The following is a 72,089-nucleotide window of genomic DNA, read 5'->3' as shown; positions in this document are numbered from 1 at the left end:
GAAAGGGGGTCTCTGCAGCGGCAGCAGCTAGCGGATCCAGCATCTGATAGCACCGTCCCGTCCATGCCGAGAACCAGCGTGGGTTCCGCCCGGGGCGATGAGGTACTGCAGGATAGGTACCCTGTGGATGACATCATGGATAACACTAATTGTGAGCTACACTTCAAACTGAAGAACATATCCATGAAGGTGGTAGACACCGTTGCTCATACAAATCCCCCTGAAGCAACCTTCCATTGCAACCCAACCAGCTGGCTATGCTCGTGTCGTGGTTGATGAAGTGGTGGCACAATATTAGGGGCTAGAGCTTGACATTCCTGGAGGTGATGACGAGCACACATTGGGAGAGGCCATACATCGTATCATTCTATGGAGAAAGGCTTGCATCATCTTTCCAAGGCCACTGACACCGCGTCAGCCGACTCCTCCTCGAAGTCCGCCATCGCGTCAGCAGACTCCTGCTCCTGCAAGTCATCAGCCACCGCCTCAGCAGAGTCCTGCTCCTTCAAGTCCGCCAACGCGTTAGGCCACTCCTCCTCCTCCTCCAAGTCCGGCACCGCGTCAGCTCACTCCTCCTCCTCCAAGTCCGGCAACGCGTCAGCCCACACTCCTCCTCCAAGTCAGGCACCGCATCAGCCATCTCCGCTACCTCAGCGGGCTCCGCCGCCTAAGCAACAACGGAAGAGAGCCGCCGCAGCTATGGCGGCTAGCGGTACAAGTACAGGAGGCAAGAGATACCAATTTGGTCCAAGCCTCGCGCCTCTTCCGAAGAGGCCTTACGACATGACCGACAAGGAAAACGAAGCCGAATGCAGGGCCCAATTGGACGCCCATTTTGGACCAAAACCGCCACCGCTGCCAAAGGAGAAAGTGCGAGCATGTCATTGACCACTTTATTCGTATGGCTCAACCACCAGCTCGCAAGCCTGTTGACTCAGACTATGAGCGCCAAATTAGGAAGGCATATCAAGCACAAAAAAAAGAAGGAGTCGAGCTCGAGCTCCAGCAAAGCAGCTGCCAAAAAAGCGGGAAAGCTGTTCCCCAGTTGGGAGAACAGGCGGTGCAATCGACCCCCCCCCCCGCTCATTGTACCAACACATGTGAGTACCGGCGACGATCAGTTGGTAATAACCGACGCTCATAGAAGGATGGCTGAAGAGGCCGGTGTAACTATTTATCAACTCCTAGAGATCGAGCCCATGGATATGCTTAATGAGGAGGACATAAAGCGGAAATATGCCCACGGCCAGCCTCTGGTGAAGCCTGAGGAGGTTAAGCTTCTATCAACGAGAATGTATCAATTGCATGAATGGTACATGAAAGAAGCCAAGACTACCGATCGAGAGTCCCTCATGATGAAAGTCGCTGAAGAGTATTACTACCATGGAAAATATCTTTGGGTTGAGTTTCAAGAAATGTTTCAGTTATTCAATCAAGACGCACTCGACAAATCTATCATCAGTTGCTATTGTTTGTAAGTGGTTTATTTTTGTAATTAATTTAATTCTCTAGCTAGTTGTAGTGCTCGTTCTATTCATTACCTGTAATTATCCTCACTATATTCTCTTCTGTGGTATTATGCAGAATGAAGATGTTTGAAATGAAAAAAGTTGGACGCTATGGCATTGGGTTCATTGACCCAAATATCATTAATGAAAAGACATGGTCACAAGAATATGATCGACCATACACAGGAAAAGCTTGCTAGAGTTCTTGAAGCGCCTAAATGCTTGTCCAGATATTCTACTTCCTTACAACTTCGGGTGAGTCACACTGTCTTGTACTACAAATTCTGTTTTTGCTTACTAGATTGATGTTAATAAGTGTATAGGGTTTAGGGTAGTTGATGAGTTATGCACATGCCCGCTTAATTATACATGCAAATGTGTGCGCATGCAATTTCCACTGGATCTTGTTAATCATTGAAGTTGATGAGGGAAAAGTTCAAGTACTGGACTCACTATTTAAAAAAGCTAGTGACTACGAAATCGTGAAGGGGATGGTCAACAGGTAATTTCAATCATTATCAAACTATATGTCGGCCTCTTTAGTTCGTCATTTCCTGATATCAACTAATTAATAACTCCTTTATTCATTTTCTTTGCCGGCGGGCAGGGCTTGGGAAAAGTTCATCAAACAGGTTGATGGCTCATGGAAAAAAGAGATGAAATGGATCCGACCCAACGTAATTAATTAAGTAGCTAGTACCAGCTAGCTACCATCTCTTTAATTCTAGTTTCAATACCATTAATTATCATGCTTGACTAATTATTATTTGATTGAATTCTATTCTCGTAAAGGTCCTGAAGCAGGCGCCGGGGACTGATTTATGTGCATTCTACATTTGCGAGAACATTCGCATGATGACTACCGAAAGGACCAGAACTGATAGAGACCAATGGGTACGTTTGCCAGAACACTATTCACAATTTTTTACATCATTATCTAATATACACACAACTAATAATACATGTATATTTTGATTTCTTCTTTAAAGATGAAGGAGATGCGGGATCGGCTCCTACTGGAGGCTCGCGTACGAGCACTTCAACAGGAAATAGCGGGATTTTTGTTCGACCAGGTCATAGATCCCAAAGGAGAATTCCATTACCCGATACCAGAGTAATGCCTCCATGTAATGATCTACAAATTGTAGGAGAAATTGTATATACCAAATTGTATATATACATGTTTATGTGTGAATGGTGGTGCCAGACATTCGATGATATATATATATATGATCGGTTCTACAAGAAATTCTATTTATATATATGCATAACGTGTACAATATGTAGTATCGTAAAATACCAGCAAATGAAAAAATGGAAAACACAAAATTAAAGGAAAAATAAATCATAAAATCAAAACACCTAAACCTTTTAGTCCCGGTTGGTGTTACCAACCGGGACTAAAGGTCTCCCAGCCCCCGGCGTTGGCTCATGCCACGTGGTGGCCCTTTAGTGGCGGTTCGTGTTGAACCGGGACTAAAGGGGGGGGGGACATTTAGTCACCACCCTTTAGTGCCGGTTCCAGAACCGGCACTAAAGGGCCTCATGAACCGGTACTATATCCCTTTTTTGCACTAGTGTTGGTTTGTAGTTCAATTAACGCTTTTAGCAAGATCTTCTCTGCATCCTTGGCGTTCCATTTTACCGTAGCTTCATGAATAGTATTTGGGTTAATGAACCCAATGTCCCAGATTTGTCCTCTTTCGCATTCGAGGATCTTCTTTCTGCGCATTATATACAGTGAGGATAATTATACATGCAATGAACGAGCGGAGCTAGATACTTAATTACAGAAATGATACTTACAAATAAAAGCAACTGACAACAAATTTGTCGATGGCATCTTGATTGTATAACTGAAATAATTCTTCAAATTGAACGTAAATCTCCTCGTCTCCGTTGAAGTAATGCTCTTCTTTAACCCCTGCAATGATATAGTCGGTGCTACTTCTTGAGCTTGCGTTGATTTTTCCCTTGAAGAGGAAAGGGTGATGCAGCAAAGTAGAGATAAGTATTTCCCTTAGTTACGAACCAAGGTATCAATCCAGTAGGAGGCAAAAGCAAGTCTCCAATCTATGCACCTGTACAAACTAACAAACACTTGCACTCAATGCGAAAAAGGGGTTGTCAATCCCTTCACGGTCTCGAACAAGAGTGAGATCTAATAGAGATAGGTATAAAGCATAAATAAAAGAGCAAACTAAAGTAAATCCAAATAAATTGCAGCAAGGTATTTTTGGGTTTTTTGGTTGATAGATCTGAAAATATATGATGGAAAATAGACCTGGGGGCCATAGGTTTCAATAGAGGCTTCACTCGTGAAGATAGCATACGGTGGGTGAACAAATTACTGTTGAGCAATTGATAGAAAAGCTCAAAGATATGACGATATCTAAGGCAATGATCACGAATATAGGCATCACGTCTGTGACAAGTAGACCGACTCCTGCCTGCATCTACTACTATTGCTCCACACATCGACCGCTATCCAGCATGCATCTAGAGTATTAAGTTCATAAGAACGGAGTAATGCCTTAAGCAAGATGACATGATGTAGAGGGATAAACTCAAGCGATATGATGAAAACCCCATCTTTTTATCATCGATGGAATAGTACAATACGTGCCTCGCTACCCCTACTATGCCACTAGGTGAGGACACAGCAAGATTAAACCCAAAACTAAGCACCTCTCCCATTACAAGAAAAAACCAATCTAGTTGACCAAACCAAATTGATAGTTCAAAGAGAAATACAAAGATATCTTAATCATGCATAAAAGAGTTCAGAAAGACTCAAATAATATTCATAGATAATCTGATCATAAATCCACAATTCATGGGATCTCATAAATACACCGCCAAAAAGTATTACATCGAATAGATCTCCAAGAACATCGAGGAGAACATTGTATTGAAGATCAAAGAGAGAGAAGAAGACATCTAGCTACTAGCTATGGACCCGTAGGTCTGTGGTATACTACTCAAGCTTCATCGGAAGGGCAACAAGGTTGATGTAGATGCCCTCTGTGATCGAACCTCCCTCCGGTAGATCATCGGAAAAGAACCCATGATGGGATCTCACGGGAACAGAGGCTTGCTGCGGTGGAAAAGTATTTTGGTGGATGCTTCTGGTGGTTTGGGAATATTTGGGAATTTATAGAGGCGGAGTTAGGGTTAGAGGACCCCCGAGGGACCCACAAGCCCTCAGGGCGCCCCTAGGGCGTGCCTAGTAGGCTTTTGGTCGCCTCGCGAACCTTCTGGCCCCCTCTCCAAGTCCTACGAGTGTCTTCTGGTCCAAGAAAAACCATCTCGAAAGTTTTATTCCATTTGGACTCCGTTTGATATTCCTTTTCTGTAAAACTCAAAAACAAGGGGAAAACAAAAACTATCACTTGTCTCTAGGTTAATAGGTTAGTCTCAAAAATAATATAAAATAACATATGAATGCATATAAAACATCCAAAACAGATAATATAATAGCAGGGAACAATAAAAAATTATAGATACGTTGGAGACGTTTCAAGCATCCCCAAGCTTAATTCCTGCTCTTCCTCGAGTAGGTAAATGATAGAAACAGAATTTTTGATGTGGAATGCTACCTAACATATTCATCAATGTACTCTTCTTTATTGTGTCATGGATATTCAAATCCATAAGATTCAAAACAAAAGTTTAATATTTACATAAAAAATAATACTTCAAGCATACTAATAAAGCAATCATGTCTTCTCAAAATAACATGGCCAAAGAAAGTTATCCCTACAAAATTATATAGTCTGGCTATGCTCCATCTTCATCACATAAAGTATTTCATCATGCACAACCCCGATGACAATCCAATCAATTGTTTCATACTTTTGGTGTTCTCAAACTTTTTCAACTTTCACGCAATACATGAGCGTGAGCCATGGATATAGCACTATAGGTGGAATAGAATATGATGGTTGTGGACAAGACAAAAAAAGGAGAAAGTCTCACATCAACTAGGCAAATTAATGGGCTATGGAGATGCCCATCAATTGATATCGATGCGAGTGAGTAGGGATTGCCATGCAATGGATGCACTAGAGCTATAAGTGTATGAAAGCTCAATAAGAAACTAAGTGCTCACGAAGACCTAGGGCAATTTGTGGAAGTCCATCATTGGCATATACAAGCCAAGTTCTAGAATGAAAAATTCCCACTAGTATATGAAAGTGACAAAATAGGAGACTCTCTATCATGAAGATCATGGTGCTACTTTGAAGCACAAGTGTGGAAAAGGATAGTAACATTGTCCCTTCTCTCTTTTCTCTCATTTTTTCTTTTTCTCTTTTTTTGTTTGGGCTTCTTTGGCCTCTTTTATTTTTTATAAAGTCCGAAGACTCATCCCAACTTGTGAGGGAATTTTCCATCATCCTTTCCACACATGAGACAATGCTCTAATAATTTTGATCATCACACTTTTATTTACTTACAACTCAAAAATTACAACTCAATACTTAGAACAAGATATGACTCTATATGAATGCCTCCGACGGTGTACCGGAATGTGTTATGATCAAGAGTGTCATGTATAATAAATATGAATGGTGGCCTTGCCACAAATACTATGCCAACTACATGATCATGCAAAGCAATATGACAATGATGGTGCGTGTCATAGTAAAATGGAACGGTGGAAGTTGCATGGCAATATATCTTGGAATGGCTATGGAAATGCCATAATAGGTAGGTATGGTGGCTGTTTTGAGGAAAGGTATATGGTGGGTTTAATGCACCGGGGAAAGTTGCGCGGTACTAGAGAGGCTAGCAATGGTGGAAGGGTGAGAGTGCGTATAATCCATGGACTCAACATTAGTCATAAAGAACTCACATACTTATTGCAAAAATTTATTAGCTATCAAAACAAAGTACTGCACTCATGCTCCTAGGGGGATAGATTGGTAGGAAAATACCATCGTTCGTCCCCGACCACCACTCATAAGGAAGACAATCAAAAAAACAAATCATGCTCCGACTTCATCACATAACGGTTCATCATACGTGCATGCTACGGGAATCACAAAATTTAACACAAGTATTTCAACCAATCCACAATTACTCACTAGCATGACTCCAATATCACCATCTTTATATCTCAAAACAAATGCAAGGAATCAAACTTCTCATCTATTCAATGCTCTTTACATGAAAGGTTTTATTATATCCCTCTTGGATGCCCATCATATTAGGACTAAATTCATAGCCTAAGCAAATTACTATGCTGTTTAAGACTCTCAACATAATATAAGTGAAGCATGAGAGTTCAACAATTTCTATAAAATAAAGCCACCGCCGTGCTCTAAAAAGACATAAGTGAAGTACTAGAGCAAACCGCCTAGCTCAAAAGATATAAGTGAAGCACATAGGGTATTCTAACAAATTCACGATGAATGTGTGTCCCTATCAAAAGGTGTGTACAGCAAGGATGATTGTGGAAAACTAAAAAGCAAAGACTCATATCATACAAGACGCTCCAAGCAAAACACATATGATGTGGTGAATAAAAATATAGCCTCAAGTAAATTTACCGATGGATTGAAGACAAACGAGGGGATGCCATCCGGGGCATCCCCAAGCTTAGATGCTTGGTTGTCCTTGAATATTATCTTAGGGTGCCATGTGCATCCCCAATCTTAGGCTCTTGCCACTCCTTATTCCGTTGTCCATCAAATCTTTACCCAGAACTTGAAAACTTCACAACACAAAACTCAACAGAAAACTCATAAGATCCGTTAGTATAATAAAATAAATCACCACTTTAGGTACTGTTGTGAACTCATTCTTAATTTATATTGGTGTTATATCTAATGTATTCCAACTTCTCCATGGTTCATACCCCCCGATACTACCCATAGATTCATCAAAATAAGCAAACAACACATAGAAAACAGAATTTGTCAAAAACAGAACAGTCTGTAGTAATCTGGAAATTTCGTATACTTCTGTTACTCCAAAAATTCTTAAAAATTAGGAAAACCTGGGAAATTTGTATATAGATATTTTGCAAAGAATTCATATCAAAATAACGTTTCTGTGATTTTTTAAAATTCTGGCAATGAGCGCATAAGTTTCTGTTTTTCAGCAAGATCAAATCAATTATCACCGTAGACCATCCCAAAGGTCTTACTTGGCTCAAACACTAACTAAAACACCAAAACACAATTACTACATGGGTAATAATGTGTATTTTCATAAAAACATAAAATAAATATATTGGGTTATCTCCCAACAAGCGCTTTTCTTTAAAGCCTCTTAGCTAGGCGTTGATAATTCTAATGATGCTCACATGAAAGATAGCACTTGAAACACGAAGAGAACATCATGTAGCATGTGAAAAACAAGTTTAAGTCTAACATACTTCCTATACATAGGCATTTTATAAGCAAACAAATTATCAAGACAAGCAAAAACTAGCATATGCAAGGAAGAAGAAGGAAACAATAGCAATCTCAACATAACGAGAGGTAATTTAGTGACATGAAAATTTCGACAACCATATTTTCCTCTCTCATAATAATTACATGTTGGATCATAATCAAATTCAACAATATAGCTATCACATAAAAATTTGTCTACATGATCGACATGCATGCAAAGTTGACACTCTTCCAAAATAGTGGGATTATCATCGAATAAAGTCATGACCTCTCCAAGCCCACTTTTATCAAAAATTTCATAAGATTGATCATTCTCCAAAGTAGTGGGATCATTATTACCTAGATTTGGCACTCTTCCAAACCCACTTTCAATATTATTGCAAACATATTTGTCATGAGGCTTAAATAAATTTTCAAGATCATAAGAAGAATCACCCCAATCATGATCATTACAATAAGTAGCGGGCCTAGAAAAATTAGCATCCCCTAGATTAGGGTTTTGCTTACTATTAACACAATTTACATTAATAGAATTTATAATAACATCATTGCAATCATGCTTTTCATTCAAGGAGCTATCGTGAATCACTTTATAAATTTCTTCTTTTAACACTTCGTCACAATTTTCAGATTCACGAATCTCAAGCAAAATTTCATAAAGATAATCTAGTGCACTCAACTCACTAGAAATTGGTTCATAATAATTGGATCTTTTAAAAATATTAGCAAGTGGATGAGGATCCATAAGATTTTTGTTTCTCATTTTCAATAAACACACAATTATGCCAGCGAACGAGCAAACAAACCAAGTAAGACATAAAGGCAAACGGAAAGATGGCAAATAAAACGGCAAATATTTTTGTGTTTTTATGAAAATGTTTTAGAAGTGGGGGAGAGGAAAATGAGAGGCAAATGAAAAATAATGTAAGTGCAAGAGATGAGAGTTTATGATGGGTACTTTGTAGGCTTGATGTAGAACCTCCCCGGCAACGGCGCCAGAAATACTTCCTGCTACTTCTTGAGCTTGCGGTTATTTTTCCCTTGAAGAAGAAAGGGTGATGCAGCAAAGTAGAGATAAGTATTTCCCTCAGTTAAGAACCAAGGTATCAATCCAGTAGGAGACACAAGCAAGTCTCCAATCTATTCACCTGCACAAACTAATATACACTTGCACTCAACGCGAAAAAGGGGTTGTCAATCCCTTCATGGTCTCGAACAAGAGTGAGATCTAATAGAGATAGGTATAAAAGATAAATAAAAGATCAAACTAAAGTAAATCTAAATAAATTGCAGCAAGGTATTTTTGGGTTTTTTAGTTTATAGATCTGAAAATATATGATGGAAAATAGACCCGGGGGCCATAGGTTTCACTAGAGCCTTCTATCTTAAAGACAGCATAGGGTGGGTGAACAAATTATTGTTGAACAATTGATAGAAAAGCGCAAAGTTATGGCGATATCTAAGGCAATGTTCATGAATATAGGCATCACGTCCGTGACAAGTAGACCGACTCCTGCCTGCATCTACTACTATTACTCCACACATCGACCACTATCCAACATGCATCTAGAGTATTAATTTCATAAGAACGGAGTAACGCCTTAAGCAAGATGACATGATGTAGAGGGATAAACTCAAGCAATATGATGAAAACCCCATCTTTTTATCCTCGATGGCAACAACACAATACGTGCCTCGCTACCCTACTATGTCACTGGGTGAGGACACTGCAAGATTGAACCCAAAACTAAGCACCTCTCTCGTTGCAAGAAACACCAATATAGTTGGCCAAACCAAATTGATAGTTCAAACAGAAATACAAAGATATCTTAATCATGCATAAAAGATTTCAAAGAAGACTCAAATAATATTCATAGATAATCTGATCGTAAATCCACACTTCATCAGATCTCAACAAACACACGGCAAAAAAGCATTACATTGAATAGATCTCCAAGAACATCGAGGAGAACACTGTATTGAAGATCAAAGAGAGAGAAGAAGCCATCTAGCTACTAGCTCTGGACCCGTAGATCTGTGGTAAACTACTGACGCTTCATCGGAAGGGCAGCAAGGTTGATGTAGATGCCCTCCGTGATCAAACCCCCCTCTGGCTGATCACCGGAAAAGGCCCCAAGATGGGATCTCACGGGAACAGAGGCTTACGGCGATGAAAAAGTATTTTGGTGGACGCTTCTGGTGGTTTGGGAATATTTGGGAATTTATAGAGGCGGAGTTAGGATTAGAGGACCTCCGGGGGACCCAAAAGCCCTCAGGGCGCGCCCCCCCTAGGGCGCGCCTAGCGGGCTAGTGGTCGCCTCGCGAACCTTCTGGCCCCCTCTCCAAGTCCTACGGGTGTCTTCTGGTCCAAGTAAAATCACCACGAAAGTTTTATTGTTTGGACTCCGTTTGATATTCCTTTTCTGTAAAACTCAAAAACAAGAAAAAAACATAAACTGACACTGGGCTCTAGGTTAATAGGTTAGTCCCAAAAATAATATAAAATAGCATATAAATGCATATAAAACATCCAAAAATAATAATATAATAGCATGGAACAATCAAAAATTATAGATATGTTGGAGAAGTATCAGTCGGCCCCTTGCTTTGGGGCTTCCAAGTACTAGTCATGTAATCTTCGCATCATCGCTGGTAGAACGGGAGCTCCTCAGGTCTGTCGAGAGGCTTCCCATGCTAGCATGAATAATAAACATTTATCATGATATAAGGAAATATAAATAACAACTTTATTATTGCCTCTAGGACATATTTCCTTCACTCTGATCTATGTACCTGCATCGTCAGTTGATGAATTCAATGGTAATATGCAACATAATGTACTTGAGAAACACAAAGAGGCGTAATTAGCAAAATACAAGCAACCTATAGTAAACATAAATAACGAAGTTCCTCATACCCAAACTAATTAACTAGAGCGATCTACGCTAGTTCAGGAGGATGGTTTAATTATATCACAGAGTTTCGCCGTGCATAAATTCAAAGTTTTGTCATAGAAAGACAGTAGTGACACAGTGTCATCATCAATCATTCCTCCATGTCGGCGAACCAATCTTCATAGTCAGGGAGGAAGCACCCGAGCTTCGTGAAAGGCTTCAGGTCCAGACGCTGAGCGACTAGCAGTGCTCGGACATCGTCCCGCGTCATTGGCCCATGGTAGAACATCCATGTTTGTTCGAGGACCTCCGTCATGATCACTTGGGCAAGTTCACACTGTACGTGATAAAACTCATACCGGATTCGATGATCCGATGTCGTTCCTATTCTTATGGACCAGTTGACAATCTCGGCATCGCTGGAAGTAGCTAACATGCGAAGGCGTTGAGTATCCCTTCTGTACTCGATCAGGTGATGCATGAGGTAGAATCCATCAGCCTTATTATTGTTCTGTTGCTGGATGCAGCAGAAGTCGGTCTTATGGCCGAAACCAATTCTTCCTGTACTTTTTCACCTTGATATATCCACCAGACAGGCTGAAGGTTAACAGGGCACTATCGAGAACACTCTTTATGTGTGTGTAATCCTTTTTCTTGATGTTCTTCGATGTGTCCAAGTACAGAGCATGGGAGTATTGTGGGTACAGACAGATGAGGATGTCCCCCCCCCCCCCCTCCCCCGGCTGTGCAAAATAAGTACACCTCAAATTAGCCTTTCTGCTTGCAAAGGAATGATTAAAACTTACGAAAGGATATCCGCGGATGACTTGCGTGGGATGATATGGCAGGAGAATCGTTCCTTGTCCTTATTAGCGATCATGAACTCGCCGATTTACTTGCTCGCATAGTCATGGTGCTCTTTGCAGACTGCCAAGAAGCTCTCGTGCAAATAGTACGGGTCCGCGACGCAGATATAGTGTATGTTCTCGCGCCTGATGATGTAGTTGAGATACAGCGCATACATGCGGATGAACTGAAAATCCAGCTTGGTCATGTGGAACATGTCGTAGATGTAGTCAAATCACAGGATGAACTTATCCGCGGGCCACCTCTCGACGTACAACTTCCGGCCCGGCACCTGAGCCGCGCAAAGCCCCAACATTCCCAAGTGGAGGAGCTCTGGTCCAGGGTGGAGTTTGTGGCGTTGCAGGGGAGATGGGACCCCATATAGGCGGGGCGGGGAGGTACTCGTGGCAACACGTGTCCAAAGACTTGTGTGGATGAGGTCGATGCAGCGGGATGGGCAACATGAAGGAGACGACATTGCACTAAAGTTGAAGAGAAATATGGATATAGAAGGGGGATAGAGGATGGAACAATATGATTATATGATTATGGTATTGATATGTGGGGCAAACAAAATATCTTTTACTTTTATGACCTAGCTGCCATCAACCTTGACTAGTTAGCCTAGATGCTACATCATGCAGAACCACCATCCAATCGTCCTATGCGGCTAATTGAACGTTGCCCTAACCATATTTGGAGTTGGGGTTGTAAATTAAACTAGAAGTTGATAAGGTTGAAATATGTATTTCTCTCTTAGTCGACCATGTCCAACAAAGTTCAATTACGCCTTTCGGATACCCCATTAGTTTGAGGCGTTCCGGGATGTGTAAGTTGTGGAACAATTCCACAACTCTTTGCATGATTGATAACTCATGAGCTAAATATTGACTCCACGATCAGAAGAAACTTATTTTTTGAAGGATGAAGGAGGATCATTGCGTTCTTTATTTTTGTATTACATCCACCATATGTGGCTACACGCACGGTGTTTTGGTGAAACCGCTCCCACAAGTCAAGTGACGGCGTGTGGATCCCCATATAGGAAAAAGCATAAAAAAAGAAACTCAATCGGCAGGAGGGCATTCCAAACCATGGTGTCCCATACATCAAATTGTGATTGCATGGTCACAAGCATGGTCGCGACGGGGGTCACTCAATCTCAGCTGAGAGCACCCCACGCAGCCCAGCCGAGAGGACAAGCCAGCGGTTGCCGGAATGAATGAAAAACAAAATTTAACATCAGAAACAACATGTGTGCATAGATATACACTGCAGCAGCAATTTTAGAAACATCTAATTATAGCGAAGCTGGACCTATATAAGCATATATATAACTCATGTCTGACCATCACATGCATAGAGAGAAGGTCGAATACTACAGCAAAGATAACCACAATCCACCCAGTCTAATTATATAGCCAGCAAAGCATTACCCGAATGAGTACATACTAGTAGAGTCAATCTGGATAATAATTAACACTACATCAGCTACTAGATTCGCAAATACGGCACTAGTCCATCAATCGTCACAGCAGAATTAATGCATACTCCACGCTCTCATCAGTACGTGGTGAGCTGATCCACGAACATGATCAGAAGAAATAGGCTACGTACTTGATGCCCCACCCATCACCTCCCAGGAGGGCCCGGAAGCTGAGGAGGTCGGCCACCACGAAGAAGCAGAAGCCCGCGGTGAAGTAGATCCTGCCGAAGATGTATCCTGGGTCGGCGGCGAGGAAGACCCACACGGTGCTGGCGAACAAGCAATGGAAGAGGATGGTGACCGCCAGCGCGAGGTAGGCGAGGGTCCGGCGGGCCCGGCGACGCTGGCATGGGAGCAGCAGCGCCAGCGCCGCCGCGGCCGCCTGGGATGGGGCGCAGCACAGCATCCCGACGCAGAGGGCGATTAGCCTGGCGGCCTCCGCGTCCGTCAGCTCGATGCACGGCAGAATGAAGGAGGACTGCAGAGGAACACCATACCAGCTTGGCGCATGATGGATCGGTCGCGATGTGAAACATCCGAAGGGTAGTACACGGGTAGGTAGTTACCTGGCTGCACGACACATGGATGTACTCGGCTATGTAGCCGCTTGCTACGCCGCAGAGCGTGGCGAAGGCGTTGAGGAGCGCCCATCCGCAGACCAGTGGGACGTCATCCCGGATCTTCTTTTTGGCCTCGCTCAGACTCAGAGGCAGCAGATGAGGCGTCTTGCCGTCCATGGAGATCCAAGCTAGGTGGGAGTAGGAGGAGATCACGAGATCAGCAACAACTTATGGTTAGGTTCCTCTTCTCTAATTTCATGTCCCCATTCAACATGAAAGAAGAAGAGGAAGAAGAAAAGAACATTAACAAGACGGCCGGAGATGGAGGGGACTCACCGCCGTCACTCGCTGGTCAGATGCACGGGAGGGAGGTTCTTCCTAGCTTGCTAGCTTGCTGTGCTTCCTTCTGAAGGGGCTCGAGCTACAACTACAGAGTGCTACGACGACGCTAGCTAGAGGTGGAGGGGGGAGTTTAAGTGGCCGAGGGCACCGCAGCAGCGACGTGGGGCCGCCCCAAAACCAACTACGTGTCGAGCAGCCGCAGCATGAGCTGCGCGCGCGCGCGCGCACACACACTGACACACACACACACAGAGGGAGGAGTGCCAGAGGTTCATCTCATGGCAATGGCAGTAAAAAAAGGAACCTACCGCGAAGTTGCGTCCTCGAAGCACCCATACCCTCTTTGGCAATGAGGTGTGGCACACTCAGTTTCTTTGCAGGTTGACAAAAACGTGAAAACTTAGCACGCGCACATGCATACGGATACGGCGCAGTGAAAACCTAGCTAGCCTTTTTTTGGAAAGGGGGACTCCCGGTTTTATAGTCACATTTATAGATAAATAAAGAGGTTTAACAAGGTCTTATAGTCTGAAAACAAAATAACGGCAAGCTCACAAAGAGCCACAACGCGGAAGACAAAAGACCCAAAACCACAACCGGCTGGCATAACAAAGATAGGTAAACTAATCGCCTATCATATTACATGACCGTCATCCAAGCCGGTTGAAGATATCCCGTGCTACCATCTCCCACCGGACAGATCCAGTAACCAAACGCTCCCTGGCCTCCGTTTGAGTGAGTAATGACCACATACGGATCAGCGCAGTAGCTCGGAATAAAACCTGCAAAAAATGAATAGTTGTTGTTCTGTTAAAAGCCAAATCATTTCTGCAGTTCCAAATTGCCCATAACAAAGCACATACTCCTACGCGAATGTGTCTAGCTGTTTCGGACTCTATCCCAACAAGCCATGTTTCAAATAACGTACTGACCGAATTCGGAGGAGTAATGTTAAAGGCAATTTGCACCGTGTGCCACAAAACTCTCGCCAACGGGCAATCAAAGAAGAGGTGCTTGATAGTTTCGTCCCGATCACAAAAACTACACCTAGTAGATCTTGTCCAGTTACGCTTAACCAAATTATCCTTTGTTAAAATGACTTGTTTATGTACATGCCACATAAACACTTTAATTTTCAAAGGAACTTTGACTTTCCAAACATCTTTGGAACTAGGAATAGCACTAGAGTTAATGACATCGATATACATCGACTTAACTGTGAACTCTCCAGACCTAGTAAGCATCCAACACAACTGATCGGGCTGATGAGCTAGCTGAACCTCCATCAGTCTACTCACCAAATGAAGCCATGCTTCCCACCGGTCACCAACAAGCACCCTCCTAAACTGAATATTAAGGGGAATGGACTGCATAATCGTTGCAACAAGAGCATCACGTCATTGAACAATACGGTACAGGGACGGATACTGAAGCGCCAACGGCGTTTCACCAAGCCAAGTATCCTCCCAGAAGCGAGTGGTACTGCCATTACCGACAATAAACTTTGTTCTATTAAAGAAGGCAGCTTTGACTCTCATAAGCCCCTTCCAAAACGGCGAGTCAGTCGGTCTCACTGTCGCCTCGGACAAAGTCTTGGACTGCAGATACTTACTACGGAGAATCTGTGCCCACGTTGCTTCAGTCTCAACTGATAACTTATACATCCACTTACTGAGAAGACATCTGTTCTTGACTTCAAGATTGTCAATACCAAGGCCCCCCTGATCCTTTGGTCGACAGATGATATCCCATTTGGCGAGTCGGTATTTTCTCTTTAGTTCATCACTCTGCCAGAAGAATCGGGATCGATAGAAGTCCAGCCTTTTCATAACCCCAACTGGGACTTCGAAGAAAGATAAGAGAAACATAGACATACTCGTGAGCACCGAATTAATAAGAATTAATCGGCCTCCATATGACATGAGTTTGCCCTTCCAGCAACTCAGTTTCTTCTCAAACCGATCCTCGATGCACTTCCATTCTCTGTTTGTCAGCTTACGATGGTGAATGGGTATACCTAAGTACGTGAAAGGTAATGCCCCCAATTCGCATCCAAACAATTGCCTATAAGCCTCTTGTTCCTCATTGGCTCTACCAAAACAGAACAACTCGCTTTTATGAAAGTTAATCTTCCATCCAGTCAATTGTTCAAATAAGCATAACACCAGCTTCTTATTTCTCGCTTTTGCCAGGTCGTGCTCCATAAAGATGATTGTATCATCAGCGTACTGCAGGATGGACACACCACCATCAACTAGATGAGGCACCAAGCCACCCACCTGACCGGCCTCCTTTGCCCTACCTATCAGAATTGCCAACACGTCAACCACAATGTTGAACAGAATAGGAGACATTGGATCACCTTGTCACAGGCCCTTGTGTGTCTGGAAATAATGACCTATGTCGTCATTCACTTTAATTCCAACACTCCCATTTTGCGTGAAAGATTCTACCTGGCATCGCCAAGCTTCATCAAAACCCTTCATGCGTAAGGCCTGTTGAAGGAAAGGCCATTTGACTTTATCGTACGCTTTCTCGAAATCCACCTTGAAAACAACTCCATCTAGTTTTTTCGTGTGAATCGCATGGAGCGTTTCATGAAGGACCACAACCCCTTCGAGGATGTTCCTGTCCGGCATGAAAGCAGTTTGAGTAGGCTGCACCACAGCATGTGCAATCTGTGTGATCCTATTAGTCCCGACCTTGGTAAAATTTTTGAAACTAACATTAAGAAGACACATGGGCCTGAATTGCTCGATTCTCACAGCCTCTGTTTTCTTAGGAAGCAAGGTTATCATTCCAAAATTCAGTTGAAAAAGTTGAAGCTGTCCAGAGAATAAATCATGGAACAACGGCAACAGATCCCCTTTAATAATATGCCAGCACTTCTTATAAAACTCAGTCGGGAATCCATCCGAGACGGGAGCCTTATTATTTTTCATCTGCGATATGGCCTCAAACACCTCCTTCTCAGTAAAAGGAGCAGCTAAAATATCATTCTCAACAGTAGTAAGTTGAGGAACATCCTCAATCCTAGACTCATCCAGAGACATACAGTTATCCTCTGGAGGCCCAAACAACTGCTTGTAATACTCAGTAATGTATAATTTTAGTTTCTCCTGACCAAGAATCGTTCCTTCATCTTGTTCAAGCTGAAAGACCCTCTTCTTCCTGTGTTTGCCATTGGCGATCATGTGGAAGAATTGAGTGTTCGCGTCCCCCTGGACTACTCTTCGGACCTTGGCCCGCAATGCCCACTTTAATTCTTCTTCACGAAGAAGCTCTTTCAGCCTCATCTCCGCGTCAAGCTTGGCATGAAGCTCCGAGGCTGGCAGAACCGTGGTTTCTGCTTTTGCATCTAGGGACTGAATAAGGGTAAGGAGTCGTTCCTTTTCGACCTTATAAATCCCGCTAAGATGCTTAGCCCACCCACGTAGGAAACTTCTCAAGTGCCTAATCTTATTCTGCCAATGCTCAAGCGCAGTCCTACCTCCTGCATCCTTAGCCCACTCTCTAGCTACGAGATCAAAGAAGCCTTCTCTTTCAAACCAAGCAAGCTCGAACGAAAATGAATTTTTGTTTCCCAAGTGGGTGGCCTCACCAGAGTCAAGAAATAAAGGCGTGTGGTCAGAAATACCACCAGAAAGTGCCTGAACTATTACAAAGGGAAATTTCTGTTCCCATTCGACACTAGCCAGTACTCGATCCAACCTTTCAAATGTCGGATTTGGCATCGCGTTAGCCCTGGTGAAATTTCTCCCCGAAAACTCTATCTCTCTCAGATCCAAGCTTTCAATGATAGTATTAAACATGAACGACCATCTGCCGGCAAAGTTATCATTGTTCTTCTCATCACGCCTTCTAATGATGTTAAAATCACCCCCCGCCAGGATTGGAAGCTGCTCAGAACCGCAAATCCTAACTAGATCAGCCAAGAAATCAGGTTTAAGTTCGGGCTGTGCGGCACCATATACCGCCACCAGAGCCCAATTAAACCCATCAGCCTTCGACCGCACCCTAAACTTAACAGCAAAATCTCCCATGACCACACTTCGGCCTTCGAGTGAATCACATCTAACTCCGAGTAAGATCCCACCCGATCTTCCTCGCGGTGGCAGACAATGCCAGTCAAAATCAATACCGCCCGATAAAGTATTGAGAAATTGTGGCAAAAAATTATCTCTACCAGTTTCCGACAATGCGATAAAGTCCAACCTATGCTCGATTGACGCCTCTGCAAGAAACCTTCTTTTAGCCAAGTCTTTGAGACCTCTGCTATTCCAAAAGATTCCTTTCATATCTCGTCATGGAATTTTTTAGCCGTGCGGATCCTAGCACTCCTACGCACTGCGGACGTCGGGTAGATCTTCCGCTTCCATTTGCGTTTAGGAATGTTCTTACTCTCCAGCCGGTCCTCACAACCAGGCTTAGGAGGTCTTACTACAACATTCTTGAAACTCTCATCCTCCTCCGCAGTCTCAGGGAGGGGAGGAGCAAGATCCGCACAAAAATTATCAAGCACCCTGACCCCCAAAGCATCAATATCGGAATCATTCATGGGTTTAACCGCTGCTAAGTTACGAATCATCTCTAAAGCCCGCTCTGCCTCTAAATCCAGGATATCATTAACGGAATTTGAAATTTCACTATCATTACTACCTAGTGAAATTCCTAATTGGTTTGCATTATTAATAATCTCATCATTAGAAAAATGCAAGATGGAATTTGAGGTATTAACCGACATACCAGTAGTGACCTCAACGTCACGAAGCTTGGTCGCCCTCATGGCGCACCGCTGCTGTATGTCGTCAACCTCCGGATGATCCTGGAGAAGGCAACTCAACCGTTGCCCCTCAGAAATCGGGTATGGAATCCCACCGAACGCAATCACCTCCTCCCGAGTGATCCTGCTCGGGGTGGGGCCTCCTGCCTCACCCCGAACACGTAGCCGGTCAGCCTCCATCGACGAACCAGCTGGACCGCCGGAAAGCGGTGGGGCGCTCAACGGCACCGCCGACGTCGGTCGCGCCCCACGCTAGAGAGACGGCACCAAACCGGTGGATGGGGGAGCATGGGCCACCTGCCCGAGCTCCCCACCCACCCCGGCCCGCCGGCAAGAAGGACTCACAGTAGGGCCGGCCATCCTAGGCGCCCCAGGAGAAGAGGGCCCCGAGGCCACCTGCCCCGAGCCCCCTCCAGAATGTGGAACCGCCGCCTGCAGCTCCGGCCTTGCGAGAGGAGAAGAGGGTGCCGAGGCCACCTGCCCCGGACCCCCTCCCGAAGATAAAGCCTCCACCACCGAAACCTCGTCCACCACGATAGGAGAAGAGGGCGCCGAGGCCACCTGCCCCGAGCCCCCTTCATAAAGCGGAACCACCACCTGCAGCTCCATCATCGCGACAGAAGAAGAGGGAACCGAGACCACCAGCCCCGGACCCCCTCCCGAGGGAATGAACTCCACCGCCGGACCCTCGATCTGAGGAGAATCAACTATATGGGAGGGAGCCTCCTCCTCCTCTCCCCTGACCGAGATCGGCGAAGCCCCAAGGACGGGAGTCACAGCATCCTCAAAATCCAAAGCAGGTAACGTGTGCTCAAAAACCTCGTCAGACTCCACCCGCTCACTCCAAAGTCTCGGAGGTGCAGAAGCAGGCTCGAAAGACCCAAATCTCAGAGAAGTCGTAGGCACCAAGGAGGGTGGAACCGTCCCATCCCCAGTCGTCTGAGAAACGGACCCCAGTCCCTTGGACAACTCTCGTCCAGGATCATCGACCGGTATCTCCTTAGCTCCCGCGCTGTCATCTCCCTCGTGCATATCAACATCAGTCCCGTGAGCCGCCTCGGTGAACAGGCTCTCATCCTCAAACTCAATCACTAGGTTATAAATCTGGCCTCGATATGTCCACTTGACTGCATCAGGCACGAACTCAATGTCCAAAATACTAACCAGCAGACGAGCTAGCCCGTGAGCTCTGGTAAAAGCCATATCCACTCGCTCAGTTTTCCCCACCATAATGCCCAAGCTAGCCACGATCCTAGCATCCTGCATAGGCTTCGAGGGAGCCCCGAAAAAACGCAGCCAAGCCTGAGTAAGAGGCTTACCCTGAGGCTCAACCAGCTTCCACTCATGGAACTCGAGGATACCATCTGTACCCGGCATTTTGCACATCCCAAAACTCAGAAGTCTCTGCAAATCCTCCACCGAAGGGAACTCAACCCTAAACAACTTTGCCTCGAGACTGACAAGCTCCCACTGGAAGTCCCCTGGAGCTAACTCCCGGAGCCGCTGCACTATCTGGGTCTCAGAGACCTCTCCTCTGGTTACTTTGACAATCCCAGTGGTCATGCTCTGGCCTCGTCCGGAACCTCCCTCTCATTCGGAGACTCAAAGAACGTGAGTTCAGCACAGTACACTCCATACATCATAAGAGACGGTGCCTGATCTCGCAAAAGTGGACATTCCCCCGAGTCATGTGCCGGCTTGCCACAAGTATCACATAATTCAGCCACGCACTCAGCAATAAAATGACCCTTCTCGCCACAGCGATAGCATAACATTTTTTTCCTTCTTGCGCGCCCACTTGGACGCCCTATCCGAATCAGCCCTGTCTGACGCCTCCACAGACATAGACCCCATGGTCTCATTCCCAGGTACCTCAACATTAGCGAGTGCCGTCACCACCTCCATAGCCTGACTGGACAACACCGTCTCCTCGGCAGGCCCGCCAACGGCCGTCTGCTCGACCACAACGGTTGGAGGAGGTTGTCGTGAACGATACCGGCCACCTCGACCGCCTCGACCACCACGATGACCGCGGAAACCACCCCGGTGTCGATAACCCGGGCCAGACGCCCCTTCAACAAAACCACCCGTAGGACCCAGAAAAGGCCTCTCTATCGAACCATCGCTCTGCCAAGCATATCCCCGACCACCACCCGTGGATGAGGAGCCCCGGTGTTGACCATATCCATATGCATTATAACCGTCATCGCCCCATTGACCCCGGGGTGCACCCGTAGCATCTCCAACAGCCGTAGTTTGCGGCGGCGGTGCCTGCGTCAGCACCGGCGCAGCCCGAATCTGCGACGGCCGGGCGACAAAGTGAGGCGGCCTGGCGCCGTACTGAGGCGGCGCCGGTCGAGGCTGCATGCCGGTCGCTGGGGGCGGCGGCCTCGGTCCATGGGCCACACCACCCCTGCCCGCAGCAGCAATCGTGGCCGAGTTCGGCACCGGTGGACGAGGGGCGACGCTCACTCCACCTCGACCCGCCACCGGCTGCAGCACCGCAACCTGCACCGGAGGCCGAGCGCCCGGGATACCACCACCGCGCCCAACAGCGCCATGCGCCGCCCCGCCACCCACTTGCGGCCTAGGGACGGTCAACTCCGGGGCAGCCCGGCTGGCACCAGCGCCCGACAGCGGGGCAGTCCCACCGCGGCCAGCTCCCGGCGGCGAGGCGTTCCCACCGCGGCCAGCACCACCCGTCGCGGGATTTTTGCCAGATGGCGCAGCAGCCCCTCGGCCAGCCATGGCCACGAGGGGAGGGATGCGCCTAGCTCGTCCAGAACCACGCTCACGGAACCCCGGCCTGCCGCGTCGAGGAACCCTAGCCCGAGACGGCGGCAGAAACACTTGAGAAACGATCGTGCATGGGGCGTCACAGCGAAGAGGTGTAGGGATCGGGTTAGCTTGGGCCACATACCCAGCTAACCCCGGCCCATCTACTCTCTGGCCCAGCTCAATCAGAACCGGCCCATCCCCTCGCGCTCCCAGCTCGCGGCCCATGAGGCAATTCAAACGGTGCGCCCGCACCGCCGAGATCTCGATCGCCTGCACAGCCGGCGATGACGCCGAGGCCGCCGCCGGCGTCCGGGAAGCGATTGCCCGGCGCGCATTTTTCTTCTTTCTCTTAACTATAATCCAAGATTCCGGCCTAATCAAATCGAAAAGAGTAAGATTTGGAAGACTTACCTTCGGGAGGGGACCCTTCCACGGTCTGATTGCCGTCGCCGCCGTTCTCCGGTGAACTACGTGACGGATCATCTCTTTCTTCTCTCCCGCGTGCAGCCCAATTCTAGCCGGATCATCAGGTGGCAGAACACTGTCGATCGTCGTTGCCACCTCATCTTCGTCATACCCTGAATGAAAAAACTCACAGATTAGATCAGACGGAGTCGGTGACGGTGGAGAAGCCGCCGGGATCCCATCGCCGTCGCCGTCCGCATCCTCCTCGTCGGAATCTGCAAGGGCCCAAAACCGGCCTCCAACACGCCGGCGATCACCGGCGGCTAGGGACGTCGCAGCCGCGGTCGCGCCCATGGTCGCCCGCCCGATCGCAGTCGCCATCCTCACAAGAAACTAAGTAGGGAGTAAAAACCGAAATTCACCCAAAAAAAACCCTAGCTAGCCTGCTCGTTCTGATTAGCTGCACGGCCAGTTTAAGAAACTATAGCTAGTGTGATTTCTACGCATGTAATAATAACCCCGGCTTCCTGCACGGTGCACCATCCACACCGTACCACTCCGACGACTGGCGGTGGCTCATCCACATTTGGATCAGCTAGCTAGTACAATGATTTGACTGAATTGTTTGGTTTAGTTAATATTTTCTGACGCTTGGATGAGTTACATTGTTGTCGTCATCGATTAGGTTTATGAGGAGCCACTCATCAACTTATGTCAAGAATGGGAGGTGAAGCTCCACTAAAGGTGCAAACGGTTCGATTCCACCCCTTGTCAAAGGAAGGAAAAACACCAATGGCGATATGTATCTACCAAGTAAAGTGGCGAGGAATTGCTGCCCCCATTCTTTTCGAATACAGCCTCTGCATTTGCATTTGGGGCATGATTCGTGACTTTATAGGCATCATTCATATGGGCGTCCATGCTTGGGCGAATTTCAACTCGGCTGAGGATTGATTATATCACATCATTTTTTTTTTACTGGGATTATATCACATCATTGTGCTACATGGAAGTTGTTCTGGAGTTATGTCCTCACTGGTCATGCCTGTGTTTAGGGATTTTTTTTTGAGGAGGAGGTTAAACCCCGGCCTCTGCATCATTTTTTATAAAACCCCCGAAACTTTATTCATTGGAAATAAGCAATACATTGTTTATGAGAATCGGTATAATTTCAATTAAGAGCTCCTCAAACCAATTATTAGAAGTTAAAGAAAATCTAGCTAATCTAGGATTTTCGAGTTCACTATTTTTTTTTCGAAACTCACAAGGTTTTTTCAAATACGTGATTTTTTTGGATTGGTGAGTTATTTTCAAATTCAAGAACCATTTTCGAGTTTACATTTTTTTTCAAATCATGATTTTTTAGATTTCACAAACATCATCAAATTCATGAACATTTTACGATATATAATTTGTTTAAAATGAATGATTTTCTAAAATTTGAATAATCGTTCTCATAAATTGACTGATACACGAGTAGATATTGCGAACGGGCACAGCTATGTCCCGCCTGCTGCGAGGCATTAGCTTGCCTCGCCTCAAGGCAACCGTCTCATGCGAGGCAGTAGCTGACTTCATGTTTTTTTCTTCTTCTTTTGTTTAGCTTTTCTGTTTCTAATTTTTATTATATTTTTAATCTTTTGCTTTTTCAAAAAGAGTTAATCATGTATTTGAGAAAATCTTAAACGTGTTTTAAAAAAGTTCCTGATATACACAAAAAGTAGACAATGTGTATAAAACATCTTCATCAAAACATGTATTTAATTTTTTTATACATGTATAAAAAACTCAGGTGTATACGAAAAATGTACAATGTGTATGAGAAAAGTAAACATCAAAACATATGTGTAAAGTAATTTTATATTGCATATGAAAATGATTAAAACTGTAGAAAAATATTTTACATGTATAAGAAAAATGTATAGTATGTATTAAAAAAGTAGACATCAAAAAATATATTTGAAAAAAATCTTAATCATATATTCGAAAATTTCTAAACATGTATAAAAAACATTTCTAATGTATACAAAAAATATATAAATGTATACAAAAAATGTAGACATGTGTGGAAAAATACTTGACATCTAAGAGTATATTTGAGTTTTTTTGTTAATTATCTACTTGCATTTTTTTATCATGTGTAAATCTTTTTCCTAAAGTATTCAAAAAGTGTACAGCATGTGCGAAAAATAAACATTAAAAGATATAATAAGATAAAATTAATCATGTATTTTGAAAATGTTTAAAGTTTGCAAATAAATGTCCCTAACGTATACCAAAAAAAGTGAAGAAAACCAAAGAATGAAATATGAACAAAGCTAAGAAAAGAGAAATAAAAAAACAGGCTATAACGATGAAAAAAGGATAAAAAGCATCAACAGATAAACCTACGCTAAAGTCTTGGGCCAACCCGCTATTTCCCGTAGGCGATTTATAATAGGAATCAATACGGACGGGAAATACCCTCTCGTGATCGTGAACAACCGAAGCTAGCGATCAAACTAATGGGCTGCAGCCCGTTCAGAGATCGTGCGAGCGCTAGTCTATTCGGGAGCCCATGAAACGACGTGGGATCTCCGAGAGTAACTAATTGAGGGGTACCCCTGCGAGAGCCTCTCAAGGGTCACTTTGGCTTCTCAGCCGTCGCCATATGCCGTGTGCTGGTTGCTTCTTCAGGTTTCCTTTTTCTTTTTCTGTACATGTTTTCGAGTTTTAAATGATTTTTTTTCGGATTTTCAGCTTCTCGTTTTTCCCCGCTTTTCCCTAGGTTCTGGCAAAAAAAAATCAAATTTTTATGCAGAAAATATGTTCTTTTTTCTGCAAGAGGCACAGATTTGTTTTTCATGGACGTACAAGTTTGCTTCTGCGAGAGGCACATCTGTGTCTCTCGAAAAAGGAAAAAAATACGTTTTTTTCTCCACGAGAGACACAATTTTGTTTCTCGTGGAGACACAGATTTGCTTTGCGAGAGATGCCTCTCGAAAACAGAAAAAATGTGTTATTTTCTTCAAAAGAGATAAAGATTTGCTTCTTATGGAGGTACGATTTTGTATCTGTGAGAGGCTTAGCTATGCCTCATGGAAAAGTAAAAAAAACCACAGTTTTTTCCTCGAGAAGCATAGATTTGCTTCTCGTGCAGGTACATATTTGCTTTCATGAGAGGCACAATTGTGCCTCATGTAAAAGGGAAAAACACCTTTTTTTCTTTCTTTTGCGAGAGGCACAGATTTGCTTCTCGCGAGGCACATATTTGCTTCCACAAGAAGTACAACTCCTCTCCGAAAAGGAAAAAAATCAGGCTTCCGGCTTGGTTTATTTTTCTTTCAGTTTTTTTCTTTTGTAATGCAGTGCGACGTTTAATTATTCATGGAGCAACAAATTTCTTGTATTACTCTCACACGATGTAGTAAAATTCTTGTAAGCCATTTACACTTATGATAGAAATTTTGCTTGATGTGGTTGTTAGACAATGTAATTCTCTATGTGGGTAATACAAGTAATTTCATCAAAAAAAGGTTTCAACTAGTGTGATTTCTCGAGAGTAGTTGTTTTGTTCTTTCTATCGCCTTTGTGGTGTTTATACATAACTTTAACCCCTTCTTAATTAATGAAAACAAGCCACAGGTTTTGCCCTGAGTTTCAGAAGAAAAAACTCCCCGGTCAGTTAACCACAAGGAGTGTAGTAACATATGTGGATGCATCATATTTGTCTTGCAGACTGAAACCAAGGTAATTCCTTTTTCAGATTGTACTAGAAGATAGTGTCTTTGATTCAGTGGATATCGAGTTAGCACTTGCGACTATATTAGAATAGGTTAGTCATGTCTTAGTTAACTACGATCGGACTGAGGCTCGCACCATTTATTGGTTGCAACTGCCGCATGATTGTATTTCGCAACTTATGTTAGCTGACTATATATAACCCTTTACATGAGCAATAAAGATCTCACATTAGTCATAAGAAAAGAATTTGTAGCCTCAACATGACATCAAGTGTGTTTGGTTGAGCTGTGGATTTTGAAAAATCTTATGTGAGTCGTGAGAAAGTTGTTGTGAGGTGAGAATTGTGGAAAAGTTGGAAGTTGTCTGATGGGAAAACTGTGAAACTAAAAGCTCGAATTATACACTGCAGCAGCAATTTCAGCAACATCAATTTTTTTTCTTCTTGAAAAGGAGCAACATCCATTATACCGAAACTGGTGCCAAATAAGCATATAACTCATGTCTGACGATCACATATAGAGAAAATTAAGGTCGAATACATCAAACATAGCCACAATCTATCCAGTCTAATTATATAGCCAGCAAAGCATTGACCAAATGGACTCGATCTAGATATTAACACTACACCAGCTACTAGATTCGCAAATACGGCACTACTCCATGAATCGTCACAGCAGAACTAATGCATACTCCACGCTCTCATCAGACGTGGTGAGCTGATCCACGAACATGATCCATCAACCGTCACAGCAGAATTAATGCATACTCTAGATTACTCCTAGAACTACGCTCTCATCAGTAATATCAGTACCTCACGAGCTGATCCACGAACATGAGCCCTTGCAGCTTGCTGCTAGCTGAACTAGCTAGTAGGTTGCGTACCTACTAGTGCACTACTGCTTGCCCCACCCATCACCTCGAAGGAGGTCAGACAGGCAGGTCAGGTCGCACACCAGGATGAGGCAGATGACCACGGTAAAAAAGATCTTGCCGAAGATGTATCCTGGGTCGGCGGCGAGGAAGATCCAGACGGCGCCGGCGTACATGCAATGGAAGAGGAAGGTGACGGCGAGCGCGAGGTAGGCGAGGGCGCGGCGGGCCCGGCGACGGCGGCATGGGAGCAGCAGCGCCAGCGCCGCCGCGGCCGCCTGGGTTGGGGCACAGCACAGAATCCCGATCGAGAGGGCGGCTAACCAGGCGGACTCCGCGTCCGTCAGCTCAACGCACGGCAGAATGGAGGAGAGCTGCAGAGTAACACCATATATCAGCTTGGCGCAATGGGAAGCTGTCAAGGGACATGCGAGCGAGAGGGGTAGGTAGTTACCTGGCTGCACGACACGTCGAAGTAGTCGACGGCTATGTAGCCGACTGCTGTGCTGAAGACGATGGCGAGGGCGTTGTGGAGCGCATATACGCAGGCCAGTGCGACGTGGACATCATCGAGGACCTTCTTCTTGGCCGCGCTCAGAGGCAGCAGATCAGGGGTCTTGCCGTCCATGGACATCGATCCAAGCTAGGTAGGTAGGATATGAGTAGGACAACGTAGTTTAGTTCCCCTTCTCTAAGACTCTAACTTCATGTCGCCATTCAACAGGAAAGGAAGAAGAAGGAGGAGGAGAAGAAGAAGAAAAGCACATCAGCGAGATTGACGGAGATGGAGGGGACTCACAGGAGTTCTTTCTACCTAGCTTGTCAGCTTGGTGTCTTCGTTCTGAAAGGGCTCGAGCTGCAATTACAGAGCACAAGGACGACGCCAGTGGTGGAGGGGCTCCTGTTTAAGTGCCCGAGCAGCGCAGCAGCGAGAGAGAGGGAGCAAAGCGACGTGGGACCGCCCCAACACCAACTACGTGTCGAGCAGCCGCAGCCTGAGCTGCACACACACACACACACACACATGAGTGTCCGGTGCGACATGTGACGGTCTCATCTCAGGGCAGTGACAAGGGAAACTACCGCGAAGTTGCCCCTATACCCTCTTTGGCAATGGAGTGGGACGCCTCATTTCTTTGCAGGTGTACAAAAACGTGAACGAACTCAGCACGCGCACATGCATTTTGATCAGTCACACCACTCCTTGGCGTTGGCTCCTCCACATTTTGATTAGCTAGTTTTTTTTTTTTCAAAAAGAGGTTGATCCCCGGCCTCTGCATTAGAACGATGCATACGGCCATATTATTAATAAGCAAAAGGTTCAACGTAAGTCTTCAAGTCTAAAAAAAGAACGAAAAAGGCTCACAAAGAGCTAACAAAATACAGGAAAGCCACAACCGGCCGGCATAAAAAAATAGGAACATTAAATGCTTATCCTATTAAATGACCGCCATCCAAACCGGTTGAAGAAGATAGCCCGTGATACCGTCTCTCATCGGATAGATCCAGTAACCATACACTCCCTGGCCTCCGTCGGAATGAGTAGCGACGACATACGGATCAGTGCAGTGGCTCGGAAAATAACCTGCAAGAAATGAATATTTGTTGTTATGTGAAAAACCAAATCGTTTCTGCAGTTCCAGACTGCCCATAATAAAGCACACACTCCTACACGGATGTGTCCCGCTGTTTCTGAATCTATCCATCCCGTCTAGCCACGTCCCAAGTAACGTGTTGATAGTATTCGGAGGAGTAATATTAAATGCTATATGAACCGACCACCACAATTTTTTTGCCAAAGGACTGTCAAGAAAGAGGTGTTTGATGGATTCATCACTATCACAGAAACTACATCTTGTAGATCCTGTCCAGTTGCGTTTTGCCAAATTATCCTTAGTTAAAATGACTTGTTTATGGACAAACCACATAAACACTTTAATTTTCAAAGGTACTTTGACTTTCCAAACATGTTTCGAACGAGGAATAGAGCTAGAGTTGATAACGTCCAAATACATGGATTTAACCGAAAACTCTCCCTTCTTAGCTAGTTTACAGCACAACTGATCGGGCTGTTGAGATAGCTGAACATCCATCAATCTTCTCACGAGATGGAGCCAGGCTTCCCAACGGTTTCCCGCTAGCGTCCTCCTAAATTGAATATTGAGAGGAATGGATTGTAGTACTGTTGCAACGTAAGCGTCTCTTCGCTGAACAATACTATAGAGAGAAGGATATTGGATTGCAAGGGGCGTCTCCCCTAGCCACGTATCCTCCCAGAATCTCGTGGTAGTACCATTTCCAACTATAAACTTTGTCCTGTTGAAAAAGACTAAATTTACTCTCATCAGTCCTTTCCAAAAAGGCGAGTCAGTCGGCCTCACCATCACCTGGGACAAGGTTTTTGATTGAAGGTACTTATTACGGAGAATCTGAGCCCATGTAGCATCCGTCTCTACAGATAGCTTATACAACCACTTGCTGAGAAGACACTACCAGAATAACCGGCGATGCCGACGGCCAAATCTAAGCCGACGGCCCCGTTGGCATAGATAGGTGTATCCCGACGACCCAGCTCAAGCCGTCGGCATATATCCATCTATGCCGACGGGGGCCGTCGGCATAGGTCGTCCGTGGGCATCGCAAGAAATATGCCTACGGCGGCCGTCGACATATCATGTGGGCCCGGCTACCCGGGCGGCGACGACCGTTTGACGACGTGACGCCTACGCCGATGGGCTAAGAGTGGCCATCGGCATAGTTATGCGTACGTCATCGATCCGCGTCGTCCGCCACGTCATCGATCCGAGCCGCTCGCCGGTCCGTGGAGTGGCGGCCGTCGGCATAGGCCTGGCCCATGGCCCTTGCCACGTCACCGATCCACGCACTACGCCATGTCATCGATCCAGGGCTCTACCGTTTCGTGGCCGTAGCTATGCCGACGGCATTGCCGTAGGCATAGATTTCTAATAATATTTTAATATTTTATTTATTTTCTCTTTTTTTCCTTTTTATTTTTTTCCAAAACTAATTTGATTAACTTAAATGTGCCTTATGTACAGAAAACATATCTCGATTATATATATATGTCGATTGCCCCCCCACACGGGCCTTGCTTCCGTCGTGTCACGGAGAGGGGAGACGGGACGGGGTACCTGGGGGGTAGCAATGCCGCCAGGTGTTGCGGTGGGCCCTCCTACGCTTGTGGAAGTGTGGTGGCAGGCGCAGGCCCCCCGCACGGGGCTCCGGGGTGTGCCTCCCTCACGGGCGTCGCTGCCGCTGTGTCCCGAAGGGGAGAAACAGCCACGTCGGGCCGACACAGAGGGAATCTTGGGGTGGGTTGGGCCGGGACGGTGTTGGGAGGTGTAGCTATGGGCTGGGCTATGACAACCATGTGAAAAGGTCCATCGGTCAAACTTCGTCCGGTGAAAGTCAAAGGGCTAGATCTGGCGGTCTTGGGGCTTCGTGGTGTGGCCCCCCCTCCAGGGACGGCAGTGCCGCCGTCACTTGGAGGGGGGATCGTGCGGGTGCGGTAGAACCGGAGGGAATCTACTGGTGGGGTGGGTCCAGACCGTGTTCGGGGATGTTGCTATGGGCTGAACTATCGCAACCAGGTGGAAGAGTGCACTGGTCAAAGCCCGTCCGGCGAAAGTCAAAGGGCTAGATCATCTGGTCAACTGGGATTCAGGGTGGCCTTCGGGGTGTAGCTTTGCCACCGAAACATTGCACAGATCGTGATGCATGTGTGAAAGTGTTATGGCATGCGTAGACGCCCGTCTTGGGGCTCCGTGGTGTGGTCACCCCTCCACGGACTCCACGGACGGCAGTGCCGCCGTCACTTCGAGGGGGGAATCGTGCGGGTGCGGTAGAACCGGAGGGAATCTAGTGGTGGGTTGGGTCCAGACCGTGTTCGGGGATGTTGCTATGGGCTGACCTATTGCAACCAGGTGGAAGAGTCCACCGATCAAAACCCGTCCGACGAAAGTCAAAGGGCTAGATCTACTGGTCAACTGGGATTCGGGGTGGCCTTCGGGGTGTAGCTATGCCACCGAAACATCGCACGGGTCGTGATGCATGTGTGAAAGTGTTGTGGCATGGGTAGACGCCCGTCTTGGGGCTCCGTGGTGTGGCCCCCCTCCAGGGACGGCAGTGCCGCCGTCACTTGGAGGGGGGGATGGTGCGGGTGCGGTGGAACCGGAGGGAATCTAGTGTTGGATTGGGTCCAGACCGTGTTCGGGGATGTTGCTATGGGCTGACCTATCGCAACCAGGTGGAAGAGTGCACTGGTCAAAGCCCGTCCGGCGAAAGTCAAAGGGCTAGATCATCTGGTCAACTGGGATTCGGGGTGGCCTTCGGGGTGTAGCTATGCCACCGAAACATCGCACGGGTCCTAATGCATGTGTGAAAGTGTTGTGGCATGCGTAGACGCCCGTCTTGGGGGCTCCGTGGTGTGGTCCCCCCTCCACGGACGGCAGTGCCGCCATCACTTGGAGGGGGGAATCGTGCGGGTGCGGTAGAACCGGAGGGAATCTAGTGGTGGGTTGGGTCCAGACCATGTTCGGGGATGTTGCTATGGGCTGGCCTATCGCAACCAGGTGGAAGAGTCCATCGGTCAAAGCCCGTCCGGTGAAAGTCAAAGGGCTAGATCTACTGGTCAACGGGGATTCGGGGTGGCCTTCGGGGTGTAGTTATGCCACCGAAACAACTCTATTTGAAACCTGTATAGAGCCATTTTCCTCAGCCCTCGACCCCTGGCCGTAAAATGGCCTGGGTGGTGGTGTGATAATCTGTAAGATTGCGTTCGACGTATCAATCAGATTTTAGTGAATATAATCCGTCTCCAGTATTCGCTTTTCTGCGTAGAAACGTACCCTACTTCTTCGGTTGTTTCACGTGGACACCTCGGCACAAATCGCTAGGGGCTCGATACGGCAACATATGGGTTGCCGAAAAAGTTCGAACAGCTCTATAGCATAGTTCGGCGTCATGAGTTTGGCATTATGTGCATCAGCTCCGAATCATGTCTTTGGTCAATAGTTGGGTTGCCCGGCTCCTGTGCTTGCTACCATACGTTCCTCCTTATCGGCTAGGGTAGTAAAGGCAAAACTACTGTGATTGTGTTTCCGGTTCACCTGGTCAAACACCTCAGTAGAGAAAGCCGAAAACTGACCGTCATGATGCGGCGAGAGCTGGTCAACCACTCGGTGACTTATTAGAATCTTTTGCGATTCCTTCCGTATTACATGAAGGACCATTTTTTCTGGTTACCTATGTAATGCAACCGTATTCGGATAACTGTGTACATACCAGGGGCTACATCGTAGACCCACCGTAAAGCTCCTATGGCTAAGTGAAGGTGTTAAAGCCCTATAGTCTGATTGCCTAGTTTGCCGCACTGACACCTCCGTTCCGGACCAAGACGTTGGGTCAAGAGTGATCAGGTGCTATTTCGAAGACCCTCGTATTATGCGAGGGGGCCGAAGCCGACGACTGGCAAACTTTCAGGTTATAAGAAACGACCGCACATGAGGAAATCATAGCAAAGGTATATAAAACAACTTTCATGTATCACAATATTGTTTTCACAATTCTGGTACATTTATTCAAATATAATATCCTTCGAGCACTGACCCTCTATTAAGCGGGCGCCCTCTAGGACGTCCTCCAAATAATGCTCTGGCGTGCGATGGTCCTTGCCTCCGGGCAGACCCTTGGTTGCAACATCGGTGGCCTTCATCTTTGCCCAGTACATTTTGACGCGTGCAAAGGCCATCCGGGCACCTTCTATTCACACCGACCGCTTGACGGCGTCAATACGCGGCACTGCATCGACAAGTCGTTGCACCAAACCGAAATAGCTTCTCGGAACAGGTTCGGCTGGCCATAGCCGGACCACGACTTCCTTCATGACAGCTCCGGACATCTTGTGTAGCTTGGCCCACTGGGCCATCTGTTCATTCAGCAGCGCCGGACGCCTTGCCACGTTGAATTGTGACCAGAAAAGCCTCTCCGCAGCACGTCCCTCCTGTGCTTGGAAGAACTACGCCGCGTCGGAAACACTCTTCGGCAGATCCAAGAACGCGTCTGGAGAACTCCACATTTGGTTAAGCAGAGCATACTTTGGGTCGCCGAACTTAGTCTGTAAAAGAAAGGGCTTACCAGGCGCTATCTCCCCAGCCTGTCGGATCTTCTCCCGAGCCGCTCTGGATTCGGATCGTGCTTCCTTCGCCTCTAGTAAGGCTTTGTCGAGTTTTGCTGCCTTGGCTTTGTTATCCTCCTCGAGGGATTTGCATCTGCTAGTGGCATCCTTCAGCTCCTGCTCCATGGTAGATATTCTCTCCTGGCACTGGCACTGAGCGGCCCGTTCGGCCTTTAAATCCGCAGCCGCCTTCTTGGCAGCCGCGTCGCTCACTCTGGCCTGCTCCTTGGCCCGGGCAAGTTCAGCCCAAAGGGTCTCAACCGCGGCAGTACCATCTACAGTTATGCATGTCACAGTATATGATTTTCAGCTTCGTGCTCATACTAGTATACATGCATAAACAAGCTGCCCCAACACATACCTTGTGCCTCGTCGAGCCGCCTGTTAATAAGAGTGATGTCCTCATCAGCTAACTCAAGTTTTTGCTTTAGATCTGCAACTTCCGTAGCTTGGGCGGTCGCCATGGACGTAGCATCCTGTGTTCAAATTAATTAGGTTACTTCCTGAGCATATCTTTTTGATCCTCTGATCGCCTCCCTGTGGAAGCCGACTAGAGCATCAGGGGCTACTACCTATACACAGGCGCTTTGTGCATGAAAAAATTGTTAAGCTATTACATTGCATACCCCGAGGCCTCTCAACAGACCCATGAAAGCTTCATTCAATCCGCTTCTCGCGGACAGAACCCTTTCAACTACCGTACCCATTAAGGTACGATGTTCCTCTAAGATGGACACACTTTGTAATGTGCCCATCAGAGTATCCGGCACCTCCGGATTCCTGGAGGCTGCTGCGGGAGTATGCATTCCCTTCAAAGGGATACGCCTACTCAAACCTGGAGTCGTCTTCGGCTGTAAGCCAGATAGTTCGGGGCCCTCATTGGTGGCCCCCGTAGGGGTTATGCCCCCTGGGCTCTTGATGATCGAGTACCATCCTCGGGCGTTGTCTTCATAGTCTCCCACGCCGCTTGACGGCCAGGGGAGATCTTCCGGGATGACACCTCGATGTTGTCCGCCCTAAGGGGCGAGGAAGCATGAGAAAGCGTCTCGCTTTCCATCATCCCCGGAGACAAGTCCCCTGATGAACAGGACTGTGGGGTGGACCGTGGACCGAACTGCAAGCATATAATTTTAATGTTACCCCTGCAACCCGAAAAAGAACGGGATATGTTTAGAGCATCCTTGTTCACTTACGATTCGGCAAGGGGCTTGTCCCTAGAGAGGTGCCTTGTGATGACATCGGCTTCGGAACCCGAACCATATGGTAGGGATGTCTTCCCTCTCTTGGTTACTTCCGCCTCCAAGTCTTCAGAGGCAGACCTTTTCCTCCCATGAGGGGAAGGGATATCACCTTCTCCTCCCCCTTCGTCTTTCAAAGAGGGGCCTTCAGTCTCCCCGGACATAGTGTCTGGTATACCTGTAGAGTGGAGGCCGCTTTCGGCCTCTTCGCTCTTATTCTTGTCCTCTTATGTTGGCACTTGATACGGCGCCGGGATCAGCATCCTCGTCAACACAGGATCGGACGAGTCTTCGGGAAGTGGAGCTGAACACCTGATTCGTTCCGTCTACTTTATCCAGCCCTGGTCAAAGATAGAACTCTCAGTACATTGCTATGGGATAATCAATCGAGTTTCGTTCAGAAATTGGGTGCTTACCGAGGTATCTGGATGGTTGTAGTTGAGACCGACGTCTTCGGATGTGTCCGGCCACTGCTTTCTAGTCTTGAAGAATAGTTTCCACATCCCTTCGTGCGTTGTGCCAAAGAATTGCTGAAAGGTCCGCGGTCCTTCTGGATTGAACTCCCACATACGGAGGGGCCGTCGCTGGCACAGGAGGATCCCGCGGACTAACATCACTTGAATCACGTTAATAAGGCCTATGTCCCTTTCAAGGATACTCCGGAGACGACTTTGTAGCGTCTGTACTTCATCAGCTGATCCCCAGTCTAGCCCCTTATTTATCCATGATGCGAGCCGCAATGGAGGGCCAGGTCGGAACACAGGTGCGTCTGCCCATTTGGTACCGCGGGGTTTGGTGATATAGAACCACTCCTATTGCCATAAGTTGGAGGTTTCCGTGAAGGTACCTTTTGGCCAGATAGCATTAGCAAGCTTGCTCACCATAGCACCGCCGCACTCCGCTTGCTCCCCATTAACTACCTTCGGCTTCACATTAAAAGTCTTGAGCCATTGGCCAAAGTGTGGGGGATGCGGAGAAAGTCTTCACACACGACGACGAACGTCGAGATGTGGAGAAAAGAATCCGGAGCTATATCATGAAAATCTAGCCCATAATAGAATGGAGGAAGTGGGAGATGAATACAACCCTCTCGCTGGATTTTGGTGTGGGGATGACCTGCCCTCTAGCAGGGAGCCTGTGGAGGATTTTCGCATTCAGGTATCTCGCCTTCCGAAGCTTCGCGATATCCTCCTCAGTGACCGAGGAGGCTGCCCACCTGCCATGGGAGATGGATCCGGACACACTACAAGAAATACATCAACTTGTGACCACCACTATTAGTCACTGAATGGTCATTGTTTTCCATTTGTGACCAAAAACATATGGTAAAAAGCTGGCCGTTGTAAACTGAAATTAACGACCTTTCTTCTAGAATGGTCGTAGATGTTTATGACCAAAAAAAAGTTCGTAGATTTAACGACTAATTATTTTGGTCACTAGCAATCCGCCCACACCACGTCAGATCCACCATGGCAAGCTGACATGGCAGAATTACGACCAAATGAAAAGGTCGTAAAATAGAATCAGCCCAGTCCATTTCGGCCGTCTACATGGGCCATGCCCAATAATTCAGCCCATTTAATGTTTTTTTCTCTTTATTTTGCTTATCTGCATGGGCCTGGCCTAATACTTTGGCCTTTTATTTTCTGGGAATGGAGCATTTTTTTGATGAATTTTTTTATAGTCCACTATTGTTTTGAGCCACAGCCTTTTTAGTCTAGTTCGAATTTGGGCCTTGGCCTTTTTATTTTCTGGGATGCAGCCTTTTACAAACTTTTTTCTTACAGTCAACTCTTTTTTTAGGCCCAAGCCTTTTTAGTCTAATTCTTGTTTGGGCCTCGGCCTTTTTAGAGCCCAGGTTCTTATTTTGCATAACTATAAACAGCAAGGCCCAGGTGCACAAGTGATCCACATAACTTCACAAAAAATAAACACAGGTTCACATAACAGCTCCCAGGTTCACATAACTTCACAGATCCCAGGTTCACAAGTGCAAAATGCAACAAAATGCAACAACAACAGTTGAGACTACCAAAATGCATCCCAGGTCCAAAATGCAACACAGGTTCACAAGTTCAAACTACTCATCCTGCTCCCAGGTTCAAACTACCTTAGCTCCAAAGAGAGCCATCAAGTGGGCTAACTTCTCATCCTGCTCTTGAGACTTCTTGCGCAGCAGCTCAAGTTCCTTGTTGCGTGCAGCTTCAGCTTCTTCCGCCTTCATCTTGATTGCCGCCAATTCTTCTTGCATCACTTCAGCTTGAAGCTCCGACCTCTCCAGCTTCTACTCAAGATCACGAACATGAGCAGCCACTTCAGCAGTTGCTTTGCTAGAGTTGTCCCTAGATGACTGGAGCCCAATATTCCTGAGGAATGTGCTTTGCTTGACTTCTGTCTTGAGCACTTCTTCAACAATTTCAGCAGCAGACTTTGGCTCTTCACCTTCTGGTACCAGCACGTCCTTCATTTTTTCCATCTCAAGCTAGCATATGGAGGAAAATGATATGCATTAGTGGGAGATCTATTTCACATTTTGCAAACCAAACCAAGCAAGAGAAACCAAACCAGCACACAAATGGATTATTTGAAGTAACCAAACCAGCACACAAAATCTATACATAGATATTTTACTCAAACTCAAACAGAAGAAGATGATGACTAGTAACTTGACAGCATTATTTGACTAGTAACTTATGTGACATGGAGACATGCAATTGGAACAATATGATCGCTTCATTAAGCCTAGAATGGTGGTTCTATATAAGATGGCTTCCGAGTGAGCCGATCATCAAACTAACATTCAGATCAAATTTCATCATAAAATAAAAATGCAACAAATAGCTACAACAAGTTTTGATATCTTTGTTGAACTATCAAACACCATCAAAGCATGGAACATAGCGTGTGTTCTTGACTAGCTCCGAATCAAACATCATCAAAGCATCAAAGCTGGCTGTGAATCAAACAGGGCTGAGGTTTCTAGACAAAAGTTTGAACTGGCTGGACAAAGCATGGAGTGACTTACTATAGCAGTCTTGGCTAGCTCCGAAACCCGTGCTTCTTGCTGTTGTGGGTGGCCTTAAACAAGTCAATTGCAGACAACTCCTCACCCTTACGCTCTTCTTTCTGAAATGTTTTTCAACAAAAATCAAAATGTTATTCAGCATGAATCAGAAATGTTATTCAACGAGGATCAAACAGTAAGGTCTCTAGAGAAAAGTTCTCACAGTGGCAGAAATGTGTGCTGTGTAGTGCTTGGAACTAGTTCTCTGATTGCACACAACTTTTTCTCGATTCATCTTGTTCGACACACAAGTTTCCTACAAAAAAGCATACTGTCAGCATGATCTAGCACTAGCATATCATGTGCAGAACATAAAGCAGCAAACAAAGCAGAGACAAACCTTGTGTCTTGGGGTAGACCACATCTCCACCAGAGCTTGCCATTCACCGTCCGTCAGATCTGGCACCGGAGACTTGATGCTGACTTTGTTTGCGGCTACGGTATCAAAATACTTCTTCTTGATCTGATGGCGTCTGTTCTTTGAATTTTTTTTGTAGAATATGTTTGCACACGATCTTGATGGTCTCCGAGTCCGTGTTCATCTCAAAATTTGCCTACCAAGACAACAAACAAGGTAGGAACAATATTAGTGATCATGCATAGGTGTAACAGAAAATAGATAGCACATTAACTACGAAACAAGTAGCTTACAGCAACTTTCCCAATGTAGTTCTCCAATAGACTAGTATTTTTTTGTATAGCTTGAAGTGAGGAAGAACCGGCAGATGGCTTCTTGCAACGAGTCCGCACTCAGAAGCAAGCTTTGCTGCCTGTAGAGGCTTCTCTGGATGCTTCATCCCTTCGGAAATATGGATAAGCACCTTGCTACCAAGCAACTTGGTGATTCTCTCTAGCCCTTTGCCCTTTCTAAGTCTAGTCTTGGTAGTCATTGCATCTGAAAATGAAATTGAAGTCATAAATTAGAATAGAAATCGAAAAATGCAGGAATTGACAAAAGCATACATGATCATTCCATTTGGAAAATGCACTAGTAAAAGAGAGCATTGCAAAGGTCAACTTGCCTGGTTGAAGCACAAGCTGCTATTCTTCTTCATTGATGACAGCATTCCTGTCAATAGAAGGTGCAACAGGGCTGAGGTCTATGTGGACAGTGCTGCTTCATCTCTGCTGATAGTTCCTCCTTCATCTAGGCAGACAGTGCCACTTCCATCCATGCGGAGAGTGGTTCCTTCATCCATGGGCGGCAACTCATCACCCATTTGCACCGAGGTCTCAGAGTCCATGCGCAGCAGACTTTCCTGATGGTCCGTTGCAGTCGCCATCTTTGCTTTCTGCCTTGTGACTCTATCAGGGGCAGGTTCATCAGGTTCTAGGATCCTCTTTTCTTGTCCTGGAGTTGGGGCCATCACCCTTCCTGGAGGCATTGCAGCAGATGTTTCTGAGCTCTTCTTCTTCTTGTTGACTGTCTTCTTAACACTAGGCCTCTTCGTCCTAGATTCCTTCAGTGCCTCGTATAAACAGCACGGAAAAAAGCATGAGATCACAAGAGAAATATGTGAGCACAAGGAAACACATAGCATAAAAGAACCCCAACCCTCCAAGCAAGACAGAGTTTGCACCTTAACAGTCTTCTTCACTACGACATCATCCACTTCCTCTCAATCAATAACTTCATCCTCCTTAGGATTGTACTCTGGGTCATCATTGATAACTCCACTACCTTCTCGAACCTCATCACTTCTACCTTCTTGTACATCATTTGTTTTCCTAATCATCGACGCTATTGCACCGATGCCAAGGGACTGGAACATCCGATTGTTCCTCATGATATTTCTATCCCTAACCTTCTCGTACTCGATGAGAGGCTCTTCTTTGCATGATAAAGGAAACGTAACTATTAGGTGAATGTTTGGAATGCATGGACAGACAGCCAAACATTTCTTATGAGATTTTATTATCATTTAATCCTAGTTATTCAGGTAAGGAAGACTAACAGCACACGGGCACAATTAAGCCAGCTTATTCAGATTGCAGCAATACATTTCACTTAGCATATTAAGACACATATTTTATAAAACTGATAGTATAACCCCAAGGAGCAAGTTGCATACCAACGGTTGGCCTCATGTTTGACTCATCCTTGCCATGGATGACTTGAGGTGGTGCTTGCAAAATAGAATAAACAACAATCAGATACAACAAGGATAAAGTAAAATGATGCACTTGTATCAATAAATGAAAGCATTTGGACCATCATGCACATACATGTAATACATGTGAAGCAAACTTGATGGATAAACAATACAGTGATGTAGTCTTATTAATTAAGCAAACACGTAAGTGCACTAAACAAGCATGCATGTACACTAGTAGCAAGCAAGCAAAGTGCATAAGTGCTACTAATACAAGCAAGCAAGCAAGCAAAGTGCTACTGATATAAACAAGCAAGCAATGAAGGAAATTGGAGAGAAGCAAGCAAGTACTATTGATACAAACCCTAATTAATAAGCAAGCAATTAGCTTCTTCTCCAAGTGCTACTGATACAAGCAAGTACTGCTGATGGAAACCCAAATTAACCATGTATGCTAGCAAGCAAGCAACATGAACTAGTGAATTAGTGTCATGTACATATGCTTAGACAGTCTGACAGCAAGCTAGACGAGTATATCATGAGGACCTTCAAAACAACTAGATGTTGCCATTGGTAAAGCATGAAACAACTATACTTGCAGCAGTACAAAAACAGATGAAAAAACTATACTCAACTATTGATTATGCTGCCTCTACACACCAAAATGGCTACAGATTTGATGACACAAGTTAAGACATTTCGACAATTAGAATCAACCTTGTATATTACAGCACCCAAAATTATCTAGCACCAATCTAGTATATATTAAAACTAGTCATACTGCCTTAACACACCAGGAATTCCAATACCACAATAAGTACTAAGCATTCTCTTGTTCACTGGAAAGAAGAACACAAGCTTCATGCTACAGACCCCAGTAGTGCTACCGATAGCAAAGTGCTACAAGCAATCAAGTACATGTTGATACTAACCCTAGTTGCAAGCAAGCAAAGTGCATAAGTGCTACTAATACATGCAAGCAACATGGAAAGTGCTATTGATAGAAACAAGCATAGTGCTACTGACAGTAACAAGCAAGCAAGGAAGGAAATTGAAGGGTAACAAGCAAGCAAGTACTGTTGATACAAAGAAGCAAGCAAGCAGCTTCTTTTCCAAGTGCTACTGATACAAGCAAGTAGTGCTGTTGGAAACCCTAATTCACCATCTATGCTAGCTTAGTAATTGAACCATACACAAGCAAGTACTGATACAAGCACTATGAACCAGACATCATCCACTTCCTCATCCCCTAAAATCATCCACTTCCTCATCCATCCCCATCCCCTAAAATCATGCACTTCCTCTCCAACATGAACCCTAAACCATGAAGTGGACTACCAGAAGGGGATCGAACGAACCACCAGGAGGTCCTAACCCTGACCCCATGAACCCTAACCCTAACCCCATGAACCAGAGGGAGATCATCCCCACGCAACAATAAACATGAACCCTAACTCTAACCCCAAGAACAAGGACCTACGGAACCACCAGGAGATCCTAACCCTAGAATATCCTAACCCATGAGGGGGATCGACCGAACCACCAAAGGGGAGATGGATCCACCAGAGGAGGGGAGATGGATCAAGGGGAGAAGTACCTAGGGGGATGATGTTGATGATGCAGCGGTGGTCGTCATCGATCGCGCTGTCATCGATGTAGCCGCTGTCGTCGTCGATGTAGTCGATGTAGCCGCCGTCGTCGTCGATGTAGTCAATGCGGGTGATGTAGGGCAACACGACACGGTGGGGTGGCGCGGAGGGTCAGCGTGGAGCAGGGGAGGGAGTGGGGCGGTGGGGCGGCGTGGATTCGTCGGGGCGGGGAGGTGGGGAATGGAGCAGAGGAGGGGCGGCGGGGTGGCGCAGAGCAGGGGAGGGGCGGCGCGGAGCAGGGTTTGTTGGGGTGGAGCACAGGAGGGGCGGGGCTAGGGTTGTGGGGTGGGGAATGGGGGTTGGAGGGGCGGGGCTAGGGTTACGGGGAAGGGAGGGGAAATTTTGGGAGGGGAGGGGATCCCGCGTGTTAGTGGGAGAGCGAGTGGTGGGTCCCGCCTGGTAGTGGGAGTGGAGGGAAACTTTGGGAGAGTGAAATTTTGGTGGAGGGAAAATTTTGGCGCGGGAGGGAAATTCTTTTGGGTTTGGAGGCAGAAAAATTTAGGTTTTTTTGTTAACTTTGTAGAAATCATGGTTAAAATCATACTGAATAGCTCAAGAAAACACCGGTATTCCAAGTTTAGTATTTTTGCTAGTTGGTAGGCCACATTTGATGATGTGACGCGGAGGTCTCTCATTGTTTTGAATTTTTTTGAATTTTTTACGGTGTTTTCAAAAACCGGCCAATTTTGTCGCGGCGGCCGTCCGTGGCTAGGGTTTGAGTCATGCAAATCTGTTGTCGGTTCTTTGATGAAATGCCTACCTGTGAAGCTAAAAAGGATTTTTAGCAAAAATAACGGCGAAGCTATGGAGGACCCGCAGTTCAAATTCCAGCCGGTTCCAGCTGAATCGGCCGAAGGTTGTCTGAATGGCCGGGAGTAGCTACGAGGGCAGGAAATGCATGATTTTTGGCGACCGTCCATAAAATAGGGTCTACTTTGAGATAGACATGGAATTGCGCCGTTTAGGGTGACCCTCCTTGTAGCCGCTTCATGAAAAACGCAGGTTTTCAGCATTCAAAAAATGAAAAATGGTTTTTTTGTGAAACAAGTTGGAACCTAGCATTGGCAACATTGTTTGCCATCACAAGACGGAGGCATGCGCCAAATTTGGGCATATTATCAAAAACTATTCAACGGATGTGGCCATATCATTGCTAGTTTGGCTTGAAAGCCATGAATCTTCGTTCATGGTAGGTCGTTTTTGAGAACATCTTTTCAAGAAAACGTCGGTATTCCAAGTTTTGTATTTTTGCTAGTTGGTAGGCCACATTTGATGATGTGACGCGGAGGTCTCCCATTTTTTTGAAATTTTTACGGTGTTTTCAAAAACCAGCCGATTTCGTCGCGGCGGCCGTCCGTGGCTAGGGTTTGAGTCATGCAAATCTGTTGTCGATTCTTTGATGAAATGCCTACCTGTGAAGCTAAATAGGATTTTTAGCGAAAATAACGGGCAAGCTATGGAGGACCCGAAGTTCAAATTCCAGCCGGTTCCAGCTGAATCTGCCGAAGGTTGTCTGAATGGCCGGAGTAGCTACAAGGGTCGGAAATGCATAATTTTTGGTGACCGTCCATAAAATAGGGTCTACTTTGAGATAGACATGGAATGGAGCCGTTTGGGGTGACCCTCCTTGTAGCCGCTTCACGAAAAACGCATGTTTTTAGCATTCAGAAAATAAAAAACGGTTTTTTTGTGAAACAAGTTGGAACCTAGCTTTGGCAACATTGTTTGTCATCACAAGAAGGAGGCACGCGCCAAATTTGGGCATATTATCAAAAACTATTCAACGGATGCGGCCATATCATTGCTAGATTGGCTTGAAAGCCATGAATCTTCGTTCATGGTATGTCGTTTTTGTGGACACCTTTTCAAGAAAACGTCGGTATTCCAAGTTTTCTAGTTTTGCTAGTTGGTAGGCCACATTTGATGATGTGACGCGGAGGTCTCCCATTTTTGTTGAATTTTTTACGGTGTTTTCAAAAACCGTCCGATTTCGTCGCGGCGGCCGTCCGTGGCTAGGGTTTGAGTCATGCAAATATGTTGTCGATTCTTTGATGAAATGCCTACCTGTGAAGCTAAAAAGGTTTTTTAGCGAAAATAACGGGCAAGCTATGGAGGACCCGCAGTTCAAATTCCTGCCCGTTCCAGCTGAATCGGCCGAAGGTTGTTTGAATGGCCGGGAGTAGCTATGATGGTCAGAAATGCATGATTTTTGGCGACCGTCCGTAAAATAGGGTCTACTTTGAGATAGACATGGAGTGGTGCCGTTTGGGGTGACCCTCCTTGTAGCCGCTTCACGAAAAACACATGTTTTTAGCATTCAAAAAATGAAAACGGTTTTTTGTGAAACAAGTTGGAACCTAGCTTTGGCAACATTGTTTGCCATCACAAGACGGAGGCATGCCCCAAATTTGGGCATATTATCAAAAACTATTCAACGGATGCGGCCATATCATTGCTAGTTTGGCTTGAAAGCCATGAATCTTCGTTCATGGTACGTCGTTTCTAAGAACACCTTTTCAAGAAAATGTTGGTATTCCAAGTTTAGTATTTTTGCTAGTTGGTAGGCCACATTTGATGATGTGACGCGGAGGTCTCTCATTTTTTTGATTTTTTTGAATTTTATACGGTGTTTTCAAAAACCGTCCGATTTCGTCGCGGCGGCCGTCCGTGGCTAGGGTTTGAGTCATGCAAATCTGTTGTCGATTCTTTGATGAAATGCCTACCTGTGAAGCTAAAAAGGATTTTTAGCGAAAATAACGGGCAAGCTATGGAGGACCCGCAGTTCAAATTCCAGCCGGTTCCAGCTGAATCGGCCTAAGGTTGTCTGAATGGCTGGGAGTAGCTACGAGGGTCGAAAATGCATGATTTTTTGTGACAATCCGTAAAATAGAGTCTACTTTGAGATAGACATGGAATGGTGCCGTTTGGGGTGACCCTCCTTGTAGCCGCTTCACGAAAAACACATGTTTTAAGCATTCAAAAAATGAAAAACGAACATATCTGCCGCTTTGCATATCTATAAAGGAACCATATGGGAAGATGAGTCTGATCTTACTAGTGTCAGAGCCAAGTTGGGTCATAACATAGGAAACAAGCACTTCAAGGTAGAATATTTACTACATGTGTTTGCCAAGGCCTCACTTTGGAATACTACTATAAATGGCAATGGCCTCAATTTTCTACTACTCTATCTTGGCCAAAACAAGGACATTTCTGATGGCAAAAACATCAACAACACTCTGTTTTCTTCTTCTACTCATTCCATATTTTGCTAGCACCAAAAACATCAACATCAACAGGGCCTCAATAGTAGATAAGAAACCTAATCTATCTACTTTAACTAATTTGAACCATATCATATTTTGCTACTAAGTTAAGAGGAAGGATTCATATCATATTTTGCTAGGTCAGTCAGCTTAGTTGTGGGCTTTCAAATTATCTAACCCAAATTTCCAAATGAACCCTAGTCCAAGGTCAGCACAACACCACCCCACCCCCTCCCCCCTCCATTCGAATCAAACCCTAACCGAATCTAATCCCTAATCCATTCAAACCCTAATCGAATCCAGTAAACAGCAGCAGAAAACCCTAACCTATCAGGAGAGGAAGGAGTTGCGGGAGAGGAAGGCAGCGGATTCAAACCTCCAGCGGTCGGCGGCGGCGGTGGCTCAGTGGGAGATGAGCTGCGGCGGCGGCGGCGACGGCAGAGAGGAAGGAGTTGCGGGAGAGGAAGGAAAAGAAGGGGGAAATGAGAGGAGGAGGGTCCACTTGTTTGAGAGACAGCCACTCTCTCAGACACATGTAGTTTCGTTCGGGTACATAACCAACAGTCTCTTCCTAGCTCAGTGGTAGTGAACGTGTTGAAACAAGCGCTCGGTCGTGGGTTCGAGCCCCCGCTCGCGCATATTTTTTGGCCACGCGCATATTTTTTGGTAGCTTGGGTAGAGTAGCAAAATGGCGCACTTTTCAGCGAGTGGGTCGAGTGGCCCACTTGTCAGCGAGGTGTGTGTTTGATACTTGACTAGTTTGATGATTTTGAAAGAGATGGCATAGAGGAGAAGACCAGTAGCCTCTTCCTAGCCCACTAGTAGAAACACAGTGAAATGAGCGCACGGTCGTGGGTTCGAGTCCCCGCTCGCGCAATTTTTTTTGCTCATAGTGAAATGGAGCCACGCGTGGGATCAGACGAGCTGTCTGATGGAGCGCACCCATGTTCAGTTGAAGCAAAATTCAGTTAAAGCAACATCTTCAGTTGTGACCAAAACAGCTCTGGAAACTACATGATCAAACCCAAAACTGAATTTTGGTGATCAAAGCAACATCTTCAGTTCAAAATAACTTAAGGATCACATCATTTTGTAAACCTTGACATCACAACCAAAACTACATGATCACCAAAACTACTCAGTTCAAAAAAATAGCATTTTACACCACAACATCTTGAGTTCAAAAAACAGCTCTAAAAACAACATCTTCAGTTCACCAAAACTACATCGCCACTACTAGAGCATCATTTTGCATCTTCAGTTCACCAAAACAACATCTTCATTTTGCATTGTATCTTCCATCACCAAAACTTCATGATCACCAAAACTACATCATTTTGCATTGTATCTTCAACCATCATCTGCCTCTCCATCACTACACAGTCTCATGCATTTTGGTACCTAGAAAATTGTAGTACAAAAACTACATCAGGATCACATCAACAACAAATACCAAGCAGACAAAATAGCATTAGCTCACCAAGGAGACAAAATTTACCTTCGCTACTCATCGTCGTTGATACGAAAACAAGGAACTCTATGCCCACTCATGTTTCCCTCATCATCACTACAATATTGCAGCATAGTATGATCAGTCATGTTTTCCTCATCCTCGCTCTCATGTCCATCTGCTACCACCTTTCTTCTTTTCTTGATGCCTTCAACTGTTACAGCATCAACGAGCACACGTTCCCAGTCCCTTCACACTCTGCTTTGCACCGGAACTTCCGTAGAGTCCGAAGGAAATATGCCCTAGAGGCAATAATAAAGTTATTATTTATTTCCTTATATCATGATAAATGTTTATTATTCATGCTAGAATTGTATTAACCAGAAACATAATACATGTGTGAATACATAGACAAACAGAGTGTCACTAGTATGCCTCTACTTGACTAGCTCGTTAATCAAAGATGGTTATGTTTCCTAGCCATAGACATGAGTTGTCATTTGATTAACGGGATCACCTCATTAGGAGAATGACGTGATTGACTTGACCCATTCCGTTAGCTTAGCACCCGATCGTTTAGTATGTTGCTATTGCTTTCTTCATGACTTATACATGTTCCTATGACTATGAGATTATGCAACTCCCGTTTACCGGAGGAACACTTTGTGTGCTACCAAACGTCACAACGTAAATGGGTGATTATAAAGGTGCTCTACAGGTGTTTCCAAAGGTACTTGTTGGGTTGGCGTATTTCGAGATTAGGATTTGTCACTCCGATTGTCGGAGAGGTATCTCTGGGCCCACTCGGTAATGCACATCACTATAAACCTTGCAAGCATTGTGACTAATGAGTTAGTTGCGGGATGATGTGTTACAGAACGAGTAAAGAGACTTGCCGGTAACGAGATTGAACTAGGTATCGAGATACCGACGATCAAATCTCGGGCAAGTAACATACCAGTGACAAAGGGAACAACGTATGTTGTTATGCGGTCTGACCGATAAAGATCTTCGTAGAATATGTGGGAGCCAATATGGTCATCCAGGTCCTGCTATTGGTTATTGACCGGAGACGTGTCTCGGTCATGTCTACATAGTTCTCGAACCCGTAGGGTCCACACGCTTAACGTTACGATGACAGTTTTATTGAGTTTTGATGTACCGAAGGAGTTCGGAGTCCCGGATGAGATCGGGGATATGACGAGGAGTCTCGAAATGGTCGAGACATAAAAATCGATATATTGGACGACTATATTTGGACTTCGGAAAGGTTCCGAGTGATTCGGGTATTTTTCGGAGTACCGGAGAGTTACGGGAATTCGTATTGGGCCTTAATGGGCCATACGGGAAAGGAGAGAAAGGCCTAAAAAGATGGCCGCACCCCTCCCCATGGTCTGGTCCGAATTGGACTAGGGAAGGGGGGCGCACCCTTCCTTCTTTCTCTTTTCCCCTTCCCTTCTCCTACTCCCACAAGGAAAGGAGGAGTCCTACTCCCGGTGGGAGTAGGACTTCCCCCTTTGGCGCGCCTCTCCCCTTGGCCGGCTGCCTCCTCCTTGCTCCTTTATATACGGGGGCAGGGGGGCACCCCATAGACACAACAATTGATCCTTGAGATCTCTTAGCCGTGTGCGGTGCCCCCCTCCACCATATTACACCTCGATAATACCGTTGCGGAGCTTAGGCGAAGCCCTGCGTCGGTGGAACATCATCATCGTCACCACGCCGTCATGCTGACGAAACTCTCCCTCAACACTCGGCTGGATCGGAGTTCGAGGGACATCATCGAGCTGAACGTGTGTAGAACTCGGAGGTGCCGTACGTTCGGTACTTGATCGGTCGGATCGTGAAGACGTACGACTACATCAACCGCGTTGTGATAACGCTTCCGCTGTCGGTCTACGACGGTACGTGGACAACACTCTCCCCTCTCGTTGCTATGCATCACCATGATCTTGCGTGTGCGTAGGAATTTTTTTGAAATTACCACGTTCCCCAACAGTGGCATCCGAGCCAGGTTTTATGCGTTGATGCTATGCACGAGTAGAACACAAGTGAGTTGTGGGCGATATAAGTCATACTGCTTACCAGCATGTCATACTTTGGTTCAGCGGTATTGTGAGATGAAGCGGCCCGGACCGACATTACGCGTACGCTTACGCGAGACTGGTTTCACCGTTGCGAGCACTCGTTGCTTAAAGGTGACTGGCGGGTGTCTGTCTCTCTCACTTTAGTTGAACCGAGTGTGGCTACGCCCGGTCCTTGCGAAGGTTAAAACAGCACCAACTTGACAAACTATCGTTGTGGTTTTGATGCGTAGGTAAGAACGGTTCTTGCTAAGCCCGTAGCAGCCACGTAAAACTTGCAACAACAAAGTAGAGGACGTCTAACTTGTTTTTGCAGGGCATGTTGTGATGTGATATGGTCAAGACATGATGTGATATAATTTGTTGTATGAGATGATCATGTTTTGTAACCGGGTTATCGGCAACTGGCAGGAGCCATATGGTTGTCGTTTTATTGTATGCAATGCAATTGCCATGTAATGCTTTACTTTATCACTAAGCGGTAGCGATAGTCGTAGAAGCATAAGATTGACGAGACGACAACGATGCTACGATGGAGATCAAGGTGTCGCGCCGGTGACGATGGTGATCATGACGGTGCTTCGGAAATGGAGATCACAAGCACGAGATGACGATGGCCATATCATATCACTTATATTGATTGCATGTGATGTTAATCCTTTATGCATCTTATCTTGCTTTGTTTGACGGTAGCATTATAAGATGATCCTTCACTAAATTATCAAAGTATAAGTGTTCTCCCTGAGTATGCACCGTTGCGAAAGTTCTTCGTGCTGAGACACCACGTGATGATCGGGTGTGATAGGCTCTACGTTCAAATACAACGGGTGCAAAACAGTTGCACACGCGGAATACTCAGGTTAAACTTGACGAGCCTAGCATATAACAGATATGGCCTCGGAACACGGAGACCGAAAGGTCGAGCGTGAATCATATAGTAGATATGATCAACATAGTGATGTTCACCATTGAAACTACTCCATCTCACGTGTTAATCGGTCATGGTTTAGTTGCTTTGGATCACGTAATCACTTAGATGATTAGAGAGATGTCTATCTAAGTGGGAGTTCTTAAGTAATATGATTAATTGAACTTAAATTTATCATGAACTTAGTCCTGATAGTATTTTGCAAATTATGTTGTAGATCAATAGCTCGCGTTGTTGCTTCCCTGTTTATTTCTGATATGTTCCTAGAGAAAAATTATGTTGAAAGATGTTAGTAGCAAAGATGCGGATTGGATCCGTGATCTGAGGATTATCCTCATTGCTGCACAGAAAAAATTATGTCCTTGATGCACCGCTAGGTGACAGACCTATTGCAGGAGCAGATGCAGACGTTATGAACGTTTGGCTTGCTCAATATGATGACTACTTGATAGTTTAGTGCACCATGCTTAACGGCTTAGAATCGGGACTTCAAAGACGTTTTGAACGTCATGGACCATATGAGATGTTCCAGGAGTTGAAGTTAATATTTCAAGCAAATACCCGAGTTGAGAGATATGAAGTCTCCAACAAGTTCTATAGCTAAAAGATGGAGGAGAATCGCTCAACTAGTGAGCATGTGCTCAGATTGTCTGGGTACTACAATCGCTTGAATCAAGTGGGAGTTAATCTTCCAGATAAAATAGTGATTGACAGAATTCTCTAGTCACCATCACCAAGTTAGTAGAGCTTCGTGATGAACTATAGTATGCAAGGGATGACGAAAGTAATTCCCAAGCTCTTCGTGATGCTGAAATCGACGAAGGTAGAAATCAAGAAAAACATCAAGTGTTGATGGTTAACAAGACCACTAGTTTCAAGAAAAGGGCAAAGGGATAGAAGGGGAACTTCAAGAAGAACGGCAAGCAAGTTGCTGCTCAAGTGAAGAAGCCTAAGTCTGGTCCTAAGCCTGAGACTAAGTGCTTCTACTGCAAAGGGACTGGTCACTGGAAGCGGAACTACCCCAACTATTTGGTGGATAAGAAGGATGGCAAAGTGAACAAAGGTATATTTGATATACAGATTATTGATGTGTACTTTACTAGTGTTTATAGCAACCCCTTGGTAATTGATACTGGTTCAGTTGCTAAGAGTAGTAACTCGAAACGGGAGTTGCAGAATAAACAGAGACTAGTAAAAGTGAACAAAGGTATATTTGATATACAGATTATTGATGTGTACTTTACTAGTGTTTATAGCAACCCCTCGGTAATTGATACTGGTTCAGTTGCTAAAGAGTAGTAACTCGAAAACAGGAGTTGCAGAATAAACAGAGACTAGTAAAAGGCGAGGTGACGATGTGTGTTGGAAGTAGTTCCAAGATTGATATGATCATCATCGCACACTCCTTGTACTTTCGGGATTAGTGTTGAAACTAAATAAGTGTTATTTGGTGTTTGCGTTGAGCATAAATATGATTTGATCATGTTTATTGCAATACGGTTATTCATTTAAATTAGAGAACAATTGTTGTTCTGTTTACATGAATAAAACCTTCTATGGTCATACACACCAACGAAAATGGTTTGTTGGATCTCGATCGTAGTGATACACATATTCATAATATTGAAGCCAAAAGATGCAAAGTTAATAATGATAGTGCAACTTATTTGTGGCAGTGCCGTTTAGGTCATATTGGTGTAAAGCGCATGAAGAAACTCCATACTGATGGGATTTTGGAATCACTTGATTATGAATCACTTGATGCTTGCGAACCGTGCCTCATGGGCAAGATGACTAAAACGCCGTTCTCCGGAAGTATGGAGAGAGCAACAGATTTGTTGGAAATCATACATACAGATGTATGTGGTCCGATGAATATTGAGGCTCGTAGCAGGTATCATTATTTTCTGACCTTCACAGATGATTTGAGCAGATATGGGTATATCTACTTAATGAAACAAGAGTCTGAAACATTTGAAAAGTTCATATAATTTCAGAGTGAAGCAGAAAATCATCGTAACAAGAAAATAAAGTTTCTACGATCTGATCGTGGAGAAGAGTATTTAAGTTACGAGTTTGGCCTTCAGTTAAAACAATGTGGAATAGTTTCACAAATTCATGCCACCTGGAACACCACAGCATAATGGTGTGTCCGAACGTCATAACCGTACTTTATTGGATATAGTGCAATCTATGATGTCTCTTACCAATTTACCACTAATCGTTTTGGGGGTTATGCATTAGAGACAGCTGCATTCACGTTAAATAGGGCACCATCAAAATCCATTGAGACGACGCCTTATGAACTGAGGTTTAGCAAGAAACCAAAGTTGTCGTTTCTTAAAATTTTGGGGTTGCGATGCTTATGTGAAAAAGTTTCATCCTGATAAGCTCAAACCCAAATCGGAGAAATGTGTCTTCATAGGATACCCAAAGAAGACAGTTGGGTACACCTTCTATCACAGATCCGAAGGCAAGACGTTCGTTGCTAAAAAATGGATCCTTTCTAGAGAAGGAGTTTCTCTCGAAAGAAGTGAGTGGGAGGAAAGTAGAACTTGATGAGGTAATTGTACCTGCTCCCTTATTGGAAAGTAGTTTATCACAGAAACCAGTTTCTGTGACGCCTATACCAATTAGTGAGGAAGTTAATGATGATGATCATGGAACTTCAGATCAAGTTATTACTGAACCTCGTAGGTCAACCAGAGTAAGATCCGCACCAGAGTGGTACGGTAATCCTGTTCTGGAGGTTATGTTACTAGACCATGACGAACCTACGAACTATGAAGAAGCAATGGTGAGCCCAAATTCCGCAAAATGGCTTGAGGCCATGAAATCTGAGATGAGATCCATGTATAAGAACAAAGTATGGACTTTGGTTGACTTGCCCGATGATCGGCAAGCCATAGAAAATAAATGGATCTTCAAGAGGAAGACAGACGCTGATAGTAGTGTCACTGTCTACAAAGCTAGAATTGTCGCAAAAGGTTTTCGACAAGTTCAAGGTGTTGACTACGATGAGAGAGTTTGTCACTCGTATCTATGCTTAAAGTCTGTCTGAATCATGTTAGCAATTGCCACATTTTATGAAATCTGGCAAATGGATAAACAAAACTACATTCCTTAATGGATTTATTAAAGAAGAGTTGTATATGATGCAACCAGAAGGTTTTGTCAATCCTAAAGGTGCTAACAAAATATGCAAGCTCCAGCGATCCATCTATGGACTGGTGCAAGCATCTCGGAGTTGGAATATACGCTTTGATAAGTTAATCAAAGGATATAGTTTTATACAGACTTGCGGTGAAGCCCGTATTTACAAGAAAGTGAGTGGGAGCACTACAGCATTTCTGATAAGTATATGTGAATGACATATTGTTGATCAGAAATAATGTAGAATTATTCTGCAAAGCATAAAGGAGTGTTTGAAAGGAGTTTTTCAAAGAAAGACTTCGGTGAAGCTGCTTACATATTGAGCATCAAGATCTATAGAGATAGATCAAGACGCTTGATAAAGTTTTCAATGAGTACATACCTTAACAAGATTTTGAAGTAGTTCAAAATAGAACAGTCAAAGAAAGAGTTCTTGCCTGTGTTACAAGGTGTGAAATTGAGTAAGACTAAAAAACCCGACCACGGCAGAAGATAGAAAAAGAATGAAAGTCATTGCCTATGCCTCGGCCATAGGTTCTATAAAGTATGCCATGCTGTGTACCAGATCTATTGTATACCCTACACTGATTTTGGCAAGGGAGTACAATAGTGATCTAGGAGTAGATCACTAGACAGCGGTCAAAATTATCCTTACTGGAATAAGGATATGTTTCTCGATTATGGAAGTGCCAAAAGGCTCGTCGTAAAAGGTTACGTCAATGCAAGTTTTGACACTAATCAAGATAACTCTAAGTCTCGGTCTAGATACATATTGAAAGTGGGAGCAATTAGCTAGAGTAGCTCCATGCAGAGCATTGAAGACATAGAAATTTGCATATGGCGATGTGACTATGACAGACCCGTTGACTAAAATTATCTCACAAGCAAAACATGATCACACCTTAGTAAACCCTTTGGGTGATGGTCACATGACGATGTGAACTATGGGTGTTAATCACATGGTGATGTGAACTATTCATGTTAAATCACATGGCGATGTGAACTAGATTATTGACTCTAGTGCAAGTGGGAGACTGAAGGAAATATGCCCTAGAGGCAATAATAAAGTTATTATTTATTTCCTTATATCATGATAAATGTTTATTATTCATGCTAGAATTGTATTAACCGGAAACATAATACATGTGTGAATACATAGACAAACAGAGTGTCACTAGTATGCCTCTACTTGACTAGCTCGTTAATCAAAGATGGTTATGTTTCCTAGCCATAGACATGAGTTGTCATTTGATTAACGGGATCACCTCATTAGGAGAATGACGTGATTGACTTGACCCATTCCGTTAGCTTAGCACCCGATCGTTTAGTATGTTGCTATTGCTTTCTTCATGACTTATACATGTTCCTATGACTATGAGATTATGCAACTCCCGTTTACCGGAGGAACACTTTGTGTGCTACCAAACGTCACAACGTAAATGGGTGATTATAAAGGTGCTCTACAGGTGTCTCCAAAGGTACTTGTTGGGTTGGCGTATTTCGAGATTAGGATTTGTCACTCCGATTGTCGGAGAGGTATCTCTGGGCCCACTCGGTAATGCACATCACTATAAACCTTGCAAGCATTGTGACTAATGAGTTAGTTGCGGGATGATGTGTTACAGAACGAGTAAAGAGACTTGCCGGTAACGAGATTGAACTAGGTATCGAGATACCGACGATCAAATCTCGGGCAAGTAACATACCAGTGACAAAGGGAACAACGTATGTTGTTATGCGGTCTGACCGATAAAGATCTTCGTAGAATATGTGGGAGCCAATATGGTCATCCAGGTCCTGCTATTGGTTATTGACCGGAGACGTGTCTCGGTCATGTCTACATAGTTCTCGAACCCGTAGGGTCCACACGCTTAACGTTACGATGACAGTTTTATTGAGTTTTGATGTACCGAAGGAGTTCGGAGTCCCGGATGAGATCGGGGATATGACGAGGAGTCTCGAAATGGTCGAGACATAAAAATCGATATATATTGGACGACTATATTTGGACTTCGGAAAGGTTCCGAGTGATTCGGGTATTTTTCGGAGTACCGGAGAGTTACGGGAATTCGTATTGGGCCTTAATGGGCCATACGGGAAAGGAGAGAAAGGCCTAAAAAGATGGCCGCACCCCTCCCCATGGTCTGGTCCGAATTGGACTAGGGAAGGGGGGCGCACCCTTCCTTCTTTCTCTTTTCCCCTTCCCTTCTCCTACTCCCACAAGGAAAGGAGGAGTCCTACTCCCGGTGGGAGTAGGACTTCCCCCTTTGGCGCGCCTCTCCCCTTGGCTGGCTGCCTCCTCCTTGCTCCTTTATATACGGGGGCAGGGGGGCACCCCATAGACACAACAATTGATCCTTGAGATCTCTTAGCCGTGTGCGGTGCCCCCCTCCACCATATTACACCTCGATAATACCGTTGCGGAGCTTAGGCGAAACCCTGCGTCGGTGGAACATCATCATCGTCACCACGCCGTCGTGCTAACGAAACTCTCCCTCAACACTCGGCTGGATCGAAGTTCGAGGGACATCATCGAGCTGAACGTGTGTAGAACTCGGAGGTGCCGTACGTTCGGTACTTGATCGGTCGGATCGTGAAGACGTACGACTACATCAACCGCGTTGTGATAACGCTTCCGCTGTCGGTCTACGACGGTACGTGGACAACACTCTCCCCTCTCGTTGCTATGCATCACCATGATCTTGCGTGTGTGTAGGAATTTTTTTGAAATTACTACGTTCCCCAACAGAGTCATCATCAGCTTGCAACAGAACTTCCGTAGAGTCATCATCCTGGTATGTTAGTCCACCACCACCGGGACCCTTTTCCACTTCAGTTTCAGTCACACTTCACAAGTGTCTGTGCTCAAAGTTTTGCACAACTCACCATTTTCCGTGCAAAAGAGTGTCTGGCAGATAAAACACCATTGTTGCTTGTGTTGTTAGAATAAAGGGATCACTCTTATACCAGCACCTTGCAGTGCTGATGCTTTTGAATTGGCCATCATATTTGCCAAAAGAGTCTCTCTTCTTCTTGCTACCAAGCTCAAACCAGTCACAGCGAAATAAGACAACTGAGTGATGGATTCCTCCACTAGAGTTGTACTGCAACTCTACAATGCTTCTCAACTGACCATAGAAGTCAATGATCTCACGATCATGTGACCCCTCGGTGACGATTCCACTATTCTGTGTCTTCCTTTTTTCCTCGCGGTCAACGGTGTGGTACCGGACACTGTCAGCAATGCATGCTGAATACACTCTCACTCGCTTATCCGGTAAGCATGCCAAAGCAAATAGATCACCACTGACCATCTTCTCCTCATGCAACTTTCCAATCTGCACAAATAAACCATTTAGCAAACAATGGTATTTAACAGTTGGTGAATAACACACAAAACATCAAACATGTGGCTAAAGATCTCACATGATTCTTAAACCAATTAGCAAACCCCTTGGCAACCCTTTTATCAACATGGATCTTGCTTTCTTCCTGATTTAACTCTTCCTTGCATTTCCTGCACTGCATACAAAACATGTGAATTAAAACATTAGGCTGGTGCCAACCCAAGCAAAAAATATATATAATGAGTGCACAAGATATAACGTACTCGATATATGGTAGAACCCCGGCGCAATTTCTAAGCACATACCAAACCATCTTGTCATACTCATCACTAGCCTCCAAGTATTGTGAGGCTCCAAGAAAGTTCACACCATGGTTGAAAACAGAGACATCACGACTTTGCGAATCAGACCGCTCTCTATTTCTGCCCGGCCGGTTCCATCTTGGTTCCACATCGCCAAAGTATCTAGAGCAAAAAGTCAAGCACTCGTCAACAACATATGCTTCAGCAATAGAACCTTCACGTCTTGCCGTGTTTCGCACATAACGCTTACGAGTAAGCAGCCCTCTTTCGGTTGGGTACATCCAACCGTATTACACAGGGCCTCTAAGCATTGCCTCTTTTGGTAAGTGCACCGCCAAATGGACCATCACGGTGAAGAAAGCTGGAGGGAAAATCTTCTCGAGCTTGCAAAGAATAATTCGGATTTCTTTTTCAAGTCTTTCCAGGACAGTTAACTTGAGTGTTTTGCAGCACAGTTCTCTAAAGAAATTTCCCAGCTCAGCAACCGCTTCATATATATCCTTGTCCATGATTCCTCGGAGGCCCGCCGGTAAAATCCTTTGGATCAGGATGTGACAATCATGGGTTTTCAGTACTAAAAGATTGAATCCATCAGAAGTAACACACTTTGCTAGGTTAACAGCATAACCATCTGGAAATTTCACCGCTCTTAGGAATTCACAGAATGCAAGCTTTTGTTCTTTACTCATTGTATACCATGCTCGTGGCATTTCAAATGAATCTTCATCTTCATTCTGTTGTAGATGCAAATATTCTCTTATGCCCATGTCCTCCAAATCAAGCCTAGAACTAACCGTGTCCTTTGTCTTCCCTTCAATGTTCAGAAATGTCCCTAGCAGATTCTTGCATATGTTTTTCTCAATGTGCATTACATCGAGATTATGCCTTAATTTCAGATCAGACCAGTATGGCAGGTCCCACAAACAAGACCTCCGGTCCCAACATTGACCTTCCTCATGCTTTCTTTTCTTTGCAAGCTTTCCTGGTCTCACATCTTTCACCTTTTCAAGTTGCTGCTCCAGCTCTTCTTTAGTGAATTCAACTGGCTTGTCACGGGTTTCATTCTCACCATTAAAATCTTTGCTTCTTCGCCAGCGATGGTTTCGGGGAAGAAAGCGGCGGTGCCCAATATAGCAGATCTTGCTCCTTATTCTCTTTGAGCAAGGGTCTTTGTCACAATGGACACATGCCTTATAACCCGCTGTGATCCTCCCAGACAGAGTGTGCAGAGCTGGGAAATCATGGATGGACCATATGATTGCAGCATGTAGATTGAACTTTTCTTCCGGACTCAAGGCATCTTATGTAGGTACACCAGTCTAGAGCTGGAGCAGTTCTTCTACGAGGGGCTCCATAAAGACATCAAAATCCTTTCCTGGAGACTCTAGACCCGGGATAAGCAACGACATCATGAAGTTGGATTGATCCATGCATGCCCATGGTGGCAGGTTGTACGGCACCACAAAAACTGGCCACATGCTATAAGACGTGCTCATGTTCCCAAACGGATTAAAGCCATCTGTGGCAATGCCAAGTTTTATGTTCCTTGGATCTGCAGCAAAACCTACATGTATTATGTCAAACACTTTCCATGCCTCTCCGTCCGCTGGTTGGCTCAGCTCATTGTCCACAGGTTGCCGCTTCATCTTGTGCCATTATACCTCCAGCGATGATTTCTTCAAGATAAACATCCGCTGCAGTCTTGGTATCAACGGAAAGTGCCTCAGTACCTTCTCTGGTATTGACTTCTTCCCATCAGCATCCTTCCACCTAGTGGCATTGCATTTTGGGCAGTTGTCATGCTTTGCTAAATCCTTCCGAAACAAGACACAATTATTTGGGCACACATGTATTGAAACATAACCTAGCCCCAGCCTGCGGATTATGCTCAATGCTTCATCATAAGCTCTCGGAACACAGCTATCAAGGAATTGCAAGCTCAAAAGGCGGAGTATTGCATTGAATGCAGCATTGCTAATCCGGTAGAAAGACTTGATGTGGGGTAACTTCACGGTGAAGGTAAATCTTGAAAATTTACCCCCTTCATGAGCTGCGCCCTTCGCCTCCTCTAACACCTCAGCAAACAACGACTTCTCTCCATCAGCACGATCTTCAGCATCGTACAGATCCTTCAATAGGCCAGGAATCCTATCATCTTCATGCCCATCCTCTTCCTCCAAACCAACATTATCTCGCAAAACCTTTTCCATGAAATCAATGCCAGCATCACCACCACCCATCATATGAGGGGCCTGTGTATCAGCTTCAAAATGTTGAGGTTGTCCGTCTAAAGGTTCTCCATGATATATCCATCTATCATATGTGCTGGACATCCCATTAAGAAGCAGATGATCTTCCACTCTTCCTTGAGCCATTCTTGAACGGTTGAGGCATTCGCAGCATGGGCAAAGAATGTGAGCATCTTTGGCAAAATTTGCCCGAACAAATGCCATGAAATCATCAACTCCTTTCATATGTTCTTTCGAAAACATTCTAACTCCTTTTCTAATCCAGCTTCTGTCCATCTGCCAAAGACAACAAATTGTTGCAACTTAGGAAATCAATCTAAGTGCATCAACATTAATTAATGAAAATGAATGGCAGTAATGGAAGCTAAAATTCCAGAAAATTTTATATGCTAGTTGCCTAACCACAACACTGAAACAAACCAAACTATAAATCAAACCAACACAAAAATTGGCATGAATTTATGTTGCAGAGAAGGCTAATTCAAATTAAACCAAACCAAGATTTAGAAGGATCATGTTTCTGGGAAGACCAAGCTAGCTAGCTCCTAACAAATACTATGCTGTTTCTATCAATTACAATTACTATGATCGTAACAATCTGTAGACAAACAATTGAAGAACAACTGAGGCCTTGTTCGGTTCCATGATAAATGAGAGGGGTTAACAGGTATTGGCAGGGATTAAATCCCGTCTAGCTCAAATTCCCCCCAAATCTTAACCGAACAAGGCCTAAAGAATTCTTAACAAACAAGCTAAAGAACTCCTAATAGTACATCAAGAAAATTCATCTATGCAATATCTACCAAACAAGCAAGCTATCTCCTAAATCCTAACAGTGCATCAACAAAATTCATCTATGCTGAAGAACATCTGACTGAAATCCATCTCCCACTCAAATCCATGCTCGGTGACGAGGTGCAGATAGTGAGAGAGGAGAGGGGGAAAGAGGTGAGGGGTGCATACCGGGAGGTGTGCTTGCGGCGGCGGCGAGTCCCCCATGCTTGGCGTGCCTCTCCTTGCGTGGGCGAGGACGTCGTTCCTGCCCCCGCCCCCACCACCGTCGGTCGCCCACGCCCCTGCTGGTCGCTTCGCCTCCACGCCCCTGCCTCGCCTCCGCCCCTGCTGGTTGCTTCCGTTGCCGGCCCCGCCCCCGCCTCCGCACCTGCTGGTTGCTTCCGTCGCGAGGCCGTGGGCGAGGTAACCTATGGCGAGGTCGTGGGCAAGGCGAGCGGCCCCTGCTGGTCGCTTCGGTCGCCGTCCCCGCCCTCGTCCGCTGCCCCCACCAGTTGCTTCCGCCCGCTGCCCGCCGCCCACTGGCCCCTGCTGGTTGCTTCCGGCGCCGCCCGCCGCCACCTGGTCGGAAGACCTAGAAAAACGGTAAGTGTTGCTCTGTTCATTGCCACCTGGTCGGAAGGTCCCACTTGTCACTGATACGAGATAGCCGTGGTTTTATATACTATATAGAAAACTACCCACACATTAGCAACAATCCCTCTCTAGCCCAGCGGTACAGAACGAGCGAACCCAGCACCAGGTCGTGGGTTCGAGTCCCCGCTAGCACACACTTTTTAGGGAATTAAACGCTCGCTCACCCACCTGTCAAATGGGTCCCTCCTGTGAGTGTCTTCCCACCTGCTATCAAATGGGCACCGCCTGTCTGTTGAATAAAAACATTTATGCAAAAATGACACCTAGACAGTGACACATAAGCGAGGTTGCTGAGGTGGCTGCCTAATCATCCTAATGCATTCGAACTCAAGTGTAGTGACCATTTTATATTGGTCGTAATTTGATAGAAATGAGGCACGAACCAGGGCATTCTGCTTTATGACCATTACCACTAATGAAATTACGACCTTTCTGACCAGAATGGTCGTTATGGGTTAGGGTTTGGAGCCCCCCGAACAGCTTTTGACCAATTGGTCTAAAATGGTCATAAATTTATGACCAATTCTTTCAGGGTCATTGACAGAAGGTCACAAGTTGACGTATTTCTTGTAGTGACATAACTAGAGGGCCTGGTAGCAATGGGAGAAATCAAATCCTGGGCACTGGAGCCTGAGGTTGGGAAGATTGAGGAAGAGGTAGGCGTGGGGGGAGATAGACGGGTCTATACCCCTTCATAAAGGCGATGAATATCGAACGCCTCCTCACAGGCCTTAAAGCTCGCCTATTCCCAAGCGATCGCCAATGACACGGTTGGATTACCCATGCCCGTATTGATGAGAATCCCGTGATAAGGGGACATGATTTCTGCTTCGACAAGACGTGCCAATGGAATCCGCATCTCGAAACATGGAGCAAGAGGCTAAAAAACGGTTCGAAATAATGACCGTGCAGAGACGTGGCGTCTCACTACAAAAATTTCAGTAGATGGGACTTGTTAATATTATAATCTTTGCGGATGTATGTGGAGCTTGTTTTGTAGAGCTGGACACATTTTCTGTGTTCGAGGACTACTTTGGAGTATTTGGAGGAGGAACCCGCCTTGCAATGCCGAAGACAATCTGCGCGCTGGACACATCGTTATTGAAGCCTAGTTCAGGGGCTACTGAGGGAGCCCTGGATTAAGGGGTCCTCGGGCGTTCGGCCAGTGTGACGTGGGCCGGACTGATGGGCCATGAAGATACAAGATAGAAGATTTCCTCCTGTGTCCGTCTGGGACTCTCCTTTGCGTGGATGGCAAGCTTGGCGTTCGGATATGAACATTCCTTCCTCTGTAAACCGACTCTGCACAACCCTAGGCCCCTCCGGTGTCTATATAAACCGGAGGGTTTTAGTCCGTAAAGGCAATCATAATCATACAGTCTAGACATCTAGGGTTTAGCCATTACGATCTTGTGGTAGATCAACTCTTGTAATCCTCATATTCATCAACATCAATTAAGCAGGAAGTAGGGTATTACCTCCATCAAGAGGGCCCAAACCTGGGTAAACATCGTGTCCCTCGTCTCCTGTTACCATCGACCTTAGACGCATAGTTCGGGACCCCCTACCCGAGATCCGCCAGTTTTGACACCGACACACGGCTCCGTTGTGTGCCCCCCTCACGGGCGTCGATGCCGCCATGTCAGGGAGGGGGCAAACGGCCACGTCGGGACGACATGGAGGGAATCTTGGGGTGGGTTGGGCCGGGACGGTGTTCGGGGGTGTAGCTATGGGCTGGGCTATGAAAACACGGTGAAAAGGTCCACCGGTCAAACCCCCTACGGCGAAAGTCAAAGGGCTAGATCCAGCGGTCGTCTGTGTCAGGGTTAGACGGGACGGGGTACCTGGGGGTAGCAATGCCGCCAGGTGTTACGGTGGGCCCTCCTACGCTTGTGGAAGTGTGGCGGCAGGCGCAGGCACCCAGCACGCGGCTCCGGGGTGTGCCCCCCCTCACGGACGTCGCTGCCGCCGTGTCACGGGCGTCGCTGCCGCCGTGTCACGGGCGTTGCACCGGGTCCCATACACACGGTAAACTAAAAATCTAAAAAATAATAACTGAATTTATAAAAAACACCGGCATCCATCATGGAAAACGGACTATCACCGTGAAACCTTCAGTGCCCGGGCACCGGGCCGGCTGCCCGGGCACTGAAAGTTTCATAGTAATTCTCCGTTTTCTTCACAGAAGTCTAATGAATACCGGAGCTTATAACGTATGGATTAGTGAACCATTTAAACAGGTCAAATTGCTTGTCCCTGGGCGAGGTGGGACTACTTTTTCAAAAAAAGGTGTTTCCATCTATGCCTACGGCCTTGCCGTCGGCATAGGCATCCTATCTATGTCGAAGGCCTCGCCGTCGGCATATGCCTCTTATCCACTCGCCGGCCCTGTCCCTGGCAGGTGGGACCAAGCCTATGCCTACGGCATGGCTGTCGGCATAGGGCTACCCTTATCCACTCGGGCCACGCCGTGGCCACTCATTCATCTGCCCCTCCTCAACCACTCCTCCTCCTACTGCCCGACCCCGACCCACGCCGCGCCGCTGCCCGACCCCGACCCCCACCCGCGCTGCCGCTGCCATCGGATCCTGACCCGCCGCGCCGCTGCACCCCCGTTCTAGTCCCCGCCGCCCATCATCGCTGCCGCTGTCGGATTTCGGGTTCAGGCAAAACCCTTAAGGTTCGAACTCTGGGGTGCGCATGAAGATCTACTCCCTACCGAAACACGCCCACAACCTCGCCGCGGATTCTAAGCTAGCACGATGAACAACACAAGAGACACGAGGTTTATACTGGTTCGGGCCACCGTTGTGGTGTAATACCCTACTCCAGTGTGTGGTGTGGTGGATTGCCTCTTGGGCTGATGATGAACAGTACAAGGGAAGAACAGCCTCGCGAGAGGTGTTCTTGTGGTGGTGGCTATTCTGCTTCCGAGAGATCTCCCTTTCTACTGTGGTGGCTAGCTCTATTTATAGAGGCCCTGGTCCTCTTCCCAAATATTGAGCGGGAAGGGAGCCAACAACGGCCATTTCAAAAGGGGACAGCTAGTACAAGCTATCCTGACTAAAGGTGGTCTTCGACTGCCAAAGGCACTGGTGATGACGCCGTCTTGGGCTCCACGGTGACCTCCATCCTACCGCTCTGCTGGTCTTGGTCTTGTTGCACCGATAAGGAAACCTTTGCCTGATGCCTCGGTACTCCGCGCCCGCGCTTGCCCCCTTTTGCACCAAAGAGGAAACGAGGACACTGTGCAGAATGGCGCCCGCCTGGCGCCCGCCTGGTCTTGATCGTCATGGCTTGCGTCACGAGCACCTCGCGAGGTACCCCTTGCCTTGATCTCTCCGCCTTCTCGCGAGCCTGCCTGGTGAGGCCGCCCCTGGGGAGGCCTTGTATCGTCTGCCCCGCGAGGCTTGGCCCCTCGCGAGGGTCTTGAACTTGGGTTGATGAAGACGGGCCGTACTGGGCCACCGGTGAGCCACGCTGCAGGCCGCAGGCAGGCAAGTCTGGGGACCCCCGTTCCCAGAACGCCGGCAGTAGTCCCCGGGCCCAAGGCGCGCTTGGACTTGGCTTAGCAGCGAAGCCAAAGGGCAAGTGCGGAGCGCCGCGTGCCCCAACAGCCTATGGCCTTGGTCGACGCATGGCGACTTGACTGGACGTGGGCGTCTCCGCTTCCCCACGCTGCCTCGGCAACTGCCTGATTTGACGAGTCCCTGCTGCATGCAAAAAGAGTCATCATTACCTGCGATCGTGGAGGTCGACGGTTGGCGTCCCCGGGGCTATAAGTACGGAGAGGCGAGAGCCCCGTTGCTCATCTCCCCTCGCCCCGCCTGCTTCTTCTTCCTCCTTGCTCCGGTTGCTCACAACGTTCCATGGCGCTTGTGAAGAGGTTTTCGGCCGCGGAGAAAGGGAAGGCTCGCCAGGAAGGGCCTGGCTCTCCTCCGCCCAAGCGCGGCCGCGGCCGTCCCCGCAAGCACCCAGCAATTCCTGTCGCGGCTCCCCGTGGTCGTGGTGGTGGCCCTTCACGCGGTGGTGGCCGCCCATATCAAGGTAGCCCAGTTGGTGGAGGAAGGCGTGTCGTGGCTGCGCGGCCCCCACGGCCGCGCTTCCATTCGGCAGAGATGCTGCCGGAGTTTGTTTTGTGGTCGGACAACCCGACCGGCAACTGGCTCCAGCTCCCTCGCTTCTTCGCCGGCGAACTGCCGGCCACTGGCCCTGGTGGGCTCTAGCTGCAGGCGGACGGCTGCTGCAGCAGGGCCTCCTGGGGCGTGGTGGAGATCTCCGTCGCCGGAAACATGGCCCTGGCCCGGGCGCGTGGCTTGGGCAGGCGGTGCACCCTCCACTTCAAGTACGACGGCGATGCGACCCTCTACGTGAGGGTGTTCGGAGAAGATGGCCGCCGTGTTGGGTGCTGCCCTGAAGACGATGACGGCGACGAGGTGCTCGGCCTTGGCGACGGTCGTGAGGAGGGTGAGGGCGAACCCGTTCCGGGCGGCGACCGCAACTCGTCGAGCTTCAGCAGCTCCTCCTCGGGCAACAGCTCCTCCAGCGGCGGCCGCAACCAGCCGTCGCGCCCGCTTCGAGGGTGGTAGTGGGTCGTCCCGTCGCCGTGGCCTGGTGAAGCGCGAGGTGGAGTCCGACTGAGCTTGAGAGGATGACGCAAATGCCTTCTCGCGAGCTGCGCGCTGTTTTTATTTTGCTTTTCTCCTTTTCCTGCATCGAGAGAAAGAAGTATGGAGCCCCGCGGGGGCGCGCTGCAAACTATGATCCCTTATTTACCGTGCTGCATTTATTGTTCTTATGCTGTGCGATGGTGTCATGGTTATCTGCTTGCGCGTAGGAACAACTTAGCACGGGATGTCGCCGTAGTTTCCACCTCGCGAGGTGCCTGCTTGAGGCCTCGCCGGGCGCCTTAAGAGCTGCAAAAATCAGTTGGGAGAATCGTTTCGAACCTTGGCCGCGAGGGCAGTCGGCTACAGCCCGGCGCTTTGCGTCGCGATGCCCGAGGGGCATGGACCGGGAGGGGTGCTCCCATTATGAACTCGAACGAGTGGGCCTCGCAAAAACCAAGAGAGAAAGGGCTCACGAGGGCGCCCGCGCAGCCCCTCGCGAGGTTTGCAAGAGAGAGAGCGAGTCAGACAAAAGCCGAGAACAGGGAACAGGGGCAGAAGACGGCAAACAACGCTAGATGCAACTCCAATAAAGGTTCGAACAAGGAAAAGCGAGCCAACTTCAGAAAGCAAATGAAAAGCCGCGTCCGGCACCTAGTCTAGTCTGCGACGTCTTCTCACCAGCGCGGAGCTAAGTGCTGCCACTGGGCGTGGGCGGGAGCCCCCGAGGCCCGAGGGCGGCTCTCTGGAGACTCCGGGGCGTGTACTGCCCCAACTCATTATTACGTGAGAGTGTCACGGGCGGCGAGCTTCACAGGCACCGGGCCTTCTTTACAGGCACTGGGCCTTTCTTTGGGCGGCGAGCTTCATAGGCACCGGGCCTTCTTTACAGTCACTGGGCCTTTCTCTGGGCGGCGAGCTTCATAGGCACCGGGCCTTCTTTACAGGCACTGGGCCTTTCTTTGGGTGGCGAGCTTCACAGGCACCGGGCCTTCTTTACAGGCACTGGGCCTTTCTTTGGGCGGCGAGCTTCACAGGCACTGGGCCTTGTTTACAGGCACTAGGCCTTTCTTTGGGCGGCGAGCTTCACAGGCACCGGGCCTTCTTTACAGGCACTGGGCCTTTCTTTGGGCGGCGAGCTTCACAGGCGCCGGGCCTTCTTTACAGGAACTGGGCCTTTCTTTGGGCGTCGAGCTTCACAGGCACCAGGCCTTCTTTACAGGCACTGGGCCTTTCTTCAAGGGTAGAACCTCCGGAGGTGTTGAATGTTCCAGACGTTTGGGACGGGCACCCCCTCCCGAGTCTCCAGGCGCGCGGCGCCAGGCCTGGAAACATGAACAACCTTGAATGGGCCCTCCCACATGGGCGAGAGCTTGTGCAGCCCTTCCATGGAGAGCACCCACCTGAGCACGAGGTCACCTACCTCGAGAGTCCTAGGGCGGATGTTGCGGCAGTGGTACCGCCGCAGCGCCTGCTGGTATCTTGCTGCTTGTAGTGCGGCTTCTTGACGGTGCTCCTCCCCTAGCACTAGGTCCATCCCCCGCATGGCATCCTGCTGTGCTTCATCAAACGCTAGGACCCGCGCAGAGCGACGCCTGACTTCGTGAGGGAGCACCGCCTCTGCCCCGTAGACGAGGAAGAACGGGGTCTCGCCAGTCGGCTTGGTGGCGGTCGTGCGGATGGACCACAACATGGACTGGACCTCGTCGTACCAGCCCCTGCCACAGGCCTCCATATTCTTCTTGAAGGTCCTGGTCTTGAGGCCCCTCAGGACCTCCGCGTTGGCGCGCTCGGCTTGACCGTTGCTCCGAGGGTGCGCCACCGAAGAGTAGCATATCTGCGTTCCAAGGTTAGCACAATATGTCTTGAAAAGATTGCTGGTGAACTGCGAACCGTTGTCGGTGATGATGCAGTTAGGGACCCCAAACCGGCTCATGAGCCCCTTGATGAATTTGACTGCGGAACCGTCTGGAATGGTGCGGACGGCTTCCACCTCTGCCCACTTGGTGAACTTGTCGATGGCGACGTAAAGGTAGCGGTAGCCCCCAGGCGCTCGAGGGAATGGGTCCAAGATATCCAACCCCCAGACCGCGAACGGCCACGAGAGCGGGATGGTCTGCAAGCCCTGAGCTGGTTGATGCATCTGCTCGGCATGGAATTGGCAGGCTTCGCATGACTTCACCAGCTCGATTGCGTCGTTGAGTGCTGTAGGCCAGTAGAACCCGCTGTGGAACGCCTTGCCGACGAGGGTCCATGACGACGAGTGGTGTCCACAATCTCCACCATGTATGTCAGCCAGCAATTCCTTCCCCTGCTTCCTGGAGATGCAACGTAGGGAAACGTCATTTGGCCGCTTCCGGTAGAGCTCACCGTCTTGGATACAGTAGGCCGTGGCCTGCCGGGCCACGCGTTCCGCGTCCTCCTCCTTCTCCGGCAGCGTCCTTCGCATGAGGTAGTCCTTGAATTCCATGGTCCAGCATCCCTCCTGAGGCTCCAGCGCCAAGAGTAATCGTGCTCCCGAGGATGGGCCACAGGCCGGGGCTCCTGTGGCAGGTGGTTGAGGGAGTTCCTCCCGAGGCTGTGCTGTGCTTGAAAGTGACGTAATCGCCGACGGCTTGAAGAGCCGTTCCTCGAAAATGCCTGGCTCCTGAGGCAGCCGCCTGGATGCCCTCCTGGCGATGTCATAAGCCTCTTGGTTGGTGTCGCGAGGCACATGCTGCAGCTCCAGCCCCACAAACTGCTTTTCCATCCTACGCACCTCCGCAAGATACGCTTCCATGTGCTCGTCTTTCGGCTCGTACACCTTGTTGGAGAAGTTGACGAGGAGCTCTGAATTGCCCTTGATGATGAGGCGCTTTACCCCCAGCGCTGCTGCAGCTTTCAAGCCTGCTATGAGGCCCTCGTATTCTGCTATGTTGTTGGAGACCTTCTCACCATGCTGGAAACAGAGCTGCACGGTGTAATAGTGCTTGTCGTGAGTGGGGGATATAAGCACTGTGCCAGCCCCCGCGCCATGTCGCGAGAATGCTCTGTCGAAGTACATGACCCAGCCATCAGGTGCTTAACTTCCTGGGGAAAGCGACCGATCCTCGCCTGCTTCAAGTCCTGGTGCCTCTGTCCATTCTGCCACAAAACCTGCGAGCGCGGCTCCCTTGACGACCCTGGTTGTGCTGAATTCCAACTGAAACGCTTGCAGCTCAATGTTCCATTCGGCGACCCTTCCAGCAGAGTTGGGGCTCCTGAGTACCCTTTCCAATGGGTAGGCCGAGACGACCTTGATGGGGTGACCTTGAAAGTTGTGCCGCAGCTTACGCGAAGCTACCAACAGCGCGAGCAAGAGCTTCTGAGGCATAGGGTATCGTGCCCTTGCATCCCGCAACACCGTGCTGACGAAGTACACCGGGTGTTCGACGAGAGTGGGGGTGCTGATGAGGCTTGTGCCCTCCGAAGGGTCTGACGCCTCCTGAGACGACGGAGCCCCCAGCGCCTAGCTGCCTGGCGCGGCCTCTTCAGCCCTAGGGGTGCCTTCCTGCTGGGGTTGGTCTCCATCTGCCGAGGCCGTGGTCTTCGTGAGCCCTTTTGGGTCTGGTACCGCCTCGGATGGGGTCATGGCCGGGCGTGACGCAGCCTTGACCTGGCGCTCCTCCCGAACCGTCACTAGAGCTGCACTGGCGGAGTAGGGTGTGGCGGCGAGGTAGAGCACCAAGGGCTCGAGAGGGCGTGGTGCCACCATCATAGGAGGGCTGGTCAGATACTTCTTGAGGTCTTGAAATGCTTGGTCGGCCTCCTATGTCCACTCAAACGGGCCCTTCTTCTTCATCAGCTTGAAGAAGGGCAGGGCACGCTCCCCTAGCTTGGAGATGAAGCGTCCTAAAGCAGTGACGCATCCGGCGAGCTTCTACATTCCTCTGAGGGTTTGCGGTGGACTCATGTCTTCGATTGCCTTGATCTTCTCCGGGTTGACCTCGATCCCTCTGTGGGACACGAGGAAGCCCAGAAGCTTGCCGGAAGGAACGCCAAACACGCACTTCTCCGGATTGAGTCACAGGTCCACCTTGCGGAGGTTCGCGAAGGTCTCCTCCAGATCCTGGATCAAGGTCTTTGCCTCCCGAGACTTCACCACAATGTCGTCGACGTAAGCCTCGGTGTTTTTCCCAAGTTGCCGGCCCAAGGCGACGTACATCAGCCGTTGGAAGGTCGCACCTGCGTTGCGCAAGCCGAACGGCATGCAAGTGTAGCAGTACTCCACATGGGGTCAAGAAGGCTGTCTTCTCCACGTCCTCCACCGCCATCTTGATTTGGTGATAACCCGAAAACGCATCCAGGAAACACAACAGGTCGCACTCGACCGTGGAATCGACAATCTGGTCGATGCGGGGGAGCGGGAACGGATCTTGAGGGTAGGCCTTGTTGAGGTTGGTGAAGTCGATGCACATGCGCTCCTTTCCTCCCTTTCTTGGCACAACAACTGGGTTTGCCAGCCATTCGGGGTAGCGGACCTCGCGAATAACACCTGCTGCCTCTAGTTTGCGGGTTTCTTGGACGATGAAGGCCTGCTTCTCGATGGACTTCCGCCTTGCTCTCTGCTTCACGGGGCATACATTGGGGCACACATTCAGGTGATGCTCAATCACCTCCCTTGGGACCCCCGCTAGCTGCTTGGGTTCCCATGCGAACACGTCCTTGTTCGCGCGCAGGAACTTCACCAGTACCTCCTCTTGGTTGAGGCCGAGGTTGGCGCCTATGGTGAAGGTGGCGCCTGAGGACCCGTCCTCCTCAACTGGCACCTGCTTGGTCTCCGCCTTGTCCTGGGAGGACAGCTGCTTCTTCTTGGTCAGCGCAGCCCCCTTGGCCTTGGATGTGTCCGCGCCGGCAGGCTGCACTGCCGCAACTATCTTGAGGGCGAGCTTGAGCACCAACAAAGCGTCCTTGGTATCCCCAGCCACGGTGAGGACGCCGCTGCTCCCGGGCATCTTCATGAGGTTGTAGCCCAGATGGGTCGCCGCCATGAACCGAGCCAAGGCGGGGTATCCCAGGATGGCGTTGTACGGGAGGCCGATGTGCGCGATGTCGAAGTCGAACAGCTCCGTGCGGAAGTTGTCGTGGGTGCTGAAGGTCACGGGAAGGCGGATCTGCCCCAAGGAACTGGAGGAGCTGCCTTCGACGCCCGAAAAGGGCTTGCTGGGTCAGAGCCGTTCCAGCGGTACATGGAGGAGGCTGAAGGCCTCCGCCGAGAGCACGTTGAGGCTGGCGCCACCGTCGACGAGGGTCTTGGTGGCCTCCACCTAGCAGATGGTGGGCGTGCAAAGATTGGGAGCGCGCCCGAGCAGGCGGTGTTGTCGGGGTGGTCGTCCGAGTTGAAGGTCAGGTCGACCTCGGGTGCCTCCCAACCCGGAGGAGCCCCTTGCCACGTGAGGGCGGCGCCGATCTGGCGGAAGAACGGCTTGGCGTGACGGTCCGAGGGTGGCGCCTGCGAGCCGCCCAGGAGAGCTGTGACAACCGATGGCGCCGGCCCCGCGTAGCGGGTGAGGAAGAGGTTGCGCAGCTCTTCCCAGGAGGCCACAGAAGATGTCGGCAGGTTGAGCAGCCACATGCGTGGGACACCGGTGAGGGCCGTGGGAAACCAGTTGGCCATGACCTTGTCGTCGCCTCCGGACCTAAGGACGACCTCCTCGTAGGCCAGCAGGAAAGCCAGCGGATCCTCCGCGCCGTTGTAGCGCGGCGGCATCTCTGGCTTTAACTTGTGCGGCCACTGCACCTGTCGCCAGGCGGGGGCCAAGGCTCGGAGCCCCCTGGCCCCAGCGTCGGTATCGGCCGCCGGAGCTGGAGGTGTGATGTCCGCCATGAGGGCGAAGCGCGGTGTTGATGGAGAGTGAGCCGACGGAAGGGAGAGCTCCGGCGCACCACGACCTGGCGCGCGAAATGTCGGATTTCGGGTTCCGGCAAAACCCTTAAGGTTCGAACTCTGGGGTGCGCACGAAGATCTACTCCCTACCGAAACACGCCCACAACCTCGCCGCGGATTCTAAGCTAGCACGATGAACAACACAAGAGACACGAGGTTTATACTGGTTCGGGCCACCGTTGTGGTGTAATACCCTACTCCAGTGTGTGGTGTGGTGGATTGCCTCTTGGGCTGATGATGAACAGCACAAGGGAAGAACAGCCTCACGAGCGGTGTTCTTGTGGTGGTGGCTATTATGCTTCCGAGAGATCTCCCTTTCTACTGTGGTGGCTAGCTCTATTTATAGAGGCCCTGATCCTCTTCCCAAATATTGAGCGGGAAGGGAGCCAACAACGGCCATTTCGAAAGGGGACAACTAGTACAAGCTATCCTGACTAAAGGTGGTCTTCGACTGCCAAAGGCACTGGTGATAAAGCCGTCTTGGGCTCCACGGTGACCTCCGTCCTATCGATCTGCCCGTCTTGGTCTTGTTGCACCGATAAGGAAACCTTTGCCAGATGCCTCAAAACTCTGCGCCTGCGCTTGCCTCCTTTGCACCAAAGAGGAAACAAGGACACTTTGTAGACTGGCGCCCGCCGGCGCCCGCCTGGTCCTGATCATCATGGCTTGCGTCATGAGCACCTCGCGAGGTACCCCTTACCTTGATCTCTCCGCCTCCTCGCGAGCCTGCTCGGTGAGGCCGCCCCTGAGGAGGCCTTGTATCGTCTGCCCCGCGAGGCTTGGCCCCTTGCGAGGGTCTTGGACTTGGGTTGATGAAGACGGGCCGTACTGGGCCACCGGTGAGCCACGTTGCAGGCCGCAGGCAGGCAAGTCTGGGGACCCCCGTTCCCAGAACGCCGACAGCCGCCGTCCGCCCCCCTCCACCCAAGCCCCGCCGCTCCGCCACCGCACCGCCGGCCCGCCTCGGCCTCCTCGACCCCGGCCGTCCCTGCGTCGACACCACCCGGGCCTCTTGGCCCAACCGCCTAAGCGCGGCACCGGCTAGCCGGAGCCCTAGCCTGGCCACGCCCCCTGCCCCGACCCGCACCCCCTCCGGCGGCCGTCGTGCGGTGCTGCTTCGGCCGCCGTCCCCTACCCCGGCCCGTACCCCCTCGCCGCTCCCATACTTCCCCCTCGGTGAGCTCCCCCGCCACCCTGCCGCTCCCCCCTCCCGCTGCTGGTGCCGATGCTATTTTCTTCTTCTTTTGCTACTGTTTTTGTAGTTAGATAGTTAGATGAATGGATGGATAGATAGTTAGATAAATAGATTTTTGTATGTTTTTTTCTTCTTCTTGCTAGTGTTTTTAGGTGGATGGATCTATGGATTAATTTTTGTTAGATGGATGCATGGATGTTGTTAGAATCATAGATGTTGGATGGATGGAATGTTGGTGAATTTTTTTAGAAACTTTGTTTGTCATAAATTTAATGTTAGGTCATGTTGATGAATGGATGTTGGTCAAGTTAATGATAGATTGATGGATGGATGGATGTTGGACAAAATTTTGACACTTGACTGAGATGTTATGATGTTGCTATTTTTTTTATACTCATAATGATCTTGATAAAATAACTGAAGACAAAATTGTTCATAGTGATTTTTTTGACTAAGTTGTTCTTTTGGTGGAATTTCGAGGCTTTGTGGTGTCGCATTTCATCGCAGTGACCGTTGTCCGACGCGTTGGTCCCCCTGAGCATCCCTCTGCTGCTTGATTACTTCCTCTACAGCTGAGGGTGAGCTACAAATCCATCACCTCCTTTTTTCATGTCACTAGATTTCATTCTCAAGTCAAGTCGCGTAACCTAGGCATCTCCCGTCCGAAAGGGTTGCATTGATAAATATGCATTCAATTGCATATTTATCACCGCAGCTCTTTCGGCTTGTCCAGCGTTTTCCACGGACAGCCTGAGGATGTGTAGATTGGGTATGTTATCCATGATCTACCCCGTTCCGAGACAGGATTTCGGCAGCGCCTCCCCACTGTTCTCCGGAGCAGATTCTCTCGGCTATTTGCCGAGACGTGTATCTGGAGAACAGTGGGGAGGTGCTGCCAAAATTTTGTCTCGGAACGGGGTAGAATGGAGAACATACTCAATCTACACATCCTCGGGTGGGATTAGGACCCATCTTTACCTATTAGAGATGTAGGTGGATTCAACGCGGTAGAAAATGAAAATTTGATGTGATTAATTTAAGTGAATCCTTAATTATGTTGTGTGGCTTGCAAAAAAGCAGAGGATGGCAGATAATCAGTGGATGTACAGTGGTTTTGTCCGTCAGAATCGAGTAACATCAGAGTGGATCGCAAAAATTTTGATGTGATTAATTTGAAGGAGATATTCCGTCGTCCAATGAGAATTATCCCACCATGCCCTTGTGCGAGATGTACTAGACATCACCGTAGAAATCAGAAGGACATGACTGAGCACCTTCGCACGCACGGATATATGCCAAACTTTGACATGCCGCCGATAAACTTAGCCGAGCAGGACCG

General features: G+C 47.5%; 3 protein-coding genes and 1 pseudogene across 3 annotated transcripts in view; 1 reads left to right on the top strand and 3 right to left on the bottom strand.

Annotated features, from left to right (window-relative positions):
• Positions 1 to 12,944: 12,944 nt before the first annotated feature.
• LOC120976018 (uncharacterized) lies at positions 12,945 to 14,190 on the bottom strand. The gene is made up of 3 exons (XM_040402795.3): positions 14,032 to 14,190; positions 13,702 to 13,883; positions 12,945 to 13,613 (listed from the first exon to the last, which is right to left on the bottom strand). The coding sequence occupies exons 2-3, from the start codon at positions 13,870 to 13,872 to the stop codon at positions 13,245 to 13,247; spliced, it is 540 nt and encodes a 179-aa protein (XP_040258729.1). The 5' UTR covers positions 13,873 to 13,883; positions 14,032 to 14,190; the 3' UTR covers positions 12,945 to 13,244.
• An 11,998-nt stretch (positions 14,191 to 26,188) lies between these two features.
• Positions 26,189 to 27,523, bottom strand: LOC109746974 (uncharacterized). Its single transcript, XM_020306098.4, has 3 exons — positions 27,396 to 27,523; positions 27,051 to 27,239; positions 26,189 to 26,970 (listed from the first exon to the last, which is right to left on the bottom strand). Exons 2-3 carry the CDS (start codon positions 27,228 to 27,230, stop codon positions 26,620 to 26,622), a joined length of 531 nt encoding a protein of 176 aa, XP_020161687.1. The 5' UTR covers positions 27,231 to 27,239; positions 27,396 to 27,523; the 3' UTR covers positions 26,189 to 26,619.
• Positions 27,524 to 38,194: 10,671 nt separating this feature from the next.
• On the bottom strand, positions 38,195 to 57,891 carry LOC141042998 (uncharacterized; annotated as a pseudogene).
• A 14,121-nt stretch (positions 57,892 to 72,012) lies between these two features.
• LOC141042997 (uncharacterized) overlaps positions 72,013 to 72,089 on the top strand; it is a 1,485-nt gene continuing 1,408 nt past the window's right edge. The window contains exon 1 of the mRNA XM_073511912.1: positions 72,013 to 72,089. This exon is cut by the window's right edge and continues 752 nt beyond it. Within this exon, the coding sequence (XP_073368013.1) occupies positions 72,013 to 72,089 (77 nt within the window).

This window comes from Aegilops tauschii, chromosome 3, assembly GCF_002575655.3.
Source record: "Aegilops tauschii subsp. strangulata cultivar AL8/78 chromosome 3, Aet v6.0, whole genome shotgun sequence".
NCBI classification, from domain to species: Eukaryota; Viridiplantae; Streptophyta; class Magnoliopsida; order Poales; family Poaceae; genus Aegilops; species Aegilops tauschii.
Note: the sequence above shows the minus strand (reverse complement) of the source record. Positions and strands in the feature narration are given on the sequence as shown.

Excerpts from the sequence above, each read along its gene's own strand:
- LOC120976018 (XM_040402795.3), bottom strand. The coding sequence starts at position 13,872 with ATGGACGGCAAGACGCCTCATCTGCTGCCTCTGAGTCTGAGCGAGGCC. Across the intron at positions 13,614-13,701 it reads TCCATGTGTCGTGCAGCCAG|TCCTCCTTCATTCTGCCGTG; the intron begins GTAACTACCTAC and ends GTTCCTCTGCAG.
- LOC109746974 (XM_020306098.4), bottom strand. The coding sequence starts at position 27,230 with ATGTCCATGGACGGCAAGACCCCTGATCTGCTGCCTCTGAGCGCGGCC. Across the intron at positions 26,971-27,050 it reads TCGACGTGTCGTGCAGCCAG|CTCTCCTCCATTCTGCCGTG; the intron begins GTAACTACCTAC and ends GTTACTCTGCAG.